The sequence below is a fragment of the Camellia sinensis genome, chromosome 8 (genome assembly GCF_055761805.1).
Source record: "Camellia sinensis isolate YWXY chromosome 8, ASM5576180v1, whole genome shotgun sequence".
NCBI classification, from domain to species: Eukaryota; Viridiplantae; Streptophyta; class Magnoliopsida; order Ericales; family Theaceae; genus Camellia; species Camellia sinensis.
In genome coordinates this window covers 95,061,624-95,133,712 of record NC_138968.1, presented here as the reverse complement: position 1 = coordinate 95,133,712, position 72,089 = coordinate 95,061,624, and the positions used below count along the sequence as shown (strand labels likewise).

Here is a 72,089-nt window from a genome sequence, read left to right as displayed (position 1 = left end):
GGATGAGAGAGCTTTTGCCCCTTGTTGCTAGCTTCAATTGTGCCCTTTCTGGCGAGTGCATTGACAATGGGGAAAAGATAGAAAATCTGACTCGACTATGCCCCTAGTTCATCACTTTGATTATATTTTTTTATTTTTTGGCTTTCTGCTAAAACAATTTTAACCAATATGAGATTTTAGATTAACATGCTTGTTTTACTTTCTGTTTTGAAATCGTGTAAGTTAAGCTGTGAGCACTGAAAATTTTCCTTTTTTTGGTCTATGAAATTGTCCGATTTTTGGAAAAAATAGAATAATTTCTGAGAAAATTAGTCAACTTCACTAAAATTCCTCAAAAATTGTTTTTGAGAATGGCCACTACCGTGGAATTAACTCTTGAGATGCACAAACCTCAAACCCAAACTTGATTTGTCTTACAACTGCATTTTTTTAATGGAATAGGACAACCAATTTTGAACGAAGATGAGTCAATTGGACATGGATAGGATCGCCGAGTTCACTAAGGATAAGCAAATCAACATGGATGAGACAAGCGTAGCTGAAAATGGTTGGGGCCTAACTTCAATATGAAGTTACTTACGTATCCCAAAGTTAGGAATCAGGCCTTACGTAGTTCCCAGGAGGTTTCCACTACTCTCCAGTTAATACCGTCCCCAGCAAGGCATGTGGTTAACACCACCCTCAGTTAATACCATTCCCTGTGGGCAAGCAGTTAACACCACCCTTGGTTAATACCCTTCCCTGCGGGGCAGGCGGTTAGCACCACCCCTAGATAATACCTTTCCCTGTAGGGCAGGTGGTTAACCCCACTTTCCGGCTAATACCATCTCATGTGGGTACAAGCGGCTAGTACCACTCTATGGTTAATACCCTCCCTTGTGGGGCAAACGGTTAACACCACCCTCTGATTAATGTCGTCCTCTGTGGAGCAGGCCATTAACACCACCTCTGGTTAATACTGTCTCTTACGGGGCAGGCAGTTAACACCACCCTCAGTTAATACCATCCCTTACAGGGAACAGTTGATACTATCCTATGCAAGGCTGGCAGTTACACCACTTTTGATTCATACCGTCCCTCGCGGCCTTCGGTTAATACCATCCCCTGTGGGGCAAGCGGTTAACACCACTCTCCGATTAATACCATCCCCTGTGCGGGCAGGTAGTTAATACCACTATGTGGTTAATACCGTCTTCTGTGCGGTAGGCGGTTAATACCACTCTCCTGGTTAATACGGTCCCTTGCGCGGGCTGGCGATTAACACCATTCTTAGGTTAAAATTGTCTCTTGGGGCAAAACGTTTAACACCACCCTTAGGTCAATATTGTCCTCTGCGAGGCAAGCAGTGAATAGCACCATCGGTTAATACTGTCCCCTATAGATGCTAGCAATTAACACCATCATTCGGTTAATACATTTCCTTGCAGGGAAAGTGGTTAACACTACTCTTGCTTAATACTGTCCCCTGAAGGGCATTCAGTTGGCACTACCCTCTGGTTAATACCGTCGCATGTGTAGGTTGGTGGTTAACACCACCCTTAGTTAATACCGTCCCCTATGCGGATTAACACCACTCTCCGGTTAATATTGTCCCCTGAGGGGCAGACGGTTAACAGCACCCTCGATTAATATCGTCCCCTGTGAGGAAGGCTATTAACGCCACCCTCGGTTAATACCACCCCTTATGAGGCAAGCAGTTAACACCACTCTTAGGTTAATATCGTCCCCTGGGGGCTGGAGGTAGCACCATCCATTGATTCATACCATCCCCTGTGGGGTAAGCAGTTAGCACCACTTTCAGTTAATACCGTCCCTTGTGGGGCAAGCGGTTAGTACCACTCTTCATTTAATATTGTCCCTGTGCGAGCTAGCAGTAAACACCACCCTTTGTTAATACCGTCCCAAGCAGGATAAACAATTAACACCACCCTCGGTTAATAGCGTCCCCTGCGGGGTACGCGACCAACACCACCCTCAGGTTAATACCATCTCTTGAGGGGCAGCCGGTTAACACCACCCTCAGTTAATATTGTCCCCTGAGGGACAGGAAATTAACACCAACCTCAGTTAATACCATCCCCAGCGGGGCAAGCAGTTAGCACCACACTTCGGTTATTGCCGTCCCTAGCGGGGCATGCGGTTAACACCACCGACGGTTAATATCGTTCCCTCCGAGGCAGGCGGTTATCACCATCCTCTGTTAATACTATCCCTTGTTGGGCAGGCAGCTCACCTCACCCTCCGGTTGATATAGTCCACAGCAGGATAGGCAGTTGACCCCACCCTTTGGTTATTATCGTTTCCTGTGGGATAGGCGATTAACAACCCCCTCCGGTTAATACCATTCCCTGTGAGGGTTAGTGGTTAACCTCACACTTCGATTAATGTCGTTCCCTGCGGGGCATGCGGTTTACACCGTCCTTGCTTAATACCGTCACCCATGGGGCAGGCGGTTAATACCACTCTCGCTTAATACTGTTCTCCTCGGGCAGGCAGTTAACACCACCATCAGTTAATACCATCCCCTGCGGGGCAGGTGGTTAACACCGCCCTTCTGTTAATACCGTCACTTGGGACAGGTAATTAACACCGCCCTCAGCTAATGATGTCCCCTGCAAGGCAAGCGGTAAACATAACCATCGGTTAATACCATCCCTAGCGCGAGCTGATGGTCAACACCACCCTCGATTAATACCGTCACCGGCGGGGTAGGTGGTTAACACCACCCTCCTATAAATACCATCCTTTACGAGCCATGCAGTTAACACCACTCTCAGTTAATACCATTTGTTGCAGGGGTGGTAGTTAACATCACTCTCTGGTAAATACCATCCCCAATAGGACATGCGATTAACAACACCCTCGGTTAATACTATCCCTTGCAGGGCTGGCGGTTAACACCACCCTCAATTAATCCAGTCCCCCACAGGGGCAAGCGGTTAACACCATTCTCATTTAATACCGTCCACTGTGGGACAGGCAGCTAACACCACTCTTCGGCTAATACCATCCTCTGCGCGGGCAGCTAGCTAACACCATTATGTGGTTAACTTCATCCCCTATGGGGCCGACAGTTAGCAAAACCATCTACTTAATACCATCCCCTACAAGGCAGGGCGTTAAGACCACCTCCAGTTAATACCGTCCCCTACGGGGCAGGCGACTAACGCCACGCTTAGTTAATATCACCCCTTATGAGGCAGGAAGTTAACACCACCCTAGGGTCATACCATACCTTGCGAGGTAACCTGTTAACACCACTCGTCGGTTAATGTCGTCCCTTCCACGGGATGGCGATTAACGCAACTCTCTAGTTGATACTGTCTCCTATGGGGCAGGCGGTTAACAACCACCCTCTGGTTAATATGTCATCTGCAGCGAAGGCAGTTAACACCACCAATAGTTAATGCCATCCATATAGGGCAGGCAGTTAACACAACCATCGGTTAATACCGTCCACTACACGGGCTGGCGGTTAACACAACCTGTCAGTTAGTACCGTCCCTTACGGTGTAGGCGGTTAGCATTTCTCTTCGATTAATATTGTCCCCTACCCTGGCTGGTGGTTAACACCACCTTCGGTTAATACCGTTCCCTGCACGGCCCAGTGGTTAACACTTCCCTTTGGTTAATACCGTCCCTTGCGAGACCCTCAGTTAATACCGACCCTACAGGGCGAGCGGTTAACACTACTTGGGGTTAATAACGTCCCCTACGCGAGCTAACAATTAACACCACATTCGGTTAATACCATCCCCTACTTGGTAGGCAGTCAACACCACCCTTCGGCTAATACCGTCCCCTCCAAGGCAGGTAGTTAACACTATCCATGGTTAATATCATCCCCCGCATGGGCTGGCGGTTAACACCACCCTTCTGTTAATACCGTCCACTATGGGATAGGTGATGAGCACTACTCTCGGTTACTACCGTCCCTGTGGGGCAGGTGGTTACCACCACTCTCGGTTATTCTCGTTCCCTGTGGGGCAGTTAACAGCCCTTTCTCATTAATACCATCCCCTGCAAGGGCTGGCGGTTAATACCACTATCTGGTTAATACCATCCCCTATAGGACAAGCAATTAACACCACCCTTTGGTTAATATTGTCCTTTAGAGGAAATGGGAACTTACGTGTAGGTCCTAATAAGTGGATTTATTATCTAATAGGTCCTATGAGAAAAATTTGTCATAAAAAAATGTCAGTAATTGTAAGTTTTAGAGACAATTTATAAAAATCATAACAAAAAAAAGTCACTAATTGTCAATTGTTAGAGACATATGTAAAAAATTGTCACAAAAAATTATTTTTAGCGAGAAATTTATAAAAACTTATTTTCAATAGGACTTGATGAGAATTAAGTCTAACTATTAGGACCTATTGGTAGTTTACCCTAGGGGAAAGGTGGTTAACACCACCTCTAATTAATACCATCACTTTAGGGACAGGGGCTAACACCACTATCGATTAATACCATCCCTTTCAGGGAAAGCTATTAACACCACCCTCAGTTAATATCGTCCCTTGCAGGGTAGACGGTTAACACTACCCTAAATTAATACTATCCCCTGTGCAGACTGACAGTTAACACCCCCATTCGGTTAATACCGTTCCCTATACAGGGTTGCGGTTAACACCACTCTCTGGTTAATACCGTCCCTTATGGAGCAAGCGATTAACACCACCCTCCGGTTAATAACGTCCCATGGGGAAAAGGCGATTAACACCACCTTCGATTAATACTGTCGCTTATGAGGCAGGGGGCTAACACCACTACCGATTAATACCGTCCCTTTCGGAGTAGGCTATTAACACCACCCTCGGTTAATATCGTCCCTTGCTGGGTAGGCGGTTAACACTACCCTCTATTAATATCGTCCCTTGTGCAGGTTGATGGTTAACACCCCCATTTGGTTAATACCATCCCCTACGGCCTGGCGGTTAACACCACTCTTCGATAATAACATCCCCTTTGCGAGCTGGTGGTTAACAACATCCTCAGTTAATACCGTCCTTTGCACGGTAGGCAGTTAACACCATTCTTCGATTAATAACGCTCCCTACGGGACAGATGGTTAACACCACCCTTTGGTTAATACCGTCCTTTGCAAGGCAAGCAGTTAACACCATTCTCCGATTAATACCATTCCTTGCGGGATAGATGGTTAACACCACCCTCTGGTTAATACTGTCCCCCGTGGGGCAAGCGATTAGCATGACCCTCGATTACTACTATCGTCTGTGGGGCAGTTGATTAACACCACTCTCCGGTTAACACCGTCCCCTATGGGGCAGGCGGTTAACAAGAACCCTCCTGTTAATACATCTGCTGAGGGGCAAATGGTTAACACCACCATTGGTCAATACCGTCCCCTCCAGGAAGGCAATTAACACAGCACTCGGTTAATATAGTCCCCTACGCGGGCTGGCAGTTAACACTACCTTTCAGTTGATGCCATCCCCTGGGCAACAGGTTAACACCACTCTCTGTTTAATACCGTCCCCTACATAGGCTGGCAGTTAACACCACTCTTGGCCATCCCCTGCATAGGCTAATGGTTAACACCATGCTTTGGTTATACCGTCCTCTATGGAGCAGGCTTTTAACACCACCCTCAGTTAATACCATCCCTTGTGGGGCAAACGGTTAACAACACTCTCCGATTAATACCGTCCCTTGCAGGGTAGGTGGTTAACACCACCCTCCGGTTAATACTGTCCCCTACGGCACAATTGATTAACACCACCCTTGGTTAATACCGTCCCCTTTGGGGCAACCGGTTAACACCACTCTCCGGTTAATGTCATCCCCTCTGCGTGCTGGCAGTTAACACCACTCTTTGATTAATACCATCCCCTACGGGACAAGTGGTTAACAACCACCCTTCGATTAATACGTCCTCTGTGGGGTAAGCAGTTAACACCACCCACATTTAATATCATCCCCTACGGGGCAAGCGATTTACACAACCCTTGGTTAATATCATCCCCTGCTGGGCTGGCGGTTAACACCAACTTTCAATTAATACCTTTCCTTGTGGGGTCGGTGGTTAGCACTACTCTCAGTTAATACCGTCCCTGTGGGGCAGGAGGTTTCTACCACTCTCTAGCTAATACCAACGCTTGCGCAAGCCGGTGGTTAACTCCACCCTCGGTTAATACCATCCCTTGCGCTGGGTAGTGGTTAACCCCACCCTTCGGTTAATACCGTCCTTCGCGAGACCCTCAGTTAATACAATCCCCTATTGGGCAGGCAGTTAACACTACTCTGGTGGTTAACACTACTCTCCGATTAATACCGTCCCCAGTGGGGCAGGCGCTTGACACCACCCTTCAGTTAATATTGTCCCCCGTAGTGTAGGTAGTTAACACCTCTGTTCGTTAATATTGTCCCCTGTGGAACAAATGGTTAACACCACCCTCAGTTAATATCGTCCCTTACAAGACAGGCGGTTAACACCACCCTCGGTTAATACTGTCCCCTGCGTAGACTGGCTGTTAACACCACTCTTTGGTTATTACCGTCCCGTACAAGCTAGCGGTAAACACCACTCTCTGATTAATACTATCCCCTGAGGGGTAGGCACTTAACACTGCCTCTAGTTAATACTGTCCCCTATGGGGTAGGCAGTTAACACTACTCCCGGTTAATACCGTCTCCTATAGGGCAAGGGGTTGACACAACCCTCGGTTAATACTGTCTCTTGCAAGGCAGGCTGTTAACACTACCATTGGATTATAGCGTTTCCTGCGCAGGCTGGCTATTAACCACGCCTTTTGGTTAATACCATCCCCAGCAAAATGGCAGTTAACACCACTCATTGTTAATATAGTCCCCTCCACGGGCTGGGGGTTGACACCATCTTCGGTTAATACCGTCCCCAGCAAGGTAGGCAGTTAACACCACTCTCTTGTTAATACCATCCCCTATGGGGCAGGAAGTTAACACCATCCTCCGATTAATATCTTTCACTAAGGGGCAAGCGATTAAGACTATCATCCGGTTAATATCATCCCTTGTGGGGCAGCCAATTAACACCACTCTTCGGTTCATATCGTCCCCTACACAGGCAGGCAGTTAATACCACAGGCCAGTTAATACCGTCCCTTCAGGGGCAGGTGGTTAATAACCACCCACCGATTAACATCATTCCCTGCAGGGCAGGAGGTTAACACCACCCTCAGTTAATATCGTCCCCTAAAAGGCAGGAGGTTAACACCTCTCCGGTTAACACCGTCCCCTACGCGGGCTATCAGTTGACACAACCCTCGGTTAATTCTGTCCCTTGCATTGGTTGGTGGATAACACCACCCTTCAGTTAATACCGTCCCCCACGAGGTAGGCAGTTACCACCACCCTCTATTAATACCATCCCCTGTGGGGTCGGCGATTAAGACCACTCTCTAGTTTATATTGTCTCCTGCGCGGGTTGGCGATTAACACCACTCTCCAGTTAATACCGGCCCCTATGGGACCGACAATTAACACCACCCTCCGTTTAATATCGTCTCATGCGGTTTAGGCGGTAAACACCAACTTCAGTTAATGTCGTCCTCTGCGGGGCAGACGTTTAACACTACCATCAGTTAATACTGTCCGTTACAGGGAGGTTAACACCACCCTCAGTTAATACCGTCCCCTACAAGGAAGGCGGTAAACACCACTCTCTTGTTAATACTGTATCCTAGTGGGCAGGTAGTTAACACCATTCTTCGATTAATACCGTCCCCTATGAGGCATGCTGTTAACACCACCCTCCGATTAGTATCGTTCCCTACAAGGCAGGTAGTTAACACTAATCTCAGTTAATACCATCCCGTGTAAGGTAGGCGGTTAAACCACTGTCGATTAATACCATCCCATACACGAGGTGGCAGTTAACACCAACCCTTCAGTTAATACTGTCCATGTGGGCTGGCGATTAACACCACCGTCCATTAATACCATTCCCTTCGCGAGCTGGCAGTTAACACCTCTCTTGATTAATATCATCCCTTATGGGGCAGGCGGTAAACACCACCTTCAGTTCATGTTGTCCCCTATGGGGTAGGCGATTAACACCACCCTTGGTTAATATCGTCCACAGCACGGGCTGGTGGTTAATACCACCCTTTAATTAATATTGTCCCCTGTGGGGTAGGTAGTTAACACCTCCATCGGTTAATACCATTCCCTACGAGGTAAGCGATTGGCACCTCACTCTATTAATACTGTCCCTTGTGGGGCAGGCGATTAACACCACTTTCTGGTTCATACCGTCCTTTGCACGGGCTGGTGGTTAACACCAATCTCCAGTTAATACCATCCATTGTGGACAGGTGATTAATACCACCGTTCGGTTAATATCGTCCCCTAGAAGGGAGGCGTTATGGCCATTTTTGGTTAATACCGTCCCTTGCAAGGCAAGTGGTTAACACCATTACCGGTTAATTTCGTCTCCTACGGAGTAGGCTGTTAACACCACCTTCAGTTAATACCGTCCCTTTCAGGGCATGCAATTAACACCACTCTTCGTTAATACTATCCCCTCCGCGGGCTGGTGGTTAAAACCATTCTCAGTTAATAATGTCCCTTGCAAGGCAGGCATTTAACACCAGTCTCCAATTAATATCGTTCCCTGCGAGGCAGGCGGTTAACACTACCTTCTGGTTAATACCATCCCCTACGGGGCAGGCGATTAACACCACCCTTGGTTAATACCGTCCTCGGTGGCGTAGCCTGCTAACACCATCCTCTCGGTAATATCGTTCCCTGCGTAAATGGCACCACTCTTCAGTTAATACATTCCCAGCGGGACAAACAGTTAACACCACCCTCGATTAATACCATCCCCTATAGGGCATAGGGGTAACACCACCCTCGGTTAATACTATTCCCTGTTAGGCAGGTGGTTAACACCACCCTCAGTTAATACCATCCGCTATGGGGCAGCTCCATTCTCGATTAATATTATCTTTTGTCCAGCAGACAGTTATCACCACTCTCGAGTTAATACCATACCCTACGTTGGTTGGCAGTTAACGCCGATCTCCGGTTAATACCATTTCCTAGCGAAGGAGGCCAATCTATAATTGCTTCAATTTTCTGTGGGTCAACTGAAATACCATCACTGTTAATAACATGCCCTAGAAATGTAATCTCATCTAACTAGAATTCACACTTGTTAAGTTTTCTATACAGTTGTTTCTCTCTAAGTGTAAGCAGAATTATTCTCAAGTGCTGTTCATGGTCATCTTTACTTCTCGAATAGATCAAAATGCCGTCAATAAATACAACAACAAAATCATCCAAGAATGGTTTAATGACTCTATTCATCAAGTTCATAAATGTTGTCGGTGCATTAGTAACTCCAAAATGCATGACTAAAAAATCATAATGTCCATACCTGGTTCGAAATGCAGTTTTCTCAATATCTTCAACTTTGACTTTCAACTGGTGATATCCCAATCTCAAATCAATCTTTGAAAATACTTGAGCCCCCTGTAACTAGTCAAACAAACCATCAATTCGAGGCAAAGGATATTTATTTTTCATAGTTACCTTATGGAGTTTCCGGTAATCAATACACAATCGGAGTGTGCAATTTTTCTTCTTCGTAAACAACACAAGTGCACCCCATGGCGATGTACTTGGTCGAATATTACAACTATATGATGAACATTTAAAGGACGTTACATTTTACAACAGAGGTGTGGCAAGATTGCTGAATGGGATTGAATTGGGAAATAAAAGATGTGACTGTCAATCGGACAAAATCGTGGTTAAGGGCATAAAATTAATTGGGAAGGTTCAATTGGAACAAGACGCAAAAGAGGAAGCCATAGTGCATCACATTCTTTTTTTCATCATAAGTGATAATAGTCCGTTAGATTCCATCCCCACACTTGACAAGATATTTATTGGTGTTAGTGAGGGTAATCCTGAGACCTGGATTGTTGATCCTGATCAGTCCGTTAGCTTTTGTATGCTAAAGAAAATGAAATTCAAGCTTGTTGGTGGCAAGGACAAAGAGTATGTCCGATACGGCATAGAGGTTGTGGATCGCTTCTGCCTACTGGAAAACAGAATAAAATATATTCGACACAGCATAGAGGTTGTAGATCACTACAAAGATATGTTGTTGGGAAATGTAGGAAGTATTCAGAAGCGTGCGATATACTTAGTGGCTGCTACTGTTATCGGAAAAGAATGCAAAATTACATTAAGAAGTCAAATGTATTTTAAAACTATTTAGAATTATTTTCTTATAAGTAATTTTATTTGTAATGTTCAGGTGGATGGAGGTTGAAGATATAAAAGCTAGTGTTGTTAAAGGTGTTTCAGTAAGTAATTTTAGTTGTATTGAACTTGTGTTGCCTAATTTTCTCAGTTGAGGTTGAGATACAAACAAAAGAGTATTAAGGTTAATAAAATATGGATAAAATATTCCACCATGCAAGTGGGTTGGTCAGAGTAAATGTGTATGATCAGAGGTTAGATGATAATGACAGTCCACAAGCGTATTTTATTTTCCCTGTAGATTGTCAGTGCGAATTAGTGTATTATGGGAATGATTATTGTTCCATTAACGAAAAACAAGTGCCATGGATGGTGAAGTATCGACTCGAAAATTCGAATATTAAAAAAGGTGTAACATATTGTAAAATGAAGGGGTATTTGAAGTATTCTAAAAGTGAAATGCCAGAAGATTCGTAGATGAGGGCCCCATCTATTGTTGTGTTATCTAAAAAATATACAAAGGCGAATGTTGATGTTTGGCATTGTGCTCCAACCAAAGCTTATTCGATTTTATCACGGACTAAGTTCGTAGGTTTACCGGAGAGGTGGAGAGATTTGTTGTTAGCAGGTTTTTGAAAAAGTGGTTCAATTATTGGTGTACGTAGAGGTCATCTCAGCTTGTTCGAGATTGATGTACGTAGAGGTGGTGATGGTGCTAGTGATGTTGATCCTGGCCCGTCAATTTCGGAGGTTGGTACTGCTAGAAAAGACAAAGTTGATAAGAGATGCTCTGTTGTTATGGACAGTCCAGAATTTTTCGATGTTTTACGAAATTTAATCATGAATGTAAAGAAGAATGACGATGTCGTTATTGATGATAAGGGAAATGTAATAAGTAAATGATAGTTTGAGTGGCTTCATAAATAAAATTAATAAAATTTTTCATTAATCATTAGAGTGGTTACATTTACATCAAACTATTGTCCCTATTAGTTAATATAATACAAGGAATTCCTCCTCTAATGGTGAGATCTAGTTGAAATTTAACGAATACGTGGAAGTCTCTCTAGCATCCAACTAGGTTTTTCATTAGTTCAGTTGAGACTGTCGAGTATTTTATATCGTCTATGACGTTGTAGACGGCATCTTGATCGTAATCCTTGAAACTTATTCTGTCGGAGAAGTAGTTGTGTCGTCCGAGACTTCTGGCCCTGGCAGTTTTTCCTGTTCTCAAAGGTCCTTCGAGGTAGGGGAAGATTAGGTGGATAGGCCGCTGTTCTAGTTCCTGTTATCAGAGGAAGAGGAGGAGGAGAGTTCTTCGTTAGTATGTAAATCATGTATATTATTTTTGTGTATCCCTAATCTAATCCAATCGTCCTCACTATAAACGGAGAGACAACAATTTTGACATAGCTGGTATTTTACAAATTTTTAACTTATGAACAAAATATTATATTCTACCCAATTTTTTACTTATTCATTAATAAGAGGAAATGAACTAAAGGGGTTTGTATATGAAGGCCTCTCTCATCTGTAATGATCCTTCGAAAATGCTTTTAATTGGGGGTATTTTGTGACATAATCGGTGGGACATCTTTCTTTGTTCATCTGTTTCTGCTTCTGCAAGAATTCCCCGCCAAAGTTCATCTCTGTTTTCGAAGGACTTTTCCCCTTGGATGAAAATTCTCCCCATTCTATGAAATCACCCCCTTTTTGTATATATTGTCGACTTGTTGTTGGAAAATGGAGTTTTTCTATATTTGGATAGTAGATCCTTTTGTTGGTTCCCATGAGATCAAAAAATCTATGGTTGGAGGTTTGGATTTTTTTTTTTTTGTGCATTGCACCATTGCATGGAGGGGTGGGTTTCCATCTTCGTGGAGCTCTCTTGCGACTAGTATGCAGTATGGTAGGCAGGCTAGTTAGAGAAGTGATTGCAAGAGATTTAAGAGTTGTTCTTTTGGGCAAGGGCGTTGTGGGTATGTGAGGAAAACATTTTTTGCATAAAAATGGAAAGACACTTGGCGAAGCATTTTGTAATGGAGAACGGTGAACTCACACCAGCCATACACTTACACCAATCGTACAATGCCTCCTAATTATATAAAAAACTTGGTGTGAATGGTGTGACTTAGGGGGGCGCTATATTATTATTACCAGCACCCCCCCTCCCCTAGGCAGTTGAATCTGGCCCTTCTATTCATGGATCTTGGACACGTGTATGGTTGTAGTGTAAAGGAAGTCACACCCAGGCCCAGGTGTGAGTAGTGTGAATACTTTTGATTCCTTACGGGGTAGTGGTTTGCACATGTCACATGTATAATGGTTTGAATGGCTATAAAGTAAAGATAAAAACAAACCGACTAACAAAAAAGCAAAGGTGGGAAAATGATTGTGTTACTGAATTATTTGAATGGGGAATTTTTTTACTTACTCACGGGGCAATTTTGTTATTTATTTGGTACCAGAAAACATTTAACAGTGTAGAGAAATATGCTTTTGCAGTGGGATAGTTATTGTGGTGACTTTGTTTTTCGGTACCTTGTTTCGTCCCTTATTTTTTTTGTCTTTCTTTGTTGTTGGTTGTTTTGGTATAACTTGTCAAGTAATTCCTGCAACTGAACTTTCAATTCTTTCATTTCAATAGTAGACATACGATATGGAGTTTTGGATATAGGTTGAGTACCCAATACTATATCAATTACAAATTCAATTTCCCTATCAATCAGTTGTCTTGGCAACTTATCTGGAAACACATCAGGAAAATCCCTTACTACAGAAATACTATCCAAGGTGATGTTCATGATTTAATCATTTATCACACTACACAAGTACCCCTGACATCCCTTACTAATCAGTTTACGGGCTTTCATTGCAGCTATTGAGTATGGTGAAGGAATTACACCCTTACCCTCAAAATAAAATTAATCCTGACCCAGAGGTTGAAATATCACTCACTTAGATACACAATCAATGATTGCATAATACTTAGATAGCCAGTCCATACCCAGAATTACATAAAAAATGTCTCATATCAAGGGGTAATAAATCGACATATAAGGTGACATTTCCAAGTAATAATTCACATGTAAAATACATAGATGAGCACAACATAGATCCCCCCGTTGGTGATGCAACACATAATATGTATCTTAAGGATTCCATAGGTCAATTCAATTTATCAGCAAATACCATAGAAACCAAAAGAATGGATGGAACCCGAATCAATCAATACATATGCAACTTGGTCACAAACAGAAAGTGTACCTAAAACTACAGCCTCTGTGTTTTGAGTATCCCTTGGAATAAGTGCGAACATTCTTCCTTGCCGTACATCATTTCGTGTTGTAGCCCGAGTTATATTGGGTCTTGTTGCTGGGACTAACCCGAATGAACTTGCAATGCCTCGATTACCATTCCGTTGGGGTTGTGTACAATCTCTTGCCATGTGACTGACTTTGCCACAATAATAGCAAGCTCTCGTGGTACGATAGCAAATGTCCCGATGCTTCTTTCCACATATAACACAATTGGGTTCCAAGTTGGCACTTTGGTTTGAGCCTGAGTTACTGGATTTTGATTTCTTGCTCATTGATGATATTACTTCCTTACTAAAGTTGTCTGTTACCTCTCCATTCGAAATTCCAGTTGCGACCAGCCAAGTTTGCCTCTAACGTAAGGGCCCTGTCTAACACATCAATATATTTTAGCAGTTTCAAAACATTAATTCTATCAAGGATGGAGTCATCGAGACCTCTCTCGAATTTTCTGGCCTTTTTGTAGTCTGTATCAACCATATGCGGTGCAAATCATGCTAGTTCAGTAAACTGAGCTTCATATTCTGCCATTGACTTATTCCCTTGTTTTAGCTGCTTAAATTCTGTTACTTTTTTGTCCCGAACACACTGCGGGAAGTATTTCTCATAGAAGATTTCTAAAAACTGAGCCCAATTAATCCTCATGTTAGTGTCTCACATTAATATCCATCACCTTCTTGCTTCATCTTCAAGAGTAAAGGCAGCTAACAATACTTTATGTGTCTCTGTGCAAGGAAACACTTCAAATAGTTTCTCAATTCCCAATACCTAGGCCTCAGCCTTTAGTGGATCAATTCCCCATGGAACAAAGGCAGCTTCATCTTTTTGAATTCTCTAGTGAGGGCAATAGTTTTGTCATTCGTTTGGTGATCCAGTACTGGTGGTACAGGTATTGGAGATGGGGATGGTGGTTGCTATTGCTACCATTGTTGTTGTTGTTGTCTCAGATTCTCAACCATATCATGCATTATCCTTTCCATCCGATCAAGATGGTTGGAGGTAGACTCCTCCAGTTCATCCCCTCTTGTTCTCATCATTATCTATATAAAACTTGTATCATAACAAATACATTATATGCACACATATACAAATACACATACAAACTTGAAATGCATACGAATGCAATTCTTAAGTCCTTTCTAGGCACCTTATCACTCAACAGACTAGTGAGTGGGGTACAACTCGTGCTCTAATACCTACTCTGTCACGACCCTAGCCCGCCCCTAGAGGTTCAGGCCGTGACCGGCCATTAATCCCGGATGGGCCTCAAAGTGAAATCAACCATAAAATAACAATGAAGCTTAGCGAAAGTAATAACACAATATAATAACAGATCATTGAGCAGTGCATACATCCTGAAATCATAAGCATTAAAAACCTTAAGCTCCAAGCAATTTATACACAATATCTCAAAGTTAGACTTCTCACCCAACTTCATACATACAAGTTGCAAAATTAACCAAAGAACAAAAGCAAAACAAAAGTTGGGTTGACAATGCTTGACTCCTCCCGAGTCCAAGCTCGCCTCTTCACGGAGGTACTTTCCAAAAAGGCTTCAAAGGTGTAGACACTGAGGCGGCCTTAAACTTGACGTAACACTTACTCACCTACACATATATATATATATAAGGAAGATTGGTGAGCTAGCCTAGTGAGTAATAACAGTATAAAGGGTTGTATGAATTAAGTCCAACAAATTGCAATCATATCTTCCATTTTCAAAACAATAGATGCCAATAAGCAATTCAATAGAATTCAACCATTTCAATCCCTTCTTGCAATAACGATAAACAATTATTCAATTTACGTAGTACATCCAATAGAGTTTAATAGACAATGTGCTGAAGCCAATAGGACCACAAAGATCAACCCAATAGGACACCTTTAAGGTCTAACATCAAAGATTTATGTGTTTCAATTAATCCAATGGGCCACGGTATTGTTTCTCCTGAGCGAGGACCAATGGGCCATGGTATTGTTTTTCCCAGGCAAGGGTCAATGGGCCATCGTATTGTTTCCCCCAAGCAAGAGCCTTACTAAAGGATGCCATGAATACGTTTCAAAAATGGATATTCATTCATAAATAGCAAAATATAATTCAAAATACCAATCTTGAACAATTTCCAAATACATTTCAAACATAGCTTTGTAAAGGCATTCCTCACAGTGGGTTAGATCGATACTAGGCCTTAGACGTCTACTTGCACAAATCACATAACAACAATACACATTGAAGCATACGTTCAAAACAAGTAATGTATCTTAATTCATTCTCTTACGTGTGTTTCTAGCTTAGTTCCATGATTAAGGATGTTCAAAAGATGCAAAAGAATGCCTAAATGGGCATGAGGATGCAAACATGCACTTATAGGTGTTAGGAAAAATTTGCTAAAAATAGAGTATTCACTCGAGCTCACACTTGGTCACTCGAGTCATCTGTAAAGACTGCAAATGTAACGATCTGAAATTTTTCCCTCCGCTCGAGCGGGGGAGTTGACGCTCGAGCGGACTTGAGAGGTTCTCAGTATTTTTGCAGAAGGCCCCAAATCCTGAGAGTTGTGAATTTCCGCTCGAGCGTAGGAGTGGTCGCTCGAGCGGACGGCTTTGTTGGTCTGCGCGCGCTCGAGCGTGGGAAGCGACGCTCGAGCGTGGAAAGTGAGAGTGCCCTTGACATTTTTATTAGTGCACTTGGAACCTCCTTATTTTATTTTGGGGTATTGATTGAGGTGGTAATATGATGGTAAAGTAAGATTGGACCAAAAACTTTAATTTGAATAATTTGCCTACGATCAGCCGTCACTCTTTTGCCCTTTTCTTTTTCCACATTTTGAACTTGGATGTGAGGCTAGAACCATTGGAAAACTTGTTTTCGGGGCTTCAATTTGGACACAAGAACGACCTAAAACGGAGTCCAGATGAGAGAGTTATACCTGTTTGAAGTTTTGGAATATGTGCTGGAAGCAGGTACGCTCGAGCGGACCGTGCGAATTCAGCAAGTTTAAAAACACATTTCTAGATCATTCTTCACACTTTTCATCTCCTCTCTTCATCCCTCTCACCTAGGTCCGAAAACCCTAGATCTTTGACATCAAATGCCTTCCATTTCCCTTTGGATTGATCAAGATCTTCTACCAAAAAGTGAAGAAGGATTGAAGCTCAACTTTTTCAACTGATTAGAACTCGGATTTGCAAAGGATTCCCATCAAAGCTTCGTTCTCTTGGTTGATTCTCGAGGTAAGGGTCCTAGTTCTTCTTCAATACTTGCATTAATAGGTAAATTTGTGGTATTTTAATTATATAAACGCAAAATCTACATTTTTGAGCATATAGAGTTATATCATGGAATTTGGAGATTTAGGATTTGAAATGTTGGAGTTCAATTGTTGGATTAAGCTTGTGGATTATGGACCTTTGGTGTATAATCAAATGAAAATTTGGAATTAAAAGTAGTGTTGTGAGAAGTTTCAATTTTTCAAGAATCATGAAATTGATTCATGATGATTATTAATGATTTTGTCCAAATTGAAAATAGAATCATGAAATTGAGGGATTGAATTATATATATACAAGTTTAATTGAATTTTGGAAGTGTTTGAAAATTATGTAAAAATTATGGGTTAAACCTTTATTATGGATATTGTAAACCATGCTATAATATGAAATGAATATTGAATAGTGCTTCTACGGTATTTTTGTTGTGTGATTTGTATAGGTGGACGTCCGAGGCCTTATATCGACTTAACCCACTGTGAGTAATAACCTTATAAAGATATGTTCAAATTATCTTTACTTTCAAAAGTGTTATTGCTATCAAAATGGATATGTGATTGATTGAATGAATTCTTAAAATGATTTGATGATTGATAGCATGGCTTGTTGAAATGATATGGCCTTTAATGAATGAAGTTCTGTTTTGAAACGATATTATGGCATCCATTGAATATAGGCCCTTGCTTGGGAGTAACAATACCATGGCTATAGGCCCTTGCTTGGGGGTAATAGTACCATGGCTATAGGCCCTTGCCTGGGGGTAACAATACCATGGCTATATGCCCTTGCCTGGGGGTAATAATGCCATGGCTATAGGCCCTTGCCTGGGGGTAACAATACCATGGCTATAAGCCCTTGCCTGAGGGTAATAGCACCACGGCTAGGCCCTTGCCTGGAGATAACAATACCATGGCTAGTATGATACGTCATCATTGGAATGAAATTGTTACATCATGGATGTACCACATAATTTGACATTGAAAGATCTTAATGATGAAGTAAATGAATTAATGAAAATGTTATCGCATAATGGTTTTTATTATTGCAAGGGATTGATGTGATGGCTAACCAAATTGTTTTGCCTATGGAAAATGTTTTGTTATAAAGTTTGATATAATATGGCAAATGCCTTAGTTTGAAAATGATTTAAGATTCATTTTGAAATTGTAAGACATGTTTTTGCGCTATCGTCGAACGTCATTCATTTAACATCTTTATTCTGTTATTACTCACTGGGCTTTAGCTCACTATTTATATGTATATGTAGGTGAGCAAACTGAGCAACAAGGATAGAGGAAGCCTCGGAGTCTACCCGTGTCAGCCTTATGAAAAGCTTCCGGAATGGAGCGAGTTAGCCTCGAGTAGAGCCAAGAAAATTAGCCCTTAGCTTTGTCAGAGCTTTGAATCTTGCTGAGTCCTAAATGTATATGTGTGTGAGATATATATAAGATTTGTATATAAATTATTATTGTGTTTAAATGTTTTAATTATTTTAGTCATCATGTATGCACCAGCTTAATGGACATTGTTACTTTTGTTTTGCTTCCGCTTTAGGCCCCGATATGATTATAAATATTTTGAAATTTTTGTTTTTGAGGCCGAAGGTAATCTTCGATTACTGGTCGGTTACGACGCTAAACCTATAAGGGCAGGTTTGGATCGTGACAACAAAAATACTGGATGCTCAAATTTTACGCTTGATTATCGCTTGATGGTCGCTCGGGCCAAGTGCTGAACAAAAATGGGTTCGCTCGAATGCACACTTGGTCGCTCGAGCCAGTGGCCAAATGATTGTAATAGTATTGAATGACTTCATATTACACTAGAGTGACGGATTCTTTGCTCGAGCAAACTGGACGAATTTTGAGTTTTCCAAATTTGTGTTTGAAGTTCAAAAACACGCCTTTCAAGTTTAAAGCTTGCATGGTTGGTCTCAAAAGCTTAGAAACAATTTATAAAACATGAATCTTTGGAACAAAGGTTAAAATATCAAGTTCTTGACATGCATGTAACGAACTCAACTCTTTTCTTTCCAAAACATGTTTATTTGAAGTGTTGAGTTCAAAATCATGAAGAATCTCAAGAAATATCCCTTGTAAGTCCCATGCATGTATGAATTTTGAAGAAAACCAAGTTCAGAGATGAAGAACTAAGCATGCATGTACACAATTCACTCAAACTCACTACACTCTTGATGATTCATGCTCATTTCTTCCAATTACATGCAAATGGTCCTACAATATGGTAAATTCATCTTCTTACATGGATTAACTTCATAAATTATTGGCAAAGAGCATACCTAGAACTTGAATTAGGCCTTAGCTAAGTTTAATTTCTCCAATCTTCCTTTAATTCTCTCTCTCTCTCTCTCGCTCTCTCTCTCTCTCTCTCTCTCTCTCTAAGATGTTGAATTCTCTCTCTAGCTCTCAATTTTCAGCAAAGAGTTGAAGCAAAATGAGCTCCTAAGCTCAATTAGGTTGATTAAGGCCTCACTAATCATCTATGCCTAAGTCTAATCAATTGAGCTTAAGGCTATACAATTATAATTAATTTATTCTAATTAGTTTGATCCGAATAAATTTTTAATTAAACTTACTATATGGTTCTAAATATTCCAACTTGCTACTAAATTAATCAATTTTGATTTCTGAAGTCGTTTGGGTCCTCAACTTCGAATTCTAAGTCAACAATTAAACAGATATTTCGCAAACGAATAGATAAGTATCAAATAACACATAATCATGCAATTTATACCACTTGAAACACTATATAGAAATAATATGGAGGTCGGGATCGTCACAAAAAGTTACTTAAAAGTCAATCTTTTGTGGTTGTGCTGGTTTGCAAAATTAAGACATGTGAATTGTAATATGTTTATTATTTATGTCATGTAATAATGTAATGTAATGGTTCTAAAAAGAATGCATGCTTCACTTCATATAATTAAGCACTACTCTGAATGAATGTCGTAAATGGACTTAATATAACAGATAATAGTTTCCGCACATCTATAAAAAAAAAATAAATAAATAAAATAAAATTTGCCCCGATTATATTAAGAGTCCATCTTACTTTTGCTTTGTTAGGCCTTTGGTAGCTGAGGATTACTGACCGATCAATACACCATCCCTGTTTGGGGCAAGTTGGGGTCGTGATAGGCATACCTGAAATAGACGTCGTGGGTGGTACCAGACGGGAAGCTAAGGGATGAGATCAAAGTATCCATTGCAAAGAAGCTTGTGCCTACATATAGGGAGTTCTATGATGCCCATTTGGCAACCTTGAGTTGGGAGAAAAATCTGGAAGTGTCACTGAGGTATGCACCCTATAATTTGGGGAATTATTTATCAGATTTGTTCCACGGAACTGCCATTTCAGGGAGTTTCATGTTGCCATCGTCATCATTGTCATCATCACCATCACATACACATGTATCCCAATGTCTGCCCTAGATGTTTTATAATTCAATATGACACAGAATGTTAAACATTTTCATAACTAGTACCTGAACTAATTTTTGTATATCCGTGTAACAGTCAGATATTACAATACTTAATTTCAAAGGTTATCTCTACCCCTTCATGGTTCATTGTTGTACTTACTCTAGTCAAACCTACTGGAATAAATTGATTCAACTCCAAACAGTTTAAATCCATAGAGAAAGTATGTTTTGCATGTTCTAAGAAACCACCACTTGCTCGGGTGGCCTTGGAATGGATTGCCAACCTGTGCAGATTTGGAGAACAGTTCTCAAAGAATCCGAGGCAGATTCCATTGTCCATGTTGGATAAAATTCACTTGGATGGAACATGCATTCTTCACCAACCCCGGTTAATAAGCATGCTTGAGCTCCATTCAGGAACAAGTCCCCTTCAGACCTTATCAAGCCAGACTTGGCCTCTTTCTTGTCTGCTGCCTACAGACCATCACAAAACAAGGTCATAACAGTCGGTATAATTGAGGCATTTTCGAACTGAGAACATAGTGCAATATGATATGAACATAATTCAACACGGGAAAATTTATCAAAAAGATAATTGAAGTCGAGACTAGTACTTTATATTTTCATAACATCCATAGGAAGTGGGAGCACTAAGGAGTTCAGATACAGCTCTCAATTAATTCAAAAGTATATATTGAAGAATATATGACAAGCCACTTGAAAATATGAACCTTCGTAAAGAAACCGTACTTGTCTGCCCAAATAGCTTAATTGTTTTAATAATCGAATAACATGAATGTGAAACTTTCATGTATTTGATTTTTTTACATTTTCTGGCCATTGCTTGAGGCTACATGTTCTAACTGAAAGCAAATGACCAATCCACAGGTTCATAGTTGAAACACTACAAAAATGAAGTACCTCACAAGTGATGCAATGTTGTCCTTGTTAAATTTTACCATCATATATTTGTTTCCCCTCATCTAAACGGCGTAAAACACATTCAACGCCTATGATTCCAAAACTTTATTTTTAAGTACAGAACAAGTATATATGTACTCAAATCTACAGCTTTTTTTGTTTTTTTCCTATGTTGAGAAACACTACAAAACTAAAGTTGCTTGCAAGTGATTTAATACTTCCTTCGTTAAATTTGACCATTTTTAAACATTTGTTTTCCTTCATCTAAAGGCTGTAAAATACATTCCCTGCCTAGCAATCGAAAAACTTCAATTAAGGCCTCACTGTACTCAATTCTGCCCTAGGAATAAAATTCAAGCACAAAGTTCTGCAGGGAAAATATAGGGTTTACGTCAACCTACTTGCATAATAGATGCATATATGTACATCTTTAGACCAGTGTTTTGAAAGGAGAGTTTAGGCGCTCGCCTAAACATGACGTGAGGCGAGGTGACACTGTAGCACCTTGACTGTTTGAGGTGAGGTGATGTGTTTTGGATGCGGCAATGCTTAGTCGACAAAGGCGAGCGCCTCGCGATGACGCTTGAGGCGACCAAAGCCAGCGCTCCACCATTTTGATCTTATTTTTGTAATTTTTCATCTGGGCCATTGAAATGAGATGTATCAAACATCTATCTATATGTGTCTCTCACAGCCCTAACAGCCCCAAATTTGTTTGACATCTATCGGCTTTGACTCCTCTGTTCTTCAACAAAGTGAAGCAAAGCATCTTTGACTCTTCTCTTTTTCTTCACAGGCTCGCATCGTCGCAGGCATGCAACAGGTCAGTGTTTGACCCCCCTTCTTCAACTCTTACTCTTCTTCTTCTGCTTCTTCTTCTTCTTCTTCTTCTTCTTCTTTGACTCTTCTATTTTCTTCTTACATTCTTCTATTCTTCTTAGTGTTAAATTTCTACATAGCTTACCCGTAACATCATATACCTTACCGTCATCCATTCAGCAAATGCCACATTAGGGTAAACAAAGACTGAAAAATAAAGACAGTTGTTTAAATTTTAATCTAGCTTAATTTTGATTTAAAACTTTTCAAATTGGGCCCCACAATAAACCATGATTCCTGAAGCAACAAAGAGGTCCTCCACTAGTTTCGTCTACATAGCTGGTGCCAGCGAACAATTTGTGATACACTCAGGAGGGGGAAAAAATGGAAGAAGCTCCTAATGGGTTAAAAAATTGACATCTATGTATGATGAATTCAAGTCATATATACAGACAGTAGGCAAGGAGAATAATAATCCAGTGGAGCTCTTCCCGTCTTCTCAGCAACCAACCAACACTGCGCACCACCGATCGATTGTGTTCACTGGAGCTTGTAACTGACCAAAATCAACCGGCTGGGACCATCATCATATACCACTCGCTCTCATTGATTCCTTGCTGGAACTTAGTCGATGTCGTCGTCGAGGAGGGTGCTCAGTGTGCCTTCTCTGCTATTGCATTGGTTGAGGGCTTCAATCGACGATGGTCGCCGGTGTGGCGAGGGAGGGAAGGGAAGGGAAGGGAGGGTCATTGGTGTTGGGGCCGGAAGGGAGGGGATGGTGGTCAGTCAGTGGGAGGCGGTGGTTTTCGGCAGTGTATGGTCATAGATCCATAAGAATAGGGGGAAGGGGAGGTGCAGATCTGAGAGAGAGCAGGATTGTGAGGGAGGTAATCAGGTGTTGGTGCAAAAGTTTTGGCAAACTTACAAATTTTCTGAGGTGGCCTTATTTAATTGATCAACCATACAAAACAGGATTTATGGTTGATCCATAAATAACTTAGATCACTTCTTCCTTGTTTGCAAAGTAAGGTTTTTAAGAGTATTTAAGGTTGTTTCTGGTCTTAAGGTTAATTTGAGCAAGAGTGGTATTGTGGTCATCTATGAAGCACGGACATGCCGGAATAGGTGTCATAGTGGTGTTGGACACGCGGACACACCGGGGACACGAGGAGACGTACGAGACATGCCAAATGACGTGTCCCTTTAATTTTATTATTTTTTTGCAAGAGACACGCCGAGAACACGAATCATGCTAGAAAAAGTTTAAGAGTTTTAGCCCTAAATCTCAAAATCAGAATAGAAAGAGCGGAGAAAAGAAGAGAAGAGAAAGGTGTTCCTTAAATTCGAAGTCGAACTTGCCAGAAGAAGAAGCTTGTTCCAGTCGACCTCGATGTGGACAACCTCGATTTGTCAAGTAAGTGTCTCTCTCTCTCTCTCTCTCTCTCTCTCTCTCTCTCTCTCTCTCTCTCTCTCTCTCTCTCTCCTGTCGCCTCCTCTGGTCACTCATCTCTCGCCTATCGTTTCTCTCTTCTCTCGTCTCTTTCTCTTCCTTTTCTTTATCTCTTCTGATTATAAGTATTAAATAAAGATAGTGGAAGAAGTTAAAGGATTAACTAATGAAGATTGTGGGTTGTTGGATGCCCACAAAATAATGGTTACTTTTTGCATAATGCTCATAATGATGATGGTGGGATGATGCAATGGTTACTCTATAGTGGTTGGGATTATTTTTTTTTCTTTATATTTTTTTATATTTATAATTATTCCAATATAGTTTTTAATTTCTTTATTTATTTATTTATTTTTCGTCTTTATAAATATAGATGTACCAGTTTTTACATCTATATTAATTTACATAATATTAATTTATTAGTTTGGATTGTTTGGTAACATAATATTTGAAGCTTGGGTAACCAGCTTGGGGAATGATAGAATATCATCCCCTATTTATAAAAGAAGATTAGGGTTTACAAGAAATGCAATTTACAAGATGATCCCTGAGTGCTGTCCCTGAGTGCATAAAATGATTACAGTGATTACAGACAGACCCTAGTGTGCCTTTCGGCGAATATCATATGCTATCACTTAATATAATATGCTAACACTCCCCCTCAAGCTGGTGCGAAGATATCTCTCATGCCCAGCTTGCCTACGATGTCATGAAATGGTTTATTCCCAATTCCCTTGGTGAGAATGTCAGCAAGTCGTTCACCAGACTGGACAAAGGGAGTACAAATGATACCACTAGTGAGTTTCTCCTTAATGAAGTGGCGATCAATCTCAACATGTTTTGTCCTGTCATGTTGAACTGGATTGTGAGCGATGTTGATGGCGGCCTCATTGTCACAGTATAACCGCATGGAGTCCGTCTGATCAATACCTAGATCACGCAACAATAATTTGATCCATAAAAGTTCACACACACCTTGTGCCATAGCTCTAAACTCAGCTTCTGCGCTTGACCTGGCAACCACATTCTGTTTCTTACTCCTCCAAGTAACTAGGTTGCCGCCAACAAATGTGCAATACCCTGAAGTTGATCTCCTATCAGTTACTGACCCAGCCCAGTCAGCATCTGTATAGGCTTCTACACGAAGATGATCATACTTTGAAAAATACAGACCCTTACCAGGAGCAGACTTCAAATACCTCAAGATTCTCATTACAGCCTCAAGGTGAATCTGATGAGGAGCATGCATAAACTGACTAACTATACTGACAGCAACAGCAATATCAGGACGGGAGTGAGAGAGGTAAATGAGCTTACCCACTAATCGTTGATAGCTCCCCCTATCCACAACTTCTCCTCCTTCATCATCCCCTAATTTCTGATTGGTTCCAGGGGGGTGGCACATGCCTTGCAGCCAAGCATCCCAGTTTCCTTCAACAGGTCAAGCACATATTTTCTCTGTGAGATAAATATCCCATCCTTAGAGCGAGCAACTTCAATGCCCAGAAAATACTTCAAGCTGCCCAAGTCTTTGATTTCAAACTCTTTAGCTAAATATTTCTTCAACAAAGGTATTTCCCCACTATCATTGCCTGTAAGAACTATGTCATCTACATAAACAATAAGTGCTGTAGTCTTACCGTGTGAGGAATGTTTCACAAACAATGTGTGATCTGCCTGACTTTGTTTGAAGCCATATTTAATCATAGCCTGAGTGAATCTCTCAAACCAAGCCCTTGGAGACTGTTTGAGACCATATAATGACTTCCGAAGTTTGCATACTTTGCCTTCTGTTTGATGATCCTCAAAACCCGGAGGAATGTCCATATATACTTCTTCTTCGAGGTCACCATGGAGAAAAGCATTCTTGACATCAAACTGATAAAGCGGCCAATCTAGATTAGCTGCTAGAGAGAGAAGTATTCTGACTGAATTCATTTTAGCCACGGGTGCGAAGGTCTCCTGATAATCAATGCCATATGTCTGAGTAAACCCTTTTGCCACAAGTCTTGCCTTGTAACGCTCAATAGACCCATCTGCTTTGTGTTTCACAGTATATACCCATTTACATCCCACAGGTCGTTTGCCCGGAGGTAACTCAGTCAATTCCCAAGTGCCATTCTTCCTAAGTGCTTTCATTTCCTCAATCATGGCTAGTTTCCATTCAGAGGTAGCAAGAGCATCCTGAAAATGGTTAGGAATGCTAACAGAGGAAATATTGGACACAAACGCTCTATATGAGGATGACAAATGAGAGTATGATACAAACTGTGAGATAGGATGTTGAGTACAAGATCTCACACCCTTCCTCTTGGCAATAGGAACATCAAGATCAATGGACTCGAGAGATTCAAAGTTACCTCGACTCTCATCAGAAGCAGGAGATGGCAGTGGGGTAGCAGAAACGGTCCCGTGTATCCAGTTAACTTGTTTTCTGTCTATGTCCCGGACATAAACATGCCCGTCCGTATTCTTGGTGACAGTGGGTTCTATAGTCCCAGTAGAAGAGGGGGGTTCAAGAACAACTGGTTCCACCATAGGAAGCACAGTAGTAGAGGGTGGTGCAAGAACAACTGGTTCCACCATAGGAGGCACAGGACTCACTTCACACCAAGGCTCCCCCGGAAATGAGGACGGTGACACCGGAGAGGACAAGAAATAGGACTGGGATTCAAAGAAAGTGACATCCATGGACACAAACCACTTACGAGACGAAGGGTGGTAACATTTATGCCCCTTTTGAGTAGGAGAGTAACCAAGGAAAACACACTTGAGGGAGCGAGGGTCCAACTTACCACGAGAGGGAGAGTGATTATGGACAAAACAGACACAACCAAATATTTTAGGAGGAATAGAAAACAAGGACTGAGAACCGAGGAGGACGTGAAGTGGAGCCTGTTTGGCCAAGACCTGGGTAGGGAGACGATTAATAAGATGGGCAGCGGTGAGAACAGCGCCGCCCCAATAGGGTCGAGGCACATGCATAAAAAAACACATGCACCGAGCCATGTCAAGAAGATGTCGATTCTTGCGTTCGGCCACCCCATTTTGTTGAGGGGTATTGGTGCAAGAGGTCTGATGGATAATGCCATGAGTAGAGAAATATTGTCCTAACCCAGAATCGATGTACGCCATTATCAGAACGAAAGATTTTGATAGTGGCCCCAAACTGAGTACAAATCATCTTATGAAAAGTGCGAAACACAGAGAAAACCTCACTTTTATCTTTCATGAGATACACCCAAGTAGCACGAGAAAAATCATCAATAAATGTAACAAACCAGCGATGACCTTTCACAGACAGAACACGAGAGGGACCCCAAACATCAGAATGTATTAATGAAAAAGGAACAAAGCTTTTATTCAAACTGGGAGCAAAAGAAGCTCTATGTTGTTTTCCAAGTTGACAAGACTCACAAAGAAAGTCAGACACATGATGATTGGCGAAACTAGAAGGAAATAAATGCTTAAGTAAATGAAAGGAGGGATGCCCAAGACGCCGATGCCACAGCCATACATCAGCGGGGGTAGTAGAAGACGTGGTGGAAGAATAAGCAAGTTTGTCCGGTTGATCTAGGAAGTAGAGACCATTTGCTGCACTACCACTGCCAATCGTCCTCCCCGTGACAAGGTCCTGAAAAAGACAATGATCAGGAAAAAACGTCACACGACAATTCAAATCCTGGGTAAGACGACTTAAGGATAATAGATTAACAGAAAACTTGGGAACATGGAGAACAGAAGATAGATGTATGGTAGGAGTGACTTGGACTAAACCTTTGCCAGAAATGGAAGAAACAGTTCCATCGGCAATCCTAACTTTGTCCTGACCTGAGCGGGCAAAGGATGAGGAAGCGGTACTGAGAGCAGTAGAAGATCGGCGGTCCAACAATTGGCGCAAAGCATCCTCCAGCTCAGTGTCAGAAGCTTGGGTAACAGAAGTAGAAGTAGTATCAAGGGTATCAACGGCACTAGACTGATGAGCCCGGGAATAGCCCTAGATTGACCTGACCGACCTCCTCGAGAACCAGACCGATCACTGCGACCCCCGGATGGAGTCCCATGAAGCTTCCAACACGTCTCACGAGTATGCCGCGGCTTCTTGCAATAATCACAAAATACAGACTCCTTAGCAGCAGACGGATGAGGCAGGCTGAGGCCATCTCGAGGAGTAGACAGTAATGCGGAACGGTCAGTAGAGACAGGGGACATCATAGCAGACCGGCGACTCTCCTCATTTTGTACATAGGAAAATGCCTCCTGAAGTGAAGGAAGAGTATCCATACTCAGAACTCGACCCCTAACTGGATCATACTCCACATTTAGGCCGGCCAAAAATTTAAAGACCCGTTCCCGTGCGATGAACTTCTTGTACCCGACAGAATCAGTAGGGCAAACGGGCTTATAGTCTTCCAGGTGATCAAGGCGTTTCCAGCCGTTGGTGAGGAAAGTGAAGTACTGAAGAACAGTTTGCTCCCCCTGAAGTGTGCTCTCAATAGAGCGGCGCAACTCAAATGCCTGTGAAAAATTCCCTTTGCGGGAATAGGTAACAGCCACAGCCTCCCAAACATCCTGGGCAGTCTCCATAGACAAGTAGCCCTCACCAAGTTCTGGAACCATCGAATGGATAAGCCAACTCATAATTAAAGAGTTGGTAATCTCCCATTGTTCATAACTTGAGTCAGTGGTACTAGGGGCCTGTATCCTGCCATCAACATATCCCATCTTCCCTCTGCTCTTCAAAAACATAGTCAAACTTTGGGACCATGCTAGGTAGTTCTGACCATTAAATAGAGAGGTGGTGATTTTCAGACTAGGGTTGGGATTCTCAATCATGGCAGTAGGTAGAATGGGACTCTCACTCTTTGGTGTTTGAGAAGAAGGGGACACACTGGTGGAATCTATCATGGATACAATACTACCGAACCCCAACACAACTAGGGGCAATCACAAACCTGGAAGGTGGTAGTGATATAACAGGCACAATGACCACTATAAAGATATAACAAAATTAAGAAACCATTTTTGTTTTTTTTTTTTTTTTTGATTTTTTTTTGTTTTTGTTTTTTTTTGTTTTTTTTGTTTTTTTTTTTTATATTGATTTTTTTTTTTTTTTTGATTGATTTATGTAGATATCAGGATATATACATATATTTATATATAAATATATATATATCAGGCTATTTATATATATATATCAGTATATATATATATATATTTATAGATATACTAGAGTATCATACCACAGTGAGGACGACGAGGGACGACGAGTGACGAAGCTGAGGGCGACGAGTGACGGAGACGACAGAGGAGCTGAGGACGACGAGGGCGATGAGATCGACGAGCTGAGGAGAAGACGAAGACGAGCTGAGGACCTGAGGAGATCAACGAAGACGAAGCAGATGATCCAATCGGCTGATGAAGACGAAGCGGCTGATGAAGACGAAGCGGAGTGACGACGGTGGCTGAAGATCGACGAAGCAGATGATCCAACTAGGTACGGTTTTGAACCCTAACCCTAGAGGTGTAGCTCTGATACCATGAAGCTTGGGTAACCAGCTTGGGGAATGATAGAATATCATCCCCTATTTATAAAAGAAGATTAGGGTTTACAAGAAATGCAATTTACAAGATGATCCCTGAGTGCTATCCCTGAGTGCATAAAATGATTACAGTGATTACAGACAGACCCTAGTGTGCCTTTCGGCGAATATCATATGCTATCACTTAATATAATATGCTAACAATATTAATTTACATAACAAATATATATTAATAAAAAAATAAAAAAAAATTGTTATGTCCCCCGCCGTGTCCGTGTCCGTGTCCGTGTCCGTGTCTCCATTTTTTTTTGAAATAACCGTATCCCATGTCCGTGTTCGTGTCCCTTTCCATGTCCGATTGAAGCCGAAATGTGTTGCATTGAGGCTAGTAATTGATATTTCTTAACCCTCTTGTTGATATAACTTGGTACATTTTACAAGTATTTGATCTTAATCAAGGTTGGATGTGCCTAAAGTGCAAAATGAGTCAGAAAGTGAAGCTTTAACCCAAAACATGCACCACGCATGGAGAAGCATTCCCGCACGGGTGGCCCCCTTCCTCAAGGCCAAATCACACTGTAGCAATCCGCACATGCAGAGGGTTTTTCCCGCACGTGCGGCCCATATTTCCTGCACGTGTGGCTTACTCGGGGTGCGTGCGTCATTTTATTAAGTCACATGCTCTGTTGAGAGAGTATAAAGGCAAAAAAAAGAAGGCTTTCCTAAGGTTTAAATATTTTGGAGAAAAAGAGAAGAGATGCTAGGGTTTTGAAGAGAGAACTTGGACTTCAAGGTTGTGCTTCATGGCGGCTTCATCCTTTTGATCTTCTCAATCCTCCATGAGCGGCTAGTTCTCCATTTCTAGGGTTTTAATGAAATCTAGCCAAGTAAATGCAGATTGTTCTTATGGTTTGATTTGTGTATTGGTTTGAATAAGTTCTATGGATGTTTTAGAAGTTTTTAATAACATTTCTTTTTATCTCTTCAAGTGTTCTACCTTTTGTGATTGTTGAATGCTTTCAATACAATTGTTTTCTTTGCATTCTTGTTCAAAGTATGAGATGAGTCATGTTACGAGAGACGAGCCGTGTTGCTACTGTAGTTTTTTTGAGAAAACGACTCGTACTACTTGAGATGATTCGTTCCTATACGTTGAACGTGACAATCCTCTTGATCAATGTTTCAAGCTTGTAGTTATGAAACATTGGATGGTTCAGACTATATCGCAATCAATTCCCATTATTAAAACCTATTTATGTAACTAATGGTGGATTCGTTGCCTTAGGATTTTTTCCCAAAATAATTTCTCAACTCTAGTATTTATTGTTTATCAAATTTCTCATTTACATTTTATCTCGTTTCAATATAATATTCATCAACCATTCTCATCAAATTAACTTAAGAATCTTGCAATTAAAATAGTTAAATTTCACATTAGCCCTGTGGATCGATACCTAGGCTTAGCCCTATTCTATGGAATTGGAACCGAATTTAGTTCTTTATGTTTGGTGTGCTAAACGACCTATCATTGTCCGTCGTCCATAGGTGAGCATTAATTTGCAATATAGTTCAAAGCTTGGCAGATAACCTAGGGTGTTCCATCGGGAAGCTTCACATGAAATATTGGGGGCTACCACTAGGGTGTAATCCTAGAAGTAAATCCTTTTGGATGCCAATGGTGGAAAAGATAGGTAACAGATTGGAGGGTTAGAAGAGAGCTTTGCTTTCAAAAGAGAGGAGGTACACGTTGATTCAATCCGGTCCAAGTGGTATTCCCATCTATTTTTTGTCCCTTTCAAGGTTCTAGTTAGCATTGCAAAATCAATAGAGGGTTTAATGAGAGATTTCTTATGGGAAGGAAGGCATGAGGGTAAGAAGATGCACTTGTTTAGATGGGAGACTGTTTCACTGTCTAAGGATAAAGGGGGGAATGCAATAGGGGGCTTACAATATGCAACACTGTAGTAAGAAATCTTGCCCTTCTCAAAAAGTGGCTAAGGAGATTTCCTTTGGAGAGTGACCCATTATAGCATTCTATTATTAAAAGCAAGTATGGGGTTCAAGATATGGTAGGTCTGCTCATGTGGTTTTTGAGAGGTAATTGTCTATCTCCTTAGAAGTCAATATCTCATATTTTCTCTCTTTTTTTCTTGATTTCTTTCTCTAAGCATGGGAAAGGGGGAGAACATTCAGTTTTGGGAGGATATTTGGGTCAAAAATTCTGCTTTTGCTATGGATTTCTTGGTATAGGATTGCGAATTCTCATGATTCCTCCATTGTGTCGTTAGCATGTTCTAGTTTCGCTCCAATTGCATGGAATTTTAGATTCTCTAAAAATCTTACTGATAAGAAGGTTAGTGATTTAGCCTCCTTCTTGTCTTGTATTGATCATTTGTCTTTGGATTCTTCCTCGAGTCATAAACAAGTTTGGCTCTTGCATACTTCCGGTGTCTTTTGTTGCAAATCTTTTTTTGATAAAATCATTGAAAATTCAAATGCCCTGTTCTTTCCTCTTCACAAAAGAATTTGGAACTCTTTTGCGCCTCTCAAAGTGAAGTTTTTTATATGGTCTTTGGTTCATGGAAGCATTTTGACCAATGATGCCTTTCAAAAGAGGAGAATTAATCGTTATCTTTTTCCTCAATGGTGCATAAGGGAGAGAGGGAGTCTCTGAATCATCTTTTTTTACATTGCCTAGTGGCAAGATGATTGTGGTAGTAGTTTTTTTCATTGGATGGCCCCTGAATCAAGTAGTTCCATGTTCTTTATCGATTTTTGATTTTTGGGCTCAAATAAAAAAGTGAAGGTCTTGGGGCTTTGTGCAGTTTTTGCATTATTTTGGATAATACGGTTGAAAAGAAATGCAAGGATCTTCGAGGATAAAAGCGTTGATGTCTTCTCAATGTGGGAGAAAATCAAATTCTTAGCATCTTTTTAGGCATCAATGGCTCCCCCGTTTAGGGGGATTCCACTTTTCTTGAATTCTAGCGATTGGAAGTCCGTGTACGACTCTTAGGCTTTTTTTGGTTTCTATTTTTGAGGACTTCTTGTCCTCCTTTGTATGTACCTTTTTCTTTTTTTTTTTTGTTCTCCATTTTAATAAAAGTTTTCTTTTATTGCTGATCAAAAAAAAAAAAATTTTATATCTTTAATATTTTATTTATTTAGTTTAATCTATAGTTTAATTACTATTCTCAGGATTTGTTTCTTTTTTTCGGTATGTTTCTTAGTGATCAAGAATTTTAAATTAGAATTCTGAAGATTTGTTTTCTATGTTTCTTAGTCATCAAGAATTTTACTTTCCTTATTTTTATTACAGTTTCTTTTAGTCTATAAATAAATGACATTGTAATTTGTCAGAGTTCACTAATGAATTTGAGTTGAGAAAAGTTGTGCCTTTTGTATGTAGGGCTGTGGCCCATGTTCTACTCTTGAAATTCTTTTCTTCCCGAAGCTTGGTTCTTTTTCTTTATTGTCCATATTTTCTGATTTGAATCAATTGAAAAATATGATGGATTTATTGATAGTCACCATGTATCGTTTGGTATTAAAGCCCAATTTTGATCCATCTTTTCTATTTGATTCACGTGATTGCCTTCTTCATACAGTCTCCTGGTATTGAACCAACATCAAATCCATCTTTGAAAAAGAAAGACAAAGTCATGGTCACCAGCATTGAGTTATACTCGAAACTATACATCAAGACCTACAAGGTTTTAAAGCCTCCCATAATAGAATGTCAGCTCAATTGGCACAAATACAAACAATTTTGGGTAAATTTTGGGGTAATTCAAGAACTCCTAAAGATCACGATCAAGTAGAAATTCTTATCATTTGACAGAAATTTCAAAAGAGGTCGAAGTCTTAGAAGCCATCATTGTAGTGCAAGAAAATCTCACACAGGAAATGGTTTTACTGAACGAAGAGCATCCTATTACAAATTCTTTTATTAAGTTACACGGTTAATTTTGTTCGAGTTGAAAAGTTTCTTTGTATATTCAATCCAAGTCTAATAGGCCTTTTCAGCATCTTGAAAATTAAGAACTGTTAGCCTGGGAAGAAAATAAAACAACTAATCGAAATATTAAATTTGTTGGCATGGCTGCATTCAATACTTGGAGAACTTGAGGACGAGTGCTTTTTTTTAATTCGGGTAGAATGATATGAAGCAATGAAGCACAGACATGGCAAACCCAATTCCGTAGAGGTGTCGGAAACAAGGGCACGCCGGGGACACAGGGACATGCCATGGACACATAGCTTGTCCCCTTTTTTTTTTGCTTTTTGTTTTGTTTTTTTGGGTATGGGACACAGCTGGGACACAAAAGAGAAGAAAGAGAGAAGAGAGGAGTGACTTGGTATTTGCCCTAACCAGACGAGACGACAAACTTGACGACCTTCGAAGCTCCAACCTTCGACCTTCGACGAGAGACGCCTTCGATCAAGCTCTCTCTCTCTCTCTCTCTCTCTCGCTCGCTTCGTGAGCTCTATTTCTCTCCTCTCTCTTCGAACTCTGTTACATATATATAACCTAGAATATTATATAGATATATAACCAAATTAAGCCTTAAGTCCAATCAAATGGGATCGGCTACATGAATCCTCCTTCTCTACTCGACTCTATCAACGGCCATTTGGTTAATCAAATTAAGAAGATTCATATTTCTAGTTACTAAACTAGCCTATGTCAATCTAGGTCTACCACTTCCCCTAACACTTCCATCTACCGTCAATGTATCACATCTCTTCACTACTGCCTCTATTGATCTCCGTTGTATATAACTAAACCATCTCAATCTATTCTCTCTCACCTTAGGCCTCGTTTGTCAACAACACATTTTAGCCAAAAAATAACAAGTTGTCACATCACTCTCTCTACTTTTCTGCACATCTTTTCGTACAAAGCCAAAAAATTACTAAAATAGCCTATTTCCAAACAAGGCCTTATCTTCTATCAGTGATATTCCTACCCATTCACGAATATACTCATTCCTAATTCTGTCTTTTCTAGTCTTGCCACACATCCACCTTAGCATTCTCATCTCAACAATACTCATCTTATCTACATGTTGTTTCTTAGTTTCCTAACATTCCTTCTCATACAACATCGCTGGTCTAATAATCGTTCTATAGAACTTTCTTTTTATTCTAGTGGGTACTCATTTATCACATAGTACCCGAAACGCACTCTTCCACTTAAGCCAAACCAAGCCAAACCAAACCAAGCCAAGTCTTAAGTCCCATCAAATGAGATCGGCTACATGAATCTTTCTTCTCCACGCGGACCTATCAAAGGCTATTTCATTAGTCAAATTAAGTAGATTCATATCTCTATTTATAACGCTAGTCAACGTTGCCTACCCCGTCCCCTAACACTTCCATCTACCGTTACAGCATCGCATCTCTTCACTACTGCCTCTGTTGGTCTCCGTTGAATATGACCAAACCATCTCAAACGATTCTCTCTCAACTTATCTTCTATCGGTGCTACTCCTACCCATTCCCAAATACACTCATTCCTAATCCTGTGTTGTCTAGTCTTACCACATATCCACCTTAGCATCCTCATCTCAGCCACACTCATCTTATCTACATGCTGTTTCTTGGTTGCCCAACACTCCGTCCCATACAACATAGCTGGTCTAATAGCCGTTCTATAAAACTTACCTTTCAGTCTAGTGGGTATTCGTTTATCGCACAATACCCCAGACGCACTTCTCCACTTACACCATCCCGGCTTAATCCTATGGGCCACATCTGCATCAATCTCTCCCGCTGTTGTGAAAATCGACCCTAAATAACGAAAATGTTCACTCGTAGGCAGTTCTTGGTTCTCAATCTTCACTTCTCCTCTATTTCCATTGTTACTGTTACTAAAATTACACTCCATGTACTCTGTCTTAGTTCTGCTTATCTTAAATCCTTTAGATTCAAGTGTTTCTCTCCAAGTCTCCAACCTAGTGTTAACTCCTTTAGTTTGATCTACTAACATGATACCATCTGCAAAAAGCATACACCATGGCACATCATCTTGAACATTTCTCGTCAACTCATCCATAACTAAAATAAAAAGATAAGGACTTAGAGTTGATCCTTGGTGTAACCCTACAGTAATTAGATATTATATATCTATATATATATATATATATTTTTTTTATTTATGTTTTCATAAATTATACTTATAAATGTATATATATATATGTTTTTATTATAAATTTTATATATATATTCTAATTTATATATTATATATTGTCTGTATAAATTTATGTATATTTATTTATATATTATATTTATTGAATTAATGTTATTATGTTAGTTTTTGTTAACAAATAAATAAATATATATATATATATAATAAAATAAAAATTGCCATGTCCCCTACTATTTCTGTGTCCCCATTTTTTGGAAATTGTCATGCTCCGTGTCTGTGTCCGTGCTTCATAGATGCAAAATGTTCATCGATATTCATGGTAACTTTATAATTTTATTTGTCTTTAATATTCTATTTATTTATTTAACTTATAGTTTAATTAGAATACTATGGATTTGTTAGGATTCTCAAGATTTGTTTTCTTTTAGTATCTATTTTAGTGCTCTAGAATTTTAATTAAAATCTCAGAATTTGTTTCCTTTTAATATGTTTCTTAGTCATTAAGAATTTTAGTTTTCCTTATTCTTATTAGGGTTTATTTTAGCCTATAAATAAAGGCTATGACATTGTAATTTGTCGGAGTTCATTAATGAATTTGAGTTGAGAAAAGATATGGCTTTTTGTGTAAGGTCGTGGCCCATGTTCATCTCTTGAAAATTATTTTCTTCTCAAATGCTGGTTCTTTTCTTTTGGAACCATTCTTCATAGTTTCTAGTTTAGAATCAATTGAAAAACAGGACAGATTTCTTAATAGCCACCGTGCATCACTGAGCTCTTGCATGGTTGGAGGGGCCTGAGAGTGGGTAAGAGTCTAAGATAAGGAGGAAAGTGTTACTGTTCCTTTGTGCTTGATGTGGTGCATTAAGGTAGAAGGGAACCAGCAAGCTTTGAAGTTGTAGAGGATTTTTTTTGTTCTTGTGAATAACAAATTTTTCTTTTGCTTGGATTGTAGGCGTTTTGTATAGTGTGGCACCTCGATGATGCTCCTTTTTTCATATATAATTTATTTAAATATAAACAAATAAATGATAGGATGCTCACCCACATCCTCACTGACAGCTGAGAACAGATAATTTAAAGAACAAACTTCTAATACCTAAAAAAAGGTTAAAAACAAGACATTACATGTAACAAGCACAGATAAGTAACTGAACTAAAACAATAATGACTCAAAATCAAGGTTCTGAAAAGCAGTTGCGGTCACCGTAACGGTGGCAGTGGTGTGGGTGTGATTGCGGTTGCAGGGTGTAAAAGCTGTAGCGTAACGGTTGCAATAACCGAAACCAATGTTTTCAAACCCAGACTGGACCGGCCGGTCGAACCGGTTGGACCGAGAACCGAGCCTTGTTCTGGTCCGGTCAACCCCCTAAACCCGGAGTGGGGCCAAAACCGGAAAAAACCGGTGACCCAGTGGTCGAACCGGCAAAACCGGTGACCCGGACCGGGTCAGGAGGGTCAGACCGGTCTTTTTCTCTTTTTTTTTTGGTTTTACTTTTTTTTATTTTCTTTCTTTCTTTCTTATATATATTTATATATATATATATATATAGATAAATATATTTTAAAATTTTGACTAAAAATTCTTATTTCAGGAGTCTCCTCTCGTAAGGAAGAGTCTCATTGAAAACTTGAGAAGATTATGAATGTCTATTCCTATTTATAGGAAAAGATTTTTCAAAGAGAACCTACAAAATTCTGTGTGGAATTCAATCAAATTATTTGAAACATATTAATTGGAGGGAGAGTTGAAAATTTCATTTCCTTCCAAAATTAAATATAGCATTCTATCAATTTATTTGGAGGGAATGGTTAAAAAATTTAATTTCTTTAAAATAAGTGACTTTTTTTTATCAATTATGACTTTATTAAATATTATTAATAAATACTATGCAACAATTTTTATTTTTATTTGATTATTTATATATATTTTTATTTATTTATAATTTATAATTATATTTTTTAATTATATAATATTAATTATGATGTCACGGTTCGACCGCTTTGACCCGACGGTTGAATCGGTGACCCGTTCATCCGGTCCCTTTTCCGGTTCGCTCACCGGTCCGGTTTTGAAAACATTGACCGGAACCGTGAATTTTTTTATTTTTCACACAATTTAAAAAAAACTTACCGATACACATTTTTTTTCCATGATCATATTTATGGGGTTTAAAATAAATATTGATCAATTTTTATAAATTTTTAAGTATGATCCAATATATTTCATATTTTTAAATCACTATAAACTGAGTTTTTTACATTTTATTTTAATTAATGACTTTATATTATACAAAAAATCAATCACTAATTATTATATATAAGATAAACAATAACAAAAGTAAGAGAATAAATAAGAGCCTGAATATATATATATATATATATACATATTTTAACCAAGCCAAATAGATAATGACCACACTTATTATCATTATTATTATTATTAAAAAATAATATATAGATAAACACACACAAATAAAATGGTTGAGTGATAGCAGTTAAATAGAATAACATAGGTCTTACAGCTTCAACAAATCAATAACATGTTCTTTATCTTCCCTCCTCTCTCTCTCTATCTCTTGCTCCTCTATCTTCTCTCTTTATCTTCCCTCTTCTCTCTATCCCCCTTCCTCCATTTTCAGCTTTTTTCTTTGTGTTTTTTCAAAAGAAGCCGTTTAGAGCCGTTACGTAACAGTGCATAACAGGCCGTATGTTACGCACCATTATGACCATTTTGGCCGACACACTTGTGAATCTCAATCACACTGCAAAAGCAGCCGTAACGGGTGGCGGTAACCACGTTACGTAACGGTTGCGGCCGCTTTTTAAAACCTTGCTCATAAATTTATAATTTTGGCTAGATATATGCTTTAAGTAAATTGTGTCTAAGTCCTCCCTTTGAAATAAAAATCTTACGGAGCAGATTTAATCAGCATTTTTTTCAAAAGCGTTTATTACAACATCCACAGTTTTTTTGTTAAGTCTCAAAACCAAAAATAAAAAAGTCAAGAAAATATTAATCTATGGAACAGAAAGCAATAGATAGTTGATTTACCTTTTCTGTATAATATTCAAAAGTTTTTTTCTTCTGTCCTGCTTCATAGACGTTGCATTGAGAGTATATCTAAGAAACAAAAGCAGAAGGCATATTAGATGAGACAAGAGCCTGTAATTAGAATCGCAGCTTTATTCCATGCAAATATTCTAGATGCACAATGCTCCATATGATATACTCAAGAACCCAATAATCATTTACCTGTGATTCCACACTAGCACAAACAGCATATATGCCCCAGTTTCTGGTGTAATTGTTGTACAGATGAACTTTACCAAATCTAAGACGAGGTTGTCTTTGACGTGTCCCATCAAAGAAACAATGGTGAATGGTCACTCTAATGCATCTGTCACCAATGTGAGTGGGGTCTGCTCCAATAAGCATTGTTTTGTCATGTTGTGCAAAGTAACATCTGGTGCCACAAACAAATGAACTCGTCAGGAAGCAGTATTTATTCATTGATTAAATCATTCAGTGCAGTAAAATTAGCCCACCTAGAAACAGTAATATCTGTGCTTTGTCTTGTTATATCAATAAGTCCATCATCATAATCACGCAGGCTACATCGGTCTATCCATATGTGCTTAGAATTTGGTTTTATTTGTATGCCATCAACATCATGTCCTCTACCACCTTCAAACTCCAGATTGCATATGATTACATGTTCACATTCCTTCAGCCTCAAGCCTTTACCTGTGAGTTTTATCCGGTGGCCACGTCCATCAATTGTCTTGTAAGATGACACATTCAAGTAAGATGAGAGATGAATGGTGCCTGAAACTTCAAAAACAATCCAGAGTGGTTCCTTTTTACGACAACCCTCACGAAGTGATCCTGGCCCATCATCTGCAAACAAAAACATGGGTATTCACAATATCAAAAAAGCATAATAGACAATTCTGAAAACTTTCCTAAAGCCACATTAATAATGTCACTGAATTTAAGTACAAGACATTATAGACACCTAAGTGGAACCCAGAAACTGATTTTGTGCAAATCCGTTTAAATCAAAAGGTTAATACCTTATTTCTACAAAGTCACGAGTTTAAACTGGCAGTCGTGGTTGTGGGGTAAGGACTGTGGTGGTCGTAGGGTAAACGTGGCGAGGGTGGTTGCAAGTGGTGGTAGGGGGGAGTGGAGTTGGTGGTAATCGTGACAGTAGTGATAATGAAGTGACAGTGGCAGTGGCATTAGCATTAGTGTTGTGGTGGTGTCGGCATCTGTGATGGTGATTGTGTGGTGATGGAAGGGTGGGGTAGTGATGGGGTGATGATTGTGTGGTGGTGTAGTGGTGACAACATTGATGCCAGAGGTAGAAGAGCGGTAGCAGCAATGTGGTGGTAGTGGAATGACAGTGGTGGTGGTGGTGGTGGTGGTGGTGGTGGTGGTGGTGGTGCACCTCAATAGCTATGAAGCATGTGTACATATACTAGTACTGGTACCTTACGGATGCCATCAGTAAGGTAGGGTATAGGTACTGTTGCGTACGTTGATAAAAAAATATATATATTTATTTTTATTTTTAAGTAATGCAAAAATTAGTTAAATGGTTTAGTTCGTCAACTTACAATTCACATTTAATACCAAAAGTAAGGTATAAACCAAAATTAAATGTTATTATATTAAAAAACTTAAAAACCAAAGCTTAATTTTTAAATCATACTAAGCATAAAAAATAAAAAACAAATAAATACATAGTCCAATGAAACTAACTATATAGAAGAAGATACTATTCCAGTCGAGGTACATCTTAGGTATATACCGAGTTCCTCTAGGATACAACAAAAATTAAGAAGAAAAAGTTTAGGTATGTGTTTTATGTACCCGATATGTATGCAGAAGTACTATATAAAGTAGCAATATCTGATAAGTACCCGGTTCGAGAGTACAACATGTTTGTCAAAGTACCCGTGTTTCATAGCTCAATAATGAGTCTAAGGAGTTGGTAATTCAGCACTCAACATTAACTAAAAAGTCTATTACTTAAAATTTTAACCTATTTTGAAATGACTAATTACACAAAACTCCCATTAGATCTTAATAATTATATAGACCTCCCTTGTGGTTTCTAAAATTACCAGAACTTCCCTTCTCAGTGTTGTCGAGTGATGGTAAGTAACATCAATTATAAGTTTACTATTGTATCCTTCTATAAAATTCTATTTCCATTACTTATTTATTAATCATTCCCTATCTTCATACCCAAACACTTCCATTACCCAAAACCTAACCCACGTCTCCTCCTCTCTTCTCTCATCTCCTCTTCCCTCATTGGCTCACCCTCACTCAAACAGCAATAGTACTACCACCACCACTTCCTCTTCTCTCTAATCCGCACCATTACCACCACCGGTGGCCACAACCTTATCCCCACCATCTTGTTTCCACTAACTTACATCCATTTTTTGCAACATTCATACTATATGGAGGCCCCTTATCATCCAATTCCACCACTATCCCCTTCATCCTCTTTCCCCACCACTTCCTTCTCCATAGTAGCACCACCTAATAGTCACCACCAGAACTTCCCCCACCACATGGGCAGATCTTCTTTTTTACTCCATCGAACAAGTACCTTACACGGATTTTGGATTTCAATTTATATGGATTTTGAATTTCAAAATCATGTTCTTACCAATCCCTTACTTTATCTGTTTCTTGAATTGTTGCATTGTTCTAATTTATCATCTTTTTTTGATCAACAACAAAAGAGTTTATTGATAAATCAAAAAAGGGAGCTAGGATAAGGCATCCTCTTACAAAAGGAAAATGAAATACAAAGAACATAACCCTAACAAGATTATCTCAAGCAAAAGCCTACACTCCCACACCAACAACCAATCTCTAACAAACAAAAAAAGTAACACCCCAAAAAGAGAGAATTTCCTAAAGCCCAAAAGAAAGTTAAGTGACAACTTTATCCCACAAACAATACACTTCCCAAAATTTATCTTCGAACAACCAGACATTTCTTTCCAACCATAGAACCCAAAAAGTTGCAAAGATGGCACAAGACCATAGCACTTTGGCTCTCTTCAATCGTCCAAAAGCACAAAAATCAACTAGGAGCATATGCACACCACCTTTTGGTGCTACCCACATAACATTCCTCAAGAGAAACAATTTGTGCCATAAATTCAAAGCAATTGAGCAGTGCAAAAATAAATAATTCAAGGATTCCCCATTCTTACAACACATAATGCACCACTGAGGATTTAGAAAATGATTAGGTCTCCGTTTATGCAATGTATCATTTGTCAAGATGCATCCATGAACCAAGGCCCACATGAACACCTGCACCTTTAGAAGAACACAAGCCTTCCAAATTCTTTTGCAAAAGGAAAACTGAGGAACATAAAGATTATCGATGATTTTATCAAAAAGAAGACTTGCAAGAAAATATACCAGATGAGTGAAGAGCCTAAACCCTCTCATCCTCCAAAAGAGGAGCCAAAGAAAAATGATTAATTTTGGACAACAAAGTAGTCAGTTGTGTAGCCTCCCTATCATTAAAATTCCTAGAAAAAACAAAATTCTAGAAATTGAAGCCAAAAGTGAGCAAGCCATGGAAATAGTAGAAGAATTATGAGACCAAGCCACTCTATAAAGAAGTGGAAAATCCGAAACAAAAGAAAATTGACCCATCCAAACATCCTCCCAAAATTGAATGAGTTCCCAATTGCCACCCTTATAGAAAGATAACGAGACCAAAATGTGTAGATTTTGATAAATTAATTTCCAAGGAGCATGACAGTTACCCCTCAAAACCACCTGTAAATCCCTACCATTGCCTTGAGTCCCATACTTGCTTCTAATAACCGAATACCATAGTGAATCACTCTCAATTGTAAATCTCCATACCATTTGCCAAGAAGAGCCATGTTCCTAACCACAATATTACCAATATCCAAAACCCCCTTATCCTTAGGCAACGAAACTAAATCCCAATTCACCAAGTGATCCTTCTTCCACTCATCCTTGCCTTCCCAAAGAAAATCCTTCATCAACTTTTCTAAAGACCTTGCCACCTTCACTGGAATCTTGAACAAAGATAAAAATAAATGGAAATACCACTCAAAACAATCTTAACTAAGGTGTATCTACCCTCACGCGACAGTAAAGCCTTACTCCACCCTTCCAAACTCTTACCAATCTTTTCCACTACTGGATTCCAAAAAGATTCACATCTAGGATTACTCGCCAATGGAAGACCCAAATACTTGAACAAGAGTGTCTCGATACCACATCCTAAAAGTGCCACCCTACTTCGAAGCTGATCTTGCTGCATATTAATGCCCACCACACTACTTTTTTTCCAAATTAACCTTAAGCCCTGAGATTACCCCAAAAAGTCTCAAAATCAAAAAAGATTAACAAGCTGTCTTTCATCCCCTAAAGAGAAAAATCTGGTATCATCTGCATACTGCAAGTGTATCACACTAATTCTATCCCTCCCAACCTCTAGTCCCGCAAAAGGACCTACTTCTCTAACTTTATCAACCATCCTTCCAAGCATGTCAGCCACCAAAATAAAAAGAAAAGGGAATGGTGGATCCCCCTGTCGTTACCCTCGCGAAGCCAAAAAAACATTCCCCTGGTTTACCATTAACTAGAACTGACATATTATATGTCGACAAACATCCCCTAATTTCAAGTTGGTTATTCTTCACCTACACAAGCTGAGGTAGCCATTCAAAAATTAGGAAAGAGAAGGAATGGGTTTGTCCATATGTGACGGATATGGGTAATTATATATATATATTTTTTTTTTTTTTGCACCTTGTTTCATTCGAAAGTAAGCAAATATATGGGGGGCGGGGCTATAGGGTGGGAAGTTGTCTCCTTTGAAGAGGATAAAACAAAATTGTTTGCAATGAAGTGCTGGTGTGATGGCCAATCATACTTTTCACCTTTGAAGTGTTTGACAAAACGTGTCAACGATGGTGTGAAAGCACACAACAAAATAAAGCTAGAGTCAGCATTCATATAAATGTGTATCACTTTTTAAGCAATGAAAGGTTTAAATTTAAACCGTTTTTCAAAAGACATGACCTAGGTGTATTAGTTTTGAAGCATTGCCTTTTTTTTTTTTTTTTTTTTTTTTGCCAAAAGCAAGGAATGTAACTTGACTAAATTTATGGCCCAGAAAAAACTATTATGTGTGGATGGGTATGGACGGGGGACAGTAGAATGGGTCTACTTCCTCTCACTCTATGCTTCTATCTCTTACTATATGCATTGTTTACACACATATCTATTTCTACTTAGAAATTGGTCAGTGGTTGTGATTGTTTGGTGAAAGTGTCAATGGTGAATACAGAGATCAAAGGAAAAAGATGAAGAAGATGGTGGCATCGTTGGCGAGAAGTAAGAGGCGAGAGAGAGAGAGAGAGAGAGAGAGAGAAAAGAAGATGAGGGAGGCAATACTCTCATTGTCACCAATAAAAACTGTTTTGTTAGAGATAAGGATAATTTTGATATTTAGTTACCAAAGTTCACTGGCATAAGCATTTTCTATTACCATTTCTTATGGCCAAATAACAAAAGGGATATATGTGTATATTGTCAACAAAAATAAGAGAGGATAGTGTAATTTCAGAAACTACAAGAGAGCTCCCCGTAATTGTTAAAAATCTCAAGGAAGGTAGGTGTAATTAGCCCATTTAAAACAAAAATACTTTAAATTTTAATTAATATGAATTTTGGTTATGAAAACGCACTTGCATAGAACAACTAGATACATGTTGCTACCAGGGGCCAAAAATTCAGCTTCTGATTCTTTGAACTCATCTTGCCAGTGTGAGTGTAAGGCATTGTGAAGTTTACTTTTAATATCCCATACCCCCTCTCGTTTGACTATTGCAAAAAAAAATGAACAAACAAAAAAGGGAAAAAAATGATCACTTACAAGAGTAGAAGATCTTAAAACCAAGCAAAGTCTTTTTTTTTTTTTGTCCCTTTTTTTTTTTGGTATATCCAAATCTATGTTACCTGAAACATGGATCGTTCTGGTACACCTCATGCTCTGAAATATGGTATGATAGGGGTAAGTTTGTATACATCAAATTTAAAAATTTAAAATCCTTCTAGAGTAATTTTTTTTCACTATTATGCATCCAATAAAATGTTAAAAAAAATTTATAAAAAAAAATGGTCAAAATATTTCTATGAGCATTATGATCCATTTTTTTTATGCTTTTGCCCTATCAAAACTTAACTCATCTTAGATTTTGGTTCATTATATTTGATTTTTTTTTTCTAAGATAACAATTAAAGAAATATATTGGAAAAAGCTTTTGGATCGCTCAATTTATTGTTTTGGAAAGAAAGTGTCTCATGTTTTAGAATGTGCATATGAATACGTAATGTGCTACGATATTAGCGTTTTCTGGAAATATAGATCCAAATACAACTACAGTGTCCAAAATGGTAGAGAAGGGAGGTAGTTGGGGGAGTGGAACCTCCCAGTGATAGTGCTAGAAGGTTTTTATGAAAGGATAACGCAGTAATTAATTATGGATCTTAATTGGGAACTATATATTAATAAATAAATAAATCACACATGAGATCCGATGTAAATGCAAAAGGGTTTTGGATTTACATTTCCAGAATCAACAAAGCAATTTCTGATTCACAAACGCAGAGTCGCAGACACATAATATACAAACATTTTATGCAACTCTCTCTAATTTTGGTAGATAATCACAATCATGAAATTTTGATGGTTGACATTGAAAATGCAGAACCAATTATATAAATGATGGAAGTGAAGAAAAAGGGAGAGGATAGAAAGAGAACCGTTCAAGGAGGTGACGAAATAGAGGGGTCCGTGGAGGCCACCGAGGGAGAAGCGGCCGAAACCCTCGGCACGGCCGGCCAACGCTCTGAGGCTGCAATCGACGTCTGAGTAAGGAAGCGACTCCATGAGACTGTGTCCCCCACTGGAGCTCTGGTTTTGTCCAAGGAAGGAAAACAAATAGCCTAGCTGAAAAGGGGGGGTCTGGGCTGTCCCCGGTGGTTAAAAATAGGGAGACTTTCAAGGAGAGGTTGACCTAGTGAATTTGCCTGGGTTGTGTCCGTCTGTTTTGGAGGTTTCTCCTCAAACTCTCCGTGGCTGCCTTGGCTTCATAGCGTTTGTCTTTTTGTCTAATCACTCGGTTTGCTACGGTGAGTAAGAAATTCTAAAGTTCTTTCTGTCTTACTTCAAAAAGGTAAAAAAAATTATTATTTCATTTAAGTAACATTATTTTTCTATTACATCATTTTAAATTCAATTCATACATAACTCATATTTCATAAAAAATTAAAAAATACACTTATTTAGATCATCTCAAATCATCACTAAAAATCTCTAATTTAATATGTCCAGTCTAATTAGATAGGTTTTGATTAGTATTTTAAATTTGTGATTTGATTCTAGTTAAGAAAATTAGGGAATTGATTTCCGCAAATTGGTTTCAGATTTAAGTCCATGGTTTCATATTAAAACTGAATCAAATCATATATAGCTTAAATCATATATGTATCATATACCCTAATGTGTATAATCCTAGCATCTTATATATGATAGTGGTTGCTCCTGTTCTAGTTGCTTTTTTTAATTATTTAGCATCATTTTAGTTTTGTAATGACACCACAAATTATTTGTATCTTCTTATAGATTAGAAAGAAAATCTTCATTGTAAAATTAATTAAAAAAATAAAAAAAATCATATCAATCTCGTATAACGGTAGTAAAAGATCTTATAAAGAAATAACAAACTTCTATAAGAAGAAGAATGCCAACTTCCATAGAGAAGGAGAAAAAAAAGTCACAAAAGAGGGACACAACTTTCACACAGGGAGGATTATTACAGCAAACACTAAAACTAAAAAAAAATTAAAATAGCAAACCGAACATAACCAGATCCAAGTCACCAAATGCATCCAGAACTCTATTAAACAGCAACCTTCAATTTGAAATCTAAAGACCCCACCTCCGATGGTCAAAATGGAATGTTGAGATTGAGGTGGTCGCCTAGTGTGAAACGAACGCATTAAACAACGTCATCTTCGGATTGTGAAAAGATCTGAAACCAGAACTTAAAGTTTTGGGTGCAAAGGTGAAAGTTTGGGCATAAGCCAAACATCATATCTAGAAGATCAAAAAGTGGGAGAAGTAATGCCAACATTGGTAGGCAGAAGCTGATCTGAAGAAGATGGCAGGTCTAGTGAGGGTAGATCCATGGAGGTGGGAAGGTGGCAGACCTGGTGGCAATGTGGTAATGTGTCACGATCCAAACTCGCCGTTATCGGTTTAGCATCATGACCGATCAGTAATCCTAAAATCACCAAAGGCCTCTTAAACAGATACATAATATTATGAGCTAGTGGAAGCAAAATATAACCATACATTGTCCATTGAGCTGTGCAGACTTGCATAAGACATAAAATATTTAAACTTTTTATATACACATATTATCACATCATTCCTATATCATCATATATACAGATAAGGCAAAAGGGACTTGGCCCTATATACAGAATAAACAAAAACTTGTTTAACAAAATAAGAAAACTAAAACTAAACCTTTAATCACATAGCCTTGACCACTTGACATATTCGGAACCTCCACGGGATGCGCATAGGTTGGCTGACAAAAATAGATTCTAGGGAAACATCTCTAAGCCTGGTCACGCGCTTGATCACTTATATATATACATAAAACAGTGAGTTGGAATCTAGTGAATAACAATAGAGTAAATGTTTCAAATGAATGATATCCATAATAGATTCAGATATCAGAATTCAGATTAGAAATAGATTCATATACATATTCAAATTTTGCATATAGTCATACAAAGTACATTAATTAGATAACAGATCAGATTGGTCATAAAGACCTACGTGCAAAGTAAATGGTCACTAAGACCCTTATTCATATGAGACGGTCATTAAGATCCACGTGTAAATCAAACAATTGACTATGCATAATCCGTTCCATGAATGGAACCCACGTGAAACCCTAATACCAGTAACAGATAACCCATGACAGATACACATGATACTAAGGATGCCACGAATACATTTCAAAAGTTGGACAATCATTCATGATTCACAAAATAGCATTTTAGAAAACTGAGTAAATCATGTCATTCGGAAAATACTTATAATCAAACATAACTTCACAAAGTTGTTACTCACCAATAGCTCCAAAGACAGATCAGACGGACCGTAGCGCGTGACCTATACAAAAACATAACAAATACACATGGAAACACAATATCACTTCCTTGATCAAACTTAACTTTTCTTTTCCTTTTCTATCTAAGTAACCTGAAGTTGTACTACGCCTATTCTTTCTTACTCAAATTGTTAATCATGTTGTTTAATTTTGATGATGTCTAAAATATTATTTGAAAATTTTAGATTTTTTAATATGCATATTCTATATTATTTGACACAAAATATTATCTGTTTAAAATATAAGTTGTATGATATATTAGTTATAAATATTATTTAAATGGAAATATTTTGAAAATGTTACTATTCACATTTTGACAAATTTAAAATTGATTAGTTGACAAAATTGATTGATTGGTTAGTTGGTCACTATTTACTTTTGACAAATTTAAAGTTGATTAGTTGTATTATTTTGATAAAATTGATTGATTGGTTGGCTGATCACTATTCATCTTTTGACAAAATTGATATATCTACATGGAGTGATAGGTTATGTTTAGTTTAAAATCTTGACAACATATACAAAAATTTAAAAAGGATATATATGTTTAGATCCATTATAAATATTACTTAAAAAGGTTTTACTGTGTATGCAAAGATTTGATTAGAATATTATATATAATGCATATAATATAAATAGAATACATCACATGAGCAATTAGACTTTTCACATTATATTGATTATATCACGTTACATATATGCATATTGGCATGTGGAAAGTCATACATGACATCATTTCCATTAGCTTTTCATTTTGGTTTTTAATACAAATTTGACTAAAGCTTAAAGGTGCTCAAATTTGCAAGATTATAGATTTTCTTTCTACATGATTTTCTTCCATATGAATTCAGCCGACGTCTCAAGAAGCGTCTGTCTCTTCCAACGGATATATTTTGTGTATAAATAGAAGTGTTTTGTGTGAAGAAAAAAATCAACAACTTGAAGAGAAAAGAATTTGTGTGCTCCAAAATTTTAAGTGTATTGTATTCTATTCTTTCACTTTCAGATCTAAGTGTAGTCTTTATTCTTACACTTTCACATTTACTCTTTGTGAGAAAATTATGTAAAAGAGAGTTAAAGTACCTCTTATTTTTATTCATTATTTTGAGAGAAAATTTTATAAGGGTAAGGCATTTATTGTTAAGTGAGGCTCAATAGATAAAAGTAAGACCTGTGTAAAATCCACAAGCTTGGTGAAACCTTGGTGGTGCATTGATTCATTTTGATAGTGAAAAATTCTCAAGGAGGTTCCTTGGGGAGTGGACGTAGGACCGGCGTGCCGAACCACTATAAATCTCAGTGTTTGATTTTCTCTTCCTATCTCTTTTACTTTTATATTGATAATTATTGTTTTGTTTTTCATTCTAAATATTGTGTTTATTATTTTTTTAATATTGTAATTTTTTTTAATAACCCAATTCCTCTTGGGTTGCCTACCTAGGATAACAATTGATATCAGAACCTAGACTCTAGTTTGTATGATTTAACCATCTTAAAGTAGATCATGGCAACCCATAGTTATTCCTTACCTGAGGAACAAGCATTCAATAGGCTATCACTGTTTAGCGGCACAAATTTTAGCTATTGAAAAACTCGGATGACCATACATGTTCAATCTAATGATTATGAATGCTGGAAAATTATTTGCAATGGTTCAAAAATTCCTAACAAAACCTGAAGATGAGTGGAATGAATCAGATACTAGAATGATCCAAATTAATGTTATGTTGTACTGCGTCTTAGATGCCAATGAGTTCAATAGAATTTTCACATGTAAAACCGCAAAAGAAATTTGGGATAACCTTATAGTAACTCATGAAAGAACCGAACAAGTTAAAGAATCTAGAGTCAGTTTGCTAGTTCATAATTATGAACTCTTTAAAATGAAGCCTGATGAAACTATTCGTCAAATGTTTATTCGCTTTACTGATATTATTAATGGTTTAACTTCTCTTGGCAAAATATATACTAATGCTAAAATTGTAAGAAAAGTGCTTAGGTCATTACCAAAAAGTTGGGAGACAAAAGTTATTGCCATTACCAAAGCCAAGGATTTATCAAAGCTAAGTCTAGATGAGTTAATGGGATCTCTCATAACTCATGAGCTCATAATGCGAGAAGGAAAGGAAGAGGAGGACAACAACAAGAAGAAAGGAATAGCCTTCAAATCCACCTCAAAACATCAAGAGGATAAGGAAGATGATTCGGATGATGATGAAGAAATGGCATTCATCACTAGGAAGTTCAAAAGGTTTGTGAAAAAGAAACAAGGCATGCGAAAATTTTTCAGAAAAGACTTCAACAACAGGGATTTTCAAAGGGGAGAAAATCACAAAAAATCTGAAGTTACCTACTACAAATGCAACAATCCTAGGCACTACAAATCAGAATGTCCGGAACTTAAGAAACAAGTCAAGAAAGACAAGAAAAAAGCCATGATTGCAGCATGGAAAAAGATAGCGATGAAAGAGATTCATAAACCGAAGTTTGCAAAAATGAGGTTGCTAACCTATGCTTAATGGCACTTGGAAACGAAAATGAGGTAAATGACGAATCTTTTGCATTTGATGAATTACAATCAGCTTTTGATTTATTACATGCTGAATTTAAGAAACTTAGTTTAGAAAGTAACTATCAAAAGAGAGTGATTTCAAGTTTATCAAAAGAAAATGAATCCTTAACTTCCAAGATAAATGTTTTAGAAAATGAAGCCATGAAAATGAAAAAGGAATGAAATTTTAACTCAAAAAGAGTCTTTAATTCATGAAAAAAGATTAGTTGTATTGCAAGAAGAAAATAAGTCTTTAAAAAAGAAGCAAATTGTTTTGAAAGAAAATATCGAAAACTTGAAAAATACTCTTTCAAAATTCACTCAAGGTAGAGACTTTAGATAAAATTCTTAAAAATCAAAATCGTACTTTTGGTAGAGCCGGAATTGGATATAAACCTTTTTCAAAAGTAAAAACTGTCAAAAATAGTTTTGTGCATGCATCTTCTAGTCACTCTTATCTCACGTGTCATTTTTGTGGTGCAAAAGGTCATATTTCACCTTCATGTCCTGTTAAAAGAAATCCTTTTGCTAAAATAAAAAAGATGTGAATCCCTAAGGACATTTCAAGATGTCAAATTCTAACTTTTATGGACTCAAGAAAATATGGGTACCAATAGAAAAATCAAATTTTTGTAAGTATGTTTCAAGACAAAATCCAGTAACGATAGATGGTATCTCGACAGTGCATGTTCGAGGCACATGATCGGAAATAAAGATATATTCGCCACACTCCAACCAAAGGATGGCGGATATGTGACTTTCGGCGACAATAGGAAGGCTTAAATCATTAGTGTAGGTAGTATTGGTAAAAATGCTTCTACTATTATTGAAAATGTTTTACTTATTGAAGGTTTAAAACATAACTTGTTTAGCATTAGTCAATTATGTGATAAAGGTTATAGAATTACTTTTTAGAAAACTCATTGCACTATTGAGAATACCCTAGAAAACAAAACCTTATTTTTAGGTTATAGACATGAGAATGTATATGTCTTTGATTTGCATGATTTGTCTTCTCATTTTAATATTAAATGTTTATCTGCTATAAATAATAATGGTTGGCTTTGGCATAGAAGATTAAGACATGCTCATTTTGATTTAATTTCCAAACTTTCAAAAAATGAGTTAGTCATTGGTTTATCAAAAATTGTATTTGAAAAAGACAAACTTTGTGATGCATGTCAATTTGGAAAACAAATTAGAATTTCTTTCAAATCCAAAAACGTTGTTTCAACTACCAGACCTCTTAAACTCTTGCATATTGATTTATTTGGACCATTTAGAACATTAAGTTTGGGAGGAAAATCTTATGCTCTTGTTTGTGTTGATGATTATACTAGATATACATGGCTATTATTTTTAGCACACAAAAATGAAGCTTTTTATAATTTCTCAAAACTATGTAAAAGAATTCAAAATGAAAAAAATCTTAATATTTGTAGTATTAGAGTGATCATGGTAGAGAATTTGAAAATGATGATTTTATTATGTTTTGTGATGACTTAGGAATAGATCATAATTTCTCAACCTCTAGAACTCCTCAACAAAATGGTGTGGTTTAAAGAAAAAATAGAACTCTTGAATAAATGGCCCATGCTATGCGTTGTGAGAATAATTTACCTAGATATTTTTGGGCTGAAGCTGTTTTCACTGCATGCTACGTTATAAATCGTGCTATGATTAGACTTATTTTTAAGAAAACCTCTTATGAAATTTGGAAAGGTAGAAAACCTAATATTAGTCACTTGTGTGCATTTGGTTGCAAATGTTTTGTATTGAATAACAATAAAGATAACTTAGGAAAATTTGATGCTAAATCGGATGAAGCTATATTTCTTGGTTATTCAATTTCCAGTAAAGCTTATCGAGTATTCAATAAAAGAACTCTACTTGTTGAAGAATCTGTGCATGTTGCTTTTGATGAATCTAACAACATTATTTCCAAGAATCTTGTAATTGATGATATTGTAGAAAATTAATCAAGCATGGAGAGCATTTACGTAAAAGAAAATGAAGAAAATCCATTACGCAAACATGAAGAAGAAGTGACAATAGAGAAACTTCAAGAAATACATGCTTTTCCAGAAAACGACTCAAATCTACCAAAGGAATGGAAGTATGGTCATGGCCACCCTAAAGGCCTTATCATAGGGGATGCAATGGAAGGTATAAAAACTTGTTCCTCTGTTAAAAATGTTTATGGTAACTTAGCGTTTGTTTCACAAATTGAACCAAAATCGTTTTTAGAAGCTGAAAATGATAAAAACTAGATTTTAGCAATGCAAGAGGAATTAAATCAATTTGAAAGGAATGAAGTTTGGTTTTTGACCCCTCGGCTTAAGGATTATCTCGTTATTGGTACAAAATGGGTTTTTCGAAATAAAATGGATGAATCCGGAGTTATTACTAGAAACAAAGCTAGATTAGTAGCTCAAGGTTATAATAAAAAAGAGGGCATTGATTTTGATGAAACTTTTGCACCAGTTGTTAGACTTGAAGCTATTAGAATGTTACTTGTTTTTGCATTTTTTAAAGATTTTAAATTATATCAAATGGATGTTAAAAGTGCTTTTTTTTAAATGGGTACATTTCGGAGAAAGTTTATCTTGAACAACCTCCCGGTTGGAAAATCATAAATACCCGGATCATATTTTCAAACTTTTAAAAGCCTTACATGGCTTAAAACAAGCTCCTAGAGCATGGTATGAAAGATTAAGTAATTTTCTATTTAACAAAGGTCTTTTTTAGAGGAAAAATTGATACAACTCTTTTTATAAAAACCAAAAAGGAGGATATGCTAGTTGTTTAAATTTATGTTGATGATATCATTATCAGTGCTACTAATGAAAATTTGTGCAAGGAGTTTACTAAAGATATGCAGGGTGAATTCGAAACGAATATGATGGGGGAGTTAAATTACTTCCTTGGTTTACAAATTAAACAAACCAAGGATGGGATCCATTTAAATCAAATAAAATATATCAAGGATCTACTCAAAATGTTTGAAATGGAATCATCAAAGCCTGCAACAACTCCAATAAGCACATCAATAAAATCGACAAAGATAAGCAAGGTAAACTGGTAAATGAAAAGAAATATCGAGGTATGATCAGTTCCTTACTCTATCTTGCTGCTAGTAGATCCGATATAATGTTTAGTGTTTGTATGTGCGCACGTTTACAATCCACACCTAAAGAGTCACGCATCACCGCAGTCAAACGTATTTTCAGATATCTTGTTGGTACTCCAAATTTGGGATTATGGTATCCTAAGGGAACTATTTTTGAACTTTTTGGTTACTCGGATGCCGACTTTGCGAGATGTAGACTTGATCGTAAAAGCACTATGGCACTTGTCATTTTCTTGGACACTTACTCACTTCTTGGTTTTGCAAAAAACAAAACTCAGTGGCTCTGTCAACTGCTGAAGTAAAATACATTGCCGCTACTTGGTGATGTGTACAATTGCTTTGGATGAAACAACAACTTCAAGATTTTGGACTTTACTATGAGCATATTCCTATAAAATGTGACAACACTAGTGCCATTAACCTTTCAAAAAATCCTATTCAGTACTCACGCATTAAACACATTGAAATAAGACATCATTTTCTAAGAGATTTTGTACTCAAAGGTAACATTGAACTCGAATTTGTGCCTACAAATCATTAATTAGCTAACATATTTATCAAACCTCTTAATGAAGATCAATTTTGTTATATTAGAACTGAACTTGCTATGATGAATACTCCAATCTAATGTTTATAATAAATATAAATTTTAAATAAAAATAAATAAAAAAATTAATAAATAATTGAATAAAATAATTATAATAATAATTATTATTATAATAAAAAATTATATATATGTATATATATTCTCTCTCTCTCACCCACTCTGTCTCTATCTCTCACATGTTCTCTCCTTCACTCTCTGTTTCTTTCTCTTTGTTCTCCTATCTCTTTTTCGCTCTCGTTTTCCTTTCATCATCTAACTCCGACTCCATCACCACCATCATCCATCACTTTCATCACAACCATCATCCACCCACATTCCTCACCGATCTACCAGGATCCATCACTGCTCTACACAACACCTTCATTACCGATCTTCGACCTCGTTTTTGATCCATCAAAATCCGTTACTGATCTACCAAGATCCATCACCGATCTACAAAAAATCATCATTGATCTGCACACATCTTTTCGATCATCAACATCATCGCTGATCAACATATTAAAATTATTTTTGCACTGTGTGATATTTTTTATATGGTTATATGTGCTCCAAACTCTCTTGTAATAACAATTGCTTCTACCTAGTATGAAAAAATTGTTTTTATTTGTATTTTCTCATTTTATGCTAGTGCACTTAGTAATTGTTTATGGCCGGATCTTAATGGCTCTTGGTATTATAAATTGGTAATATGTTTCTTACAATTTGTGTAATTTATTTTTGTGTATTAATTTAGAGGGAGACTCATGTTATGTAATCTTTTGAAATTAAATCAATAAAATAAAAAATAAAAATATGAATAATCTTAAGAGGGCGTTTGTATATTCTATGCATAATTTTAGGGGGAGTATATATCCTTATCAACTTCTTTTTTTTTCCCCTCCTTAACTGCAATTTTTTATATATAGCAAAGACAGATAATTTTTTTTAGAGAGAAATGCTTGCAATTTTATTTCAAAAGGAGAAACTATTGATTGATTACATGCACGGGTTAAGAAGGCTTCGCAGATTTTTTGTGTTTCACTTCTCTCAACAACTTTTCATGAGCCTCTTTTACATGCCTCTCTCTATTTTTGACTTCTGTGAGTTTTAGCATTATAACCGTTGCATAATATTGCACCGCATTCTCCAACTGCGAATTTTTCCTTTATAGTTCTCTCTTCTCCTGACGAATATTAGCCAATTGTTGTTTTAACAAGCACACCTCGTCTCTCCATTTCTGATTTTCTTGTATTATTGCTTATAGTCGTCAAGCCATATTGGAAACCGCAGTCATTGCCTGTGTACTAAGAGCCATAGTGTTATTAATAGCATCGATATCATTCTGATTACCAAAAACACTAGGACTCTCAGTTATTGGAATAACCTGTGACTACACCATTGGTAACGTCTCATTTGCTTGCATTACAGGCACCTAGTGCATATCAGAACCATTGATGGCTAAGGTAAGAAATGACATGATTATACAAGAAGGTAAAACAAATTTTTCTCTAACAACACTTGATGATTTCGTATCTCTGCCTATCATCTTTGTCACTTTTTATACACTCCTCCGATCCAATACTCGATGCATATCTGCTCAAATCTCTTGTTTGTCAACATTTTGGGCGTCGCTGCACCATTTGTTTAGGAGATGCTCCAAAATTCCCACAATGATCACGACAAGACATAAGAACCATTATTATAATTTTTTTTTTGCATCTCAGATTATTTTCTCAAATGTATTTGTTTGATTTTTGTTTTGATCACTGAAAATTTCCTCTCTCTAAAACCTTCCTATCTCCATATTTTATTTTGATGATGTCAAAGGGGGAGAAAATTATAAGCTTTAATTGTAAAATGTGAATTTGAATTGCTAGACATGTGCTTTAAATTATCAAATATCTTATGTTGCAAAATTATCAAATAATTTAGTTTTAGTTGTAAAATGTGAATTTGAATTGCCATACATGCCCTTTAAATTATCAAATATCTTATGCTGCAAAATTATCAAATAATTTGTTCTTTTTTTTTTTTTTTTGGATATCAAATCCATACAGATATTGCTATCATCAAAAAGTGAGAGATTGTTAATCATGTTGTTTAATTTTGATGATATCTAAAATATTATTTGAAAAATTTAGATTTTTTAATATAATATTCTATATTATTTGACACAAAATATTATCTATTTAAAATATAGGTTGTATGATATATTTGTTATAAATATTATTTAAATAAAAATATTTTGAAAATATTACTATTCACATTTTGACAAATTTAAAATTGATTAGTTAACAAAATTGATTGATTGGTTAGTTGGTCACTATTTACTTTTTGACAAATTTAAAGTTGATTAGTTGTATTACTTTGGTAAAATTGATTGATTGGTTGGCTGGTCACTAATCATCTTTTGACAAATTTGATATTGATAAATTGTCTTCTTTTGACAAAATTGATATACCCACATGGAGTGGTAGGTTATGTTTAGTTAAAAATCTTTACAACATATAGAAAAATTTTAAAAAGGTATATGATTAAGGCCGAATTGTACAACATTGAGGGCATTAATTAGAATCTCTTAACCTTACTTGCTTATCAAACTATACATTTTATGCATGTTTAATGTCAATCAGGTTTGTACATAGTAGGAGCATAAAATGAGCAAAAATGTAGAGAAAATTGCTTCCCGCGCATGCAGAGACCCATTCCTACACGTGCGGTATTTATTTTGTAGCCAAACAGGGCCCCAGGTTTCCTGCACGTACAGTCGTACCTCGAAAAATGTGCCCGATGTTTTAAACTTGTTGAAAAGAAGATGAGGTATAAAAGGGCAACAAAAAGGCTAGATTAGGGTTCTGATATTTTTCCAAGAAAAATGGAGGCTAGGGTTTTTTTTGAAGAGAAAGAAACTTGAAGTGTGAATGATGTCTCCCATGGTGGCTCCTTCTCCATCTACCTCTTCCCACTCCTCCATGAGTGGCTAGGTTTCTATTTCTAAATAGGGATTTCTTTTTGGTTTTCTCTTGTGTAATGGTTTAAACAATTGTGTGGTCCTTAAGAAGTTTCAAATATATTTTTTCACTATTCTCTTCAATTCTACTTTCTGTGATTGTTGAATGCTTTCTATACAATAGTTTTCTTAGTTTTCATATTCAAGGTATGAGACGAGCCATACTACAAGGGACGAACCGTTTTGCTACCATAGTTTAGAGCGAACAATTCGTACCACTTGAGATGGTTTGTGCCTATACATTGAACGTGATAATTTTCTTGATCAATGCTTTGAACTTGTAGTTGTGAAGTATTATTTCGTTCGAACCGGAACATAATTGACTTTCAAATTGAAACCTTATTTACATAACTAGTGGTGGATTCATTATCCTAGATTTTTTCCAAAATTAGTACTTCATCCCTACTTTTAATTAATTGTCTAATTGCTTTGTTTAATTTAGTTCTCGTTAGATGATGAACCAATCTTCTTTTAATTAAAATTAATTTAGGAATTTAACAATTAAATTAGTCTAATTTCCTATTTATCCCTGTGGATCGATACCTGGACTTACCATTATTCTATGGAATTTGGTACAGTGTAGTGTTTAATTTTAGTGTGTGAAACGACCCATCAAATTTTGGCGCCGTTGCCAAGGAACAAACCCGAGTCACCCGTGTGACAGGTGGGAATACTCACCACTATACTTTGAACCAATAGAGATGGCGAATCCGAATGGCCTAAATGGGCCCAACCTGATCCTTAAGGATTACTTCACACCCACTACATATACATCACCATCATGCATCCAATTACCCGATACCACTGCTGCTCATCATGAGATTAAGTCCAGCACCATCCAAATGTTCCCATCATTCCATAGACTAGCTCATGATGACCCTTACAAACATCTGCATGAATTTCTGGTAATTTGCTCTACAGTAAGGATCCAGAACTTCACTAATGAGGCCCTAATGTTGTGTTTGTTTCCATTTTCATTAAAGGACAAAGCCAAACACTGGTTGAACTCCTTACCTACTAATTCTATCACAACATGGAACCAATTACAGCAGAAGTTTTTGGAGAAGTACTTTTCCATTGGCAAGATCAACCAACTCAGGCGAGCCATCACTAATTTTCCTCAAATTGATGGTGAGAAATTTCATGAGATATGGGAGAGACTTCGTGACCTTCTCCAACAGTGCCCCCACCACCAAGTGCCTGATTAGCAACTTGTGTAGACCTTTTACTATGGCTTAACTGAGCCTCACCGCCAAATGGTGGATTCTTCTTGTGGTGGGACATTCCAGTCCAAAAATGACTCCGAGGCATGGCAACTATTTGAGAACTTAAATGATAATTCCCTTCACCATGCCTCCACAGCCCGGCAAGTCCGGCAACTGGTAGTTGGAGCCTCGAAAAGAGGGGGCATTTATGAGGTAGGGCAAAACCTAGAGTTAGCCCAACAGGTAGAGGCATTGTCCCACAAGATGGACCAATTATTAGTTTCTGGACATGGCCCTACACAGCAAGATCAGCCTTAATTTCACCAGGCATGTGCTATTTGTGCAAGCCTTGCTCATGACTTGAGTGAGTGCCCTTCGGCATCACAATTTCCAAAATTAGTCCAAGAGCATGTGAATGTAGCTCAAGGATTCTCCAACCCGGGTAATGACCCATATTCTAATACATATAATCCGAGATGGAGAAATTACCCTAATTTTTCATGGAGTCCTTCACAAGGCACTTCTTACAATCCTCCACCACCAAGGCAGAATTTTAATAATTTTGCCAACCAATTTTCCTACCGGCCACCACAAACTTATTGACCCCCACAACCTTACCGGTAACCACAGCCCCCGTATGTTCCTCAAGGCAATTCAGCCTTTGAGACTTAGGTGTTAGAAGTTCTCTTAGAACTTAAGGGGTTAGCACCAGTAGTTCACTCCTATGCTTACAACATTGCCAAGCTAGAGGCCCAATTGGGTCAAATGGCTAATAACATGAATAGGAGAGAAGGGGGAAAATTACCAAGTTAGACTGTAGCCAACCCTACGGGTCAATATGGGGCAGAGGGGTCGGGTGGGAATGGAAAGCACCATGAACAGGTGCAAGTGGTGATCACTTTGAGAAGTGAGAGAGAGTTAAAGCCTCGGCTAGTTGCGTCTGATGCAACTTAGGCTAGAAGGGTGATCACGGTGGTCAACCCAGAGAGAGCAAGGGTGAGGGAGAAACACCTAAGGGGGATGACTTAGCCCTAGCACTTAACTGGAGCCTAAGGCACCCTTTCCCTAGTACCTTGATACACCGTCCCCTTTTAATAAAAAGGCGGCATCCATGGAAACGATGATGGAGGTTTTTAAACAAGTGAAAATCAATCTCCCCTTGCTGGAGGCGATTAAGCAAGTACCCCCATATGCTAAATTTCTGAAGGACCTTTGTACGTAAAAGCGTAAATCTAGGACACACGTGTCCCAAAAGGTCATACTCACGGAGTAAGTAAGTTCCATTTATTAAGTGACACACCCCCTAAGCTTAAAGACCCAAGTGCCCCCAACCATTGTATGCATTGTAGGGAACCATTTCATTTGATAGGGCCTTGTTAGATTTAAGGGCTAGTGTCAATTTGTTGGCGTACTCTGTATACGAAGAATTTGGGTTTGGCAAGTTGAAGCCCACTAATGTTACACTCCAGTTGGCTGACCGGTCCCTCAAAGTGCCACGTGGCATGATTGAGGATGTGCTAGTAAAGGTTGATAGGTTTTATTTTCCTGTTGATTTTTTGATTTTAGATATGGAACCGGTAGCCAACTCTAGGAAGCAAACCCGGTGATCTTAGGTTGACCTTTCTTGGCTACAGCCAATGCATGCATAAATTGTCGTACTAGGGTTATGAATGTTTCATTTGGAAATATGCAAGTGATACTCAATGTTTTTCAAGCATCTCAAAAACCCCATGAGAGAGAGGAGTGTTTATTTGTGGATGTTGTGGATGAGATTATGGAGGAGGCTTTACCCTCCATTCTTGTAAAGGACCCTCTAGAGGCTTGTCTAGCTCATTTTGGGTTTAGAAATTTTGGTATTGATGGGTTGGTTGAAGAGGTGAACACCTTAGTTAATTCCTCTTCTACACCGGATTTTCCTTCGTGGAAAGCTCGCTTTAATCCCCTTCCTTCTCTGTCTAGAGAGCCTGTCATACCATCTCTAGTCACACCACCTACACTTGAGTTGAAACCACTCCTGACCACACTTAAGTATGCTTTTTTTAGGGCAAAAGGATACTTTACCTGTCATCATTGTATCTGACTTAATTGCAGAGCTGGAAAGTCAATTAATGAGTGTTCTTGTGGCACATAGGAGTGCTATAGGGTGGTCGATGGCCGATTTGAAAGGGATAGATCCCTCCGTGTGCATGCATCATAGGAGGATGCCAAACCTTCTCGTGAAATGCAATGGAGACTTAATCCCAACATAAAGGAGATTGTAAAAAGGTGTTAAAATTGTTGGATGTGGGTATTATATACCCCATCTCGGATAGCAAGTGGGTGAGTCCCACGCAAGGGGTGCCCAAGAAATCGGGCATCACTGTTGTAAAGAATGAGCAGGGAGAGTTGGTCCCTACACGAACCACTACTGGGTGGTGAGTGTGTATTGATTATAAGAGATTGAATTCCATGACTAAGAAGGACCATTTTCCTTTCCCATTTATTGATCAAATTCTTGAGAGGTTAGTGGGGCAGGGTTTTTATTGTTTTTTTAATGGCTACTCGGGGTATAATCAAGTCCCGGTGTACCCCGCTAACCAAGAAAAGACCATGTTCACTTGTCCTTTTGGCACTTTTACTTACAAGCGCATGCCCTTTGAGCTATGTAATGCACCGACGACTTTTCAATGGTGTATGATGGCCATTTTCTCGAACATGTCGGAGAAATTTTTAGAGATTTTCATAGATGACTTCTCCGTGTTTGGGCCACCTTTTGAAGAATGCCTCCAAAACTTAACCAAAGTCCTTATTCGTTGTGTGGAGATAAACCTGATTTTGAGTTGGGAAAAGAGCCATTTTATGGTTCGTGAGGGTATAGTGTTGGGACACATCGTGTCCCCTCGAGGCATAGAGATTGACAAAGCTAATCTGAGGCATCAAGTTAGGTCTTTCTTAGGTCATGCAGGTTTTTACCGTAGGTTCATCAAAGACTTTAGTAAAATATCCTATCCTTTGTGTAGTTTACTTGCTAAGGACGTACCTTTTATCTTTGATGAGGCATGCTTGAAAGCCTTTGAAACACTAAGAGTGACCCTTACTACCGCCTCAATCATGAAATCATCGGATTGGTCGCTTCCCTTTGAAATCATGTGTGATGCCTCAGATTATGCAGTCGGGGCTGTGTTGGGCCAAAGGGTCAATAGGGCACCCTATGCTATATACCATGCTAGTCGCACTCTCTCGGATGCTTAATTGAATTACACTACCACCGAGAAAGAGTTGTTAGCTGTGGTTTTTGCTTTAGATAAATTCCGGTCCTATCTCCTAGGTTCCAAGGTCATAATCTTCACTGATCATGCTGCTCTGCGGCATTTACTATCAAAGAAAGAGACTTAGGTTAATTAGATGGATTTTGTTGCTTTAGGAATTTGACCTAGAGATCCAAGATAAGAAAGGATCTAAGAATGTGGTGGTGGATCACCTCTCCCGAGTCCATGTTGAGTATACTAGTGACCCTTTAACTTTGCATGATTCGTTTTCAGACGAACAACTTCTTGTGGTGTCACGAGAAAGCCCCTCGTGGTTTGCACATATTGTGAATTACTTGGCCATTGGGAAAATTCCTCAAAATTAGTCTAAGCAAGACAAAGACTGATTCTTTTCATGGGTCGAGTATTATGTTTGGGAGGATTCGGAGTTGTTTAAATATTATTCTAACCAAGTGATCCGACGATGTGTGCCGGAGAGTGAGGTGTATAACATTCTTACATTTTGTCATTCTTTTGCATGTGGTGGTCATTTTAGTGGGCATAAAACGGCCGCCAAGGTTTTATAAAGCGGGTTTTATTGGCTCACCATTTTTAAAGTTGCCCATTAATTTTGTAGAACTTGTTTGCGCTGTCAGTAAATGGGTTTGATATCTCGTAGTGATATGTGCCAATGTCCCCTATTCTTGTGGTAGAGATCTTTGATGTTTGGGGGATTGATTTTATGGGCCCTTTCCCGTCGTCATTCGGGTTTGAGTATTCTCTTGGCAGTGGATTATGTGTCTAAGTGGGTGGAGGCAATGGCTACCAGATCAAACAATCATAAAGTAGTAATCAAATTCTTGCATGAAAACATCTTTAGTCGTTTCGGGTTTCCTAGAGCCATAATAAGTAATCAGGATACGCATTTTTGTAACTGGTTCTTTGAGTCGGTAGTTAAGAAATACTCTATCACTCATGAAGTGGGCACTTCATACCACCCTCAAACTAGTGGCCAAGTGAAAGTCTCTAATAGGGAGGTAAAGCACATGATAGAGAAAACAGTGAGGCCAGATAGGAAAGATTAGTCAAAAAGCTTGATTGATGCATTATGGGCCTACCGTACTACTTATAAGACACCTATTGGGATGTCACCATATAGGGCGGTGTTTGGTAAAGCTTGCCACCTCCTGGTTGAACTTGAACACCGAGCGTTGTAGGCCATACAAAAGTTTAATTTCGATATGACTGCGACTGGGCTCAACCAGAAATTACAACTCAATGAGTTGGAGGAAATGCGAAATGATGCATATAAGAGTTCGAAAATTTTTAAAGCTCGGACTAAGGAATTCCATGAAAAGCACATTAATAGAAAATCCTTTCAACCCAGCCATAAAGTATGGCTTTTTAACTCAAAATTGAGACTCTTTCCGGGTAAGCTTAGATCAAGATGGGATGATCCTTTTGTGGTTGTGAAGACATTTATTCATGGCACCGTTGAGGTGCAAGATCCAAGGAATGGCCACACTTTTAAAGTGAATGGCCAAAGACTGAAGCCGTATATAGAGGGGACTAGGAATGGGGATATGATTAAGTCCATTGCTCTGATGGACCCTTTTTACTTTGATTAAGAGATTGATGTCTTGTTCTCTTTTCTTTCTTTTCTATTCTATTATATTTTTCTTTATTCTTGCTGTACTTTATTTGCCGTCTAGGAGACTTTAAATCCTCTAAAGGTGTAATTCCTTTGGTGTTAGCCATGCCCGAACGGCATCTGATGGTCTGGCATAGCCACCTAATTGTGTTTGTAGTGAGTTTCTAGGAGACCAACTGAGACGGTGGAAACTAGAGTTCGAATGGCAAAGCTTAGAACGCAAAGGTTTGGAATTTCTGAAACTAAAATCTGGTTTGAATACCCAGGGGTGTGGAGATTGCTTCAAAACCACCCTGGCTTGAACTCTGTATGTGTAACGACCCCAAAATCCGTATTAGAGATTACCTTTACGGCCTATTGTGTTAATGCATTTTGATTTATTGATATGTGTTCAAATTGAGGAATTATTTGTTGAGCCACGACTGTAAAATTGAAATTACCGACCTTTACGGGTTCAGAAATCAAAATTGAGGACTTGGGTATTTTAATGGGAATTTTTAGAACTATTGGGGAAAATTAATTGGAAATCTATTTTGTCTGACTCGTTAATGCATGTTTAGGTGGTTAACTTTATACTGTAAATTGAAGGCCCTAGAGGCTTCAGAAACCAGAACAGGGGACATATTTATGATCAGCACAATTTTTAGAGTCACCTGGGAACTGTAATTGAAATTTAATTTTTCGCGATTCGTAAGGGCGTGTTTGGCTATTCCTATTGTTGAAAGCTTAGGTGTTGGTTATATGTATATATGGTTATGCTATGTGAGTGGTGAACTTATCATTTAGAAGTCAAATAAAATATTTGGGGGAGAGAGAAGAGAACCGTGAGAGAGAGGGAAGGAAGAAGAGGAAAGCTCCTCTAATCAACACTCATGGGGTTTTGAAGATGCTTGAAGGGGGTGAAGAAAGAAAAAGAAGATCATCCATGGGAAGCTTGGGAGGAATTGGAGAAAGCTAGGAGAAAGACAAGGATGGAACTAGGGTATGATCATCTATCTCGAATCCTTATGTTTGAGACATCAATTTCATGAAATCATGATAATAAGGGAAGCTTTGAACCCATTTGAGTTAGGGTTTTATGTATACATATTGATGGAACCTTGATTTCCTTAGAATTTCTTGATTGAAGAAGTATAGGCATTATATTTGTGTATTTTGAGGTTATGATGGTTGATGGAGAATAATATTGTGAAATTGGTCATGTATTAAAGGGTTTTGGACTTTGATTTACATGTAATTAAGGTTTGATTTTGAAAATGAAAAGCCCCAAAGTTTCAGCCATTTTCGGACAGCAATCTGCCCAGAGCCGCACGTGCGGCCCTGTTTCCCGCACGTGCGGGAGACAGCTTTGTCCAGCCATCTTTGAATGAGCATATCTTTTGCCTCGGGGCTCCTTTTTTAGTGATTCTTGAGCCTAAAATCAAGCCCCGGAAGTCTAGTTTTCAATGGAAGTGGTCTCACTCCCAAATTCTAAATACAAAAATAGTTATGCCCAAATTAGTAACGACTGTTCACTTTCTGTCAACTAATTTTATACCATTTCTTCACCTAAACCATTTTCCATTGATTTCTCCTGTTTCTGTGACATGGAGTATAACTTATTAAGAAATAATGAGCTTGGTACCACCATGGCTAATTAAGTGAATGATCAAGGAGAATAAGTAAATGATCGAGTATAATCTCACATTATGTGTTGTGCACTGTACTTGTAGGTCGAGACGAGAACATCGTCCTATTACCACCGGGAACTGATCACTGTGAGTAGTAGTTCTGCAATCGTGCGTTTACTTACCGTAAATAATTCTTATTGTTAACGCACTGTTCTTTGTAAGCATTTATGTTGTTTAGGGATCGGTGAGAACATTAAAAGATTATGTGCACTTCGGTATGACGCTGAAACTACTCTACATTCTGATTATGGTTAATGGTTATCCTTAATGTATAATAACCTGTAAATTACCTATAACTCCGCACAAGAATTATTAATATTATGCAACTGGTTGGCAAGAAGGGATTATGAATATAAACCCCGCTTAATGGGAACATGACATTTTGAACGTCCTATCTTGGACTCCTACAGCCTTATTTAGTTCGATACATGTTTTATGGCATAGACATCTGCCTAAAATGGATTAACGAAATGAAAATCGAACAGAACCATGGGTTTCCTTATATGTCAAAGAATGGAATATCAATAACATTGTTATATGACTCACGTTATGGTGCGACTTGTTCTATCCCCATGAATAGTACTGTAACGACACATGTGTTTCTGTAAATAATTATTATTAATACTTTGTTATATGTAAGATGACTATGGCTACATGTAATGAATCATAAAGGGAAATTTATGTGCACCATTGTGAACGGTATTTGTATGAACCTGGCATTATTATGTTATGTTTATTCACTTCGTTCATGCTATGACATAATATGAATTGTTCAGTCTTCAAGAACTATTGATTCCTAGTACGAAACTAAGTGCTGCAATATGAACCACCTCTTGAGTCCATACATACAAGAGCTGGGCTTAAAGCCAATTTGGTCCCTTTATGGGTCACCCGGTTATGTGAAATTATGAAAGATATAATTTGTGAAGATATGAAAGGAATAACTTGTGAACTTATGAAAGATATAAATTGTGAAGATATGAAAGGAATAACTTGTGAACTTATGAAAGATATAATTTGTGAAGATATGAAAGGAATAACTTGTGAACTTATGAAAGATATAATTTGTGAAGATATGAAAGGAATAACTTGTGAACTTATGAAAGATATAAATTGTGAAGATATGAAAGGAATAACTTGTGAACTTATGAAAGATATAAATTGTGAAGATATGAAAGGTATAATTTGTGAACTTATGAGGCCGAGGGCCACTTTGTGAATTTGTGAACTTATGAGGCCGAGGGCCACTTTGTGAATTTGTGAAATTATGAAGCCGAGGGCCAACTTGTGAATTTTGAAATTATGAGGCCGAGGGCCAACTTGTGAATTCTGAAATTATGAGGCCGAGGGCCAACTTGTGAAGTATGAATCTGTAACTTGTGAAATTATGAATCACAAAGGCCGAGGGCCAATTTGTGAAGTTATGCATCTAAGTTAAGCCAAGGGCTAATTTGTGAATGTGTGAACCCATCAGACCAAGGGCCAACCTATGAAGTTATGAACCGAAAAGACTGTCCTGAAATGTGTACAGAATCAGACTAACCACAGGATTTTTGCATTTACTTATCTAATTAGAGAAATGTGTACATTGTAAGTAAATTAAGTTAATCTTTAAATTGTTTATGTACTACTGTTCACTGAGCTTGACTCACTTTGTCTCATGTCTGTTCTGTAGGCACTCCACCTGGAGGTCAGTTTTAACCCATGGCATCCGTGCCTCTTTTGTCAACCTCAGAGTATCCAGGCACTTAAGTGAAGGCAGCCCTTTTTGCTAAACTTTTGATTTACACTCTGATTGTTTGCTTAAGGTTGATGTATATATAATTCCTTTGCCTGTCCATGTTGTTTTACGCCCAATTCTAAGGGCTGGGTCTGTATATATATATAGCTGTACATAGCTAACTCTCTGGTGCACGTCACCGTATGTTTATTTGCCTTAGTTCTGTCTGTGATCCTGGCATGATAGTGGTCGCTCAATGGATGCAGTTCTTTTATTTATGTTAATTTATATTGGTAAATGCTTCCGTTCAGGCCCCATATGATATGTATACCAGGTTATGCGTCCGTTTCTGTGTAGGTCATGCCCAAACTTTTAGGGGCAAGTTTAGGGCGTGACAAGTGGTATCAGAGCACGAGTTGCTATCTCACACACGAGTCCATTGAGCCTTAGGGTGTCTAGAAAAGACTTAGGCATCATGCATGACATTTTGAATGAAAATGGAAAAATTGATAGCAACGTTAAATGTACTCTGTTAACGCTAACGATTATAACCCATGTCCGTTATATATTCTTTGTGTATATTGTGAATGATTGTTATGTAGAACATAATAAGACATGCAGATGCGATTAAATCAACAAAATTACACTGCAGAAGCGTGGTAAGGGTTCGAGCCGATCGGTAAGACCATCCATTTGTCAATGATTAAATAAGATGTAAGGTATCGGTTGTTATTTGTGGATTGGAAGTTACTTACCATCTGTTTAGGTGATGTGATTAAACTCTAAGTATAGAATATTTCTAAGACTAAAGAAAATGATATAGTCCTCTTTGCCACAACAATGTTTAGATCTGTGATTTCGAGCAATTACTACACATGAATATTTTGATAAAATGTGTTTGTGTGCTAACTGAAATTGTGCTGAGTACGATTGGCTGTAAGAAGAAGTTAGGCATATGATGACCCCTGTTAGAATTGTGTAATTTGTTTATGGAAACCTGCGATCTGGAATCTGTAATTTGAAATTTGAAGTTGAAATCTGAAAGCTAACTCTGTTATCTGTAATCTATTTTGTTATGTGTAAACTGTAATCCGTAATCAGGATTTCTTATAAAGAATGGTTGAACAACATGGAGGACCTTACCCACATTACGTGTCTGTTTACATGAGACTTGTAACAAGATAGACAGTTATGGACTACTTCGAGATCAAACTAAATGATTGATAAACGGATAAGTTACTGTAAGAATTAAAATTCTGTTTCTGTATACTAATGACTTAAGATTGAGAAATCATTTCTGTGATATGCTTCTGCGTAAATGTGCAAATGTTAGATATTGCAATTGTTCTGCACGGTGTAACAAGCCCGCGGGGGACCTCGCTACAGCTCGGACTCGATTTGTGTAGTCACGGTTCTAAGTCTGAACCAAAGAGTCCAAATCCGGCAAATCGTTTTATGAAAAAAACTGATTTTTTGAAAGAAGTGCCAAACATGGACTGCTTTGCCAGATACAGAGTCGCCACCTAAATATTTTATTTGGGAAATTTAGGAAACCCTGACTCGGTGCCAAAAGGCCACGTGTCCGTCATCACCAAAGTTGCCTCGGCTCGGGAACTTGGGTACGATTGGGGAAGGTCACTTCGTGAGCACCCCCGCTCGCCCGGTCATAGACCGGCCTCTACTAACCATGATATCAATTTTTGAAAACATTGTGTGCTCTTATTCCGGTTATTAGCCTAGGTTACTATGTGATGCGCACAGCATACAAGTATAGACCGGGTCGCCTGAATTGGAACAAAACATTTCGTGCTTGTTTTTGAAAATGGTTTGCTACCCGCAGGTAGGCTTGAAACATTTGATGTTTTACTCCAATTTAGATAACAAAGCCTCCACCCACAGGCATTCAGGCAGTTAAATCATGTAAGCACATAGCCTCATGGTAAGCATGCTATTCATGGCAACACTCACACGCATGCAAGGATGCTAAAGCATAAAACTTACCGGGTACTCCAAGCCAAAACAAAGAATTACATTAGAAATCATGCATGAATCCTAAGTATACAGAAATGCCTAATGCAACACATGCAAAAATGCAACTATGGCAGGCTCGGCTATTCTAAGATGGTATATGAAATGCTACAACTACCATGTATTCAATTTGGAATTGAAAGTACGATGCAGTTAGTATGGTGCGCCGAGCCCGGTGCATGCAATACAGATGAATGATGCAAACATGCTGTCATACTGTATGCTAATTTAAATATGCCCTAATCTAACCATCGTAAGCGGATAAATAAAAGGGAGAAAGACGTGGGGTTGGAAGACATACATCACACTCACCCACACTTATTACAGTTGTGAACTCATGCAGAGGGTCCAAATAAATATACAGTCCAAATATTACAGTCCCGAATAAAAGAATATTACAGTCCAAAATATTATAAAATCTTAATTAATTAATGAATTAACTAAGAAAGCAAATAAAACTGGCGTGCAAGCCAGGGACTGCCTTGCTTCTGATGGATGATGCATGTCCGGATTGTCTTGCGCGGAAATCCACCGGAATGCCCCAATTAGCCTCTGTTTACACTTGTTCTTGAAATGTGTGCCAATTCCCAAAAAGTTGCTGATCCCTGATTTTGCTGCAACAGAGAGCAGGAAAGGGGCATAGCAATGTATTTGCACAGATATATGCATGCCTCGATCCTTGTGCCACCAATCACGCATACCGAGGCATGATGGCCGAGGAATCGAAATGCACAACTCAATATAGGATGAATGCACATGAAACTACAGCTAAAACCTAACACCATCATGGATAATCCGGAGTGTCGGTGACTGGGGGAATTGAGACACATTCCGTCACTCGGAGTACGAAGTGTACCTCGTTTCCCGTGCCCGGGCTAACTCCTATTCCGGACACGATGCAATATGCATGATATGCATGAAATGCAACTAAGATATAATCCTAACATACAGAATGCTATGGAAATGAGATGCCTCGAAATTTGTGCACGCGGGCATGCAAACCGAGAAAATGACGGAACGCTGAAAATGAGGTGCCTCGAAATGCGTGCACACGGGCACGCAAACCGAGGCGATGACAGGTGCAATGAAAATGAGATGTCTCGAAGTGCGTGCACACGGGCACGCAAATCGAGGCGATGATAGATACAATGAAAATGAGATGCCTCGAAGTACGCGCACACGGGCACGCAAACCGAGGCGATGACAGATACAATGAGAACAAGATGCCTCGAAATACGTGCACACGGGCACGCAGACCGAGGCGATGATAAATGCACTGAAAAATGAGATGCCTCAAAGTGCGTGCACACGGGCACGCAAACCGAGGCAATGATAGATACAACGAAAATGAGATGCCTCGAAGTGCGTGCACACGGGCACACAAACCGAGGCAATGATAGATACAATGAGAATGAGATGCCTCAAAATACGTGCACACGGGCACGCAGACCGAGGCGATGATAAATGCACTAAAAAATGAGATGCCTCGAAGTGCGTGCACACGGGCACGCAAACCGAGGCAATGATAGATACAACGAAAATGAGATGCCTCGAAGTGCGTGCACACGGGCACGCAAACCGAGGCAATGATAGATGCAATGAGAATGAGATGCCTCGAAATACGTGCATACGGGCACACAGACCGAGGCGATGATAAATGCACTGAAAAATAAGATGCCTCGAAGTGCGTGCACACGGGCACGCAAACCGAGGCAATGATAGATACAACGAAAATGAGATGCCTCGAAGTGCGTGCACACGGGCACACAGACCGAGGCGATGATAAATGCACTGAAAAATGAGATGCCTCGAAGTGCGTGCACACGGGCACGCAAACCGAGGCAATGATAGATACAACGAAAATGAGATGTCTCGAAGTGCGTGCACACGGGCACGCAAACCGAGGCAATGATAGATACAATGAGAATGAGATGCCTCGAAATACGTGCACACGAGCACGCAGACCGAGGCGATGATAAATGCACTGAAAAATGAGATGCCTCGAAATGCGTGCACACGGGCACGCAAACCGAGGCAATGATAGATACAACGAAAATGAGATGCCTCGAAGTGCGTGCACACGGGCACGCAAACCGAGGCAATGATAGATACAACGAAAATGAGATGCCTCGAAGTGTGTGCACACGGGCACGCAAACCGAGGCAATGATAGATACAATGGAAATGAGATGCCTCGAAGTGCGTGCACACGGGCACGCAAACCGAGGCGATGCTAAAATGACATGGAAATGACAAATGGGCTTATACCAACATGAGTGAGCCTCAGCCACACTCACATCGGATGCCGTCGGATAAAAATGAAGTGCCTCGAAATGCGTGCACACGGGCACGCAAACCGAGGCAGTGCTAAAATGACATGCAACATGGCAAATAGGCTTATACCAACATGAGTGAGCCTCAGCCACACTCACATCGGATGCCGTCGGATAAAAATGAAGTGCCTCGAAATGCGTGCACACGGGCACGCAAACCGAGGCAGTGCTATAATGACATGGAAATGACAAATGGGCTTATACCAACATGAGTGAGCCTCAGCCACACTCACATCGGATGCCGTCGGATAAAAATGAAGTGCCTCGAAATGCGTGCACACGGGCACGCAAACCGAGGCAGTGCTATAATGACATGGAAATGACAAATGGGCTTATACCAACATGAGTGAGCCTCAGCCACACTCACATCGGATGCCGTCGGATAAAAATGAAGTGCCTCGAAATGCGTGCACACGGGCACGCAAACCGAGGCGATGCTAAAATGACATGCAACATGGCAAAAATGATATGCAAGCATGCTAACAGAATTTCAGAAACAAAATATGGGGAAAAACAGTCCCGAAATGTAGCGAAATGATACCGAATGCACGAAATTGTCCCGAAATGCAACATTAAGCACCCGAAATGACCTATAGCCATGCCAAACATGCACAATATGGACATGTAATGCAAATACAGAAGCTAGACAGTCCCAAAAGATGCACTTTCACAGTTATAAACATGGCCAAACAGCAAGCATAGATAAGGGAAACATAGCATGCAAGAATAGGGGCCAAAAGAGAGGTAATGAAGCAAGTGGTATAAGCAAAACTCAAACTGAAAAATTTCCTTCTATAACATTGAAGATGAACCAAAAATATGAATATTTACAGTGTATGGAAGACCTCAAATCAGTATACAAACATGCTAAAAATGTGATGCAAAACAAGGCTCAAAAGGTGCTATAACATGAAGTATATAAAATAATCACCAAACAGAAAAAAAATGTGAATGAAACATGAAGTATAGGCCAAAATAAGACCACTTTCAGTTCGGACCAAGGTCCAAAAACAGAATCAAAGAGGGCTACTAATTTATGCAAAAAATGGGGCCAAATAGGGGATATAACTACAAGTGACATATGGAAACACCAAACAATGTTGAGCCCTTCTCCAATGTTGAAGAGGGGCTCAAAATATGCCTCATATCAGTTTACAACATGCTCGAAAATAAATTTCTCATGGGTCAAAAATAGCATGCAAAACTATGACATACAAGATGATCAATGAAGCAAGTGTATTATGGAGGGCTCAAACAGGGTTGAGCCCTTAATGAGAAGTGAAGATGAGCTCAAAATATGGCCCTTTTCAGTTAGGGCCGAAGCTTGAAACCAAAAAGAGATGAGGTTTAGAAATAGATCAAAGGAAAGGGTCAAAAGGATCAAAGTGTAACTTACCCTTGAAGATCCAAGCTTTTGTTGCTTCTTGGGTTGATTTGCAGCTTCTTTAGCCTTCAAGAATCCCTCCTAGCTGCTGGAAATGAGATGGTGGTGGTAGAGCTTGGTGGTGTAGAAGGAATGAAGGTTAAGAAGTTAGGGTTTTTTGGAGATTTGAGAGCTATAACAATGGAGTT

General features: G+C 38.6%; 1 protein-coding gene and 1 long non-coding RNA gene across 2 annotated transcripts; one reads left to right on the top strand and one right to left on the bottom strand.

The window, feature by feature from the left end:
* Positions 1 to 20,237: 20,237 nt before the first annotated feature.
* On the bottom strand, positions 20,238 to 45,386 carry LOC114270999 (Pectin lyase-like superfamily protein). Its single transcript, XM_028212612.2, has 5 exons — positions 44,982 to 45,386; positions 38,678 to 39,029; positions 38,385 to 38,595; positions 38,184 to 38,252; positions 20,238 to 20,721 (listed from the first exon to the last, which is right to left on the bottom strand). Exons 1-5 carry the CDS (start codon positions 45,106 to 45,108, stop codon positions 20,485 to 20,487), a joined length of 996 nt encoding a protein of 331 aa, XP_028068413.2. The 5' UTR covers positions 45,109 to 45,386; the 3' UTR covers positions 20,238 to 20,484.
* An 18,175-nt stretch (positions 45,387 to 63,561) lies between these two features.
* On the top strand, positions 63,562 to 66,886 carry LOC145796634 (uncharacterized). The gene is made up of 3 exons (XR_014337119.1): positions 63,562 to 63,749; positions 64,480 to 64,524; positions 66,113 to 66,886. It is a non-coding gene; the product is annotated as an uncharacterized LOC145796634 (long non-coding RNA).
* Positions 66,887 to 72,089: the final 5,203 nt, after the last annotated feature.

What these genes read in the sequence shown, in the direction of transcription:
- LOC114270999 (XM_028212612.2), bottom strand. Translation starts at nt 45,108, where the DNA reads ATGGAGTCGCTTCCTTACTCAGACGTCGATTGCAGCCTCAGAGCGTTG. An exon ending in ACAGATATTACTGTTTCTAG is followed by an intron (nt 38,596 to 38,677) that starts GTGGGCTAATTT and finishes TTGTGGCACCAG; the next exon opens with ATGTTACTTTGCACAACATG. An exon ending in TTGAATATTATACAGAAAAG is followed by an intron (nt 20,722 to 38,183) that starts GTAAATCAACTA and finishes GATGGTCTGTAG; the next exon opens with GCAGCAGACAAGAAAGAGGC.